General features: G+C 30.6%; 7 protein-coding genes and 1 non-coding gene across 10 annotated transcripts; 5 read left to right on the forward strand and 3 right to left on the reverse strand.

Moving 5' to 3' along the window:
- The first annotated feature begins 3,980 nt into the window (after window positions 1-3,980).
- LOC137814391 (uncharacterized) lies at window positions 3,981-10,113 on the forward strand. Of its 2 annotated transcripts, none has more exons than XM_068617098.1 (5): window positions 3,981-4,359; window positions 5,083-5,171; window positions 5,418-7,343; window positions 8,265-8,448; window positions 9,295-10,113. In XM_068617098.1, the coding sequence occupies exons 1-5, from the start codon at window positions 4,281-4,283 to the stop codon at window positions 9,915-9,917; spliced, it is 2,901 nt and encodes a 966-aa protein (XP_068473199.1). In that variant the 5' UTR covers window positions 3,981-4,280; the 3' UTR covers window positions 9,918-10,113. The 2 variants fall into 2 exon arrangements, with proteins under 2 accessions (XP_068473199.1, XP_068473200.1); XM_068617099.1 differs by having other exon boundaries at window positions 3,983-4,682.
- Window positions 10,114-11,288: 1,175 nt separating this feature from the next.
- Window positions 11,289-11,369, forward strand: LOC137816812 (small nucleolar RNA R16). The gene has a single exon (XR_011081896.1). It is a non-coding gene; the product is annotated as a small nucleolar RNA R16 (small nucleolar RNA).
- Window positions 11,370-14,877: 3,508 nt separating this feature from the next.
- LOC137814392 (protein SODIUM POTASSIUM ROOT DEFECTIVE 2-like) lies at window positions 14,878-16,966 on the reverse strand. Its single transcript, XM_068617101.1, has 3 exons — window positions 16,068-16,966; window positions 15,479-15,554; window positions 14,878-15,217 (listed from the first exon to the last, which is right to left on the reverse strand). Exons 1-3 carry the CDS (start codon window positions 16,674-16,676, stop codon window positions 15,042-15,044), a joined length of 861 nt encoding a protein of 286 aa, XP_068473202.1. The 5' UTR covers window positions 16,677-16,966; the 3' UTR covers window positions 14,878-15,041.
- A 3,902-nt stretch (window positions 16,967-20,868) lies between these two features.
- Window positions 20,869-21,246, reverse strand: LOC137816069 (uncharacterized). Its single transcript, XM_068619167.1, has one exon. It carries the CDS (start codon window positions 21,244-21,246, stop codon window positions 20,869-20,871), a length of 378 nt encoding a protein of 125 aa, XP_068475268.1.
- A 20,521-nt stretch (window positions 21,247-41,767) lies between these two features.
- LOC137814393 (exocyst complex component EXO70H1-like) lies at window positions 41,768-44,235 on the forward strand. The gene has a single exon (XM_068617102.1). It carries the CDS (start codon window positions 42,182-42,184, stop codon window positions 44,087-44,089), a length of 1,908 nt encoding a protein of 635 aa, XP_068473203.1. The 5' UTR covers window positions 41,768-42,181; the 3' UTR covers window positions 44,090-44,235.
- Window positions 44,236-50,983: 6,748 nt separating this feature from the next.
- On the forward strand, window positions 50,984-53,838 carry LOC137814394 (ankyrin repeat-containing protein ITN1-like). Its single transcript, XM_068617103.1, has 3 exons — window positions 50,984-51,695; window positions 52,146-52,555; window positions 52,712-53,838. Exons 1-3 carry the CDS (start codon window positions 51,203-51,205, stop codon window positions 53,534-53,536), a joined length of 1,728 nt encoding a protein of 575 aa, XP_068473204.1. The 5' UTR covers window positions 50,984-51,202; the 3' UTR covers window positions 53,537-53,838.
- Window positions 53,839-60,483: 6,645 nt separating this feature from the next.
- LOC137814395 (ankyrin repeat-containing protein At5g02620-like) lies at window positions 60,484-64,065 on the forward strand. Of its 2 annotated transcripts, none has more exons than XM_068617104.1 (4): window positions 60,484-60,847; window positions 61,079-61,596; window positions 62,002-62,411; window positions 63,017-64,065. In XM_068617104.1, exons 2-4 carry the CDS (start codon window positions 61,302-61,304, stop codon window positions 63,875-63,877), a joined length of 1,566 nt encoding a protein of 521 aa, XP_068473205.1. In that variant the 5' UTR covers window positions 60,484-60,847; window positions 61,079-61,301; the 3' UTR covers window positions 63,878-64,065. The 2 variants fall into 2 exon arrangements, with proteins under 2 accessions (XP_068473205.1, XP_068473206.1); XM_068617105.1 differs by having other exon boundaries at window positions 60,529-60,847; window positions 61,082-61,596.
- A 5,775-nt stretch (window positions 64,066-69,840) lies between these two features.
- On the reverse strand, window positions 69,841-71,179 carry LOC137814396 (probable membrane-associated kinase regulator 3). The gene has a single exon (XM_068617106.1). It carries the CDS (start codon window positions 71,080-71,082, stop codon window positions 69,997-69,999), a length of 1,086 nt encoding a protein of 361 aa, XP_068473207.1. The 5' UTR covers window positions 71,083-71,179; the 3' UTR covers window positions 69,841-69,996.
- Between the last annotated feature and the right edge of the window lie 910 nt (window positions 71,180-72,089).

A 72,089-nucleotide genomic window follows, 5' to 3' on the forward strand; every position in this document is an offset into this window, starting at 1 on the left:
AAAATCATGGAATGTTGAATTACCAGATGGACCATGTAGTGTGTTAAATGGTCATAATTTGATGTGTCAACCCCAAACTACTCTCATTTTTAAGTACACCGGGTCATACCCTTGAATTGAAACCTCACCACAACTTTGCTTTTTAAGACCAGTTGCTCATGTGAGTGGAAGTTGCAGCGGTCAAAGATAAATCTTTGCTATTATGATGAGTTTTTGGAACACCGTGAGTGAGAAGTGTGTGCATATGAAGTATTCTCATTCTTATGCGAGAGATTTTTCTCGGTCAAAAATAGAAGACGTTCAGAAAGATAAATGAAAGACAAAAATGATTTAAAACAAAATTCAAAACAAGTTTTAAAAGAAAAACATAGAGGCGCCGCACATTATCGCGCCTAAATTTTGGAACATCGGTTGCATTAAATAGAACATTTAAAAATTCACTGAGTATGGTATAATCTGATGGTCATGAGTTTGATGAACTGCAGTTCGACAATTGAATAATGAGCATTTTTTTGTTTCAGAGATGTTTTCATTTTTAATCGAAGTGCAGCTAGAAAGAGCAAAAACTACATGGGGTATTTTCTTTTCCTCAAGAAAAAATGAATAGAAAATTACTAGAGTGAAAAGCACAACGATGGTCAATTTACGAAAATAAAGGGGCATAATAAATAAAATGGGAGGGTAGAAATAGCAATTCTGTATATCTGAACAAATGTAATGTTCTGAAGGTTTAACCTTGACTTTTTCGTTCGGTTTGGCCCATGTTCTTTTTCTAGCACTCCATCAATTTCTTGGATCTAATTTTATTTTTCGGGAATAAGTTTTTATGAATGCATTTTTAACATTCTGGAATAAACAAATCTCCAATAAATAAAGGTACGGAGGCAGTTAAGCCCTGGTCGAGCTTTAGCTTAGGCCAACTTATGGTTCTGCGTTTCTAATTATTTCATTTGCAATTAATGATGTATATAATTTCTTCTGTAAAAGGTTTTATGCTATAATATTTGTGACATAAATCATGTTATTTTATTTATCTTGGATATAGTGTGCGTTTAGTTTCCGGTTTGGAGTCTTAGATTCAAATTTTAACATGTGAAAGTTTGTTATTTCAATGTAGATGTAAATCACATATCTACATGTTTGTTTTAACTGACATTAAATCGAGCTGTACATAAATTATGCAAAAGATAAATAGCGAGACAAATTATCGTGTCGTATTGTGTCTTGTGTCATAAGATGACCTAACGGATCAGGCCTGCGTTAGCAGATGCAAACTGCCAGGATTTTTGCAAACGGATTCCTGAATTTAAAATCTACACCGATAATTACACCATTTCAATTATTCTCTGGTGTGTTTGTTTCATTTTTTAAAATAAATTCTTTGAACAATTCCTTATTTGCAAAATTAAAATTCCTCCATTAGCTTGTCTTAAAAGTCCCAGCGGAGAGTATGTTTATTTCAGTTTTTTCTTGTTAACAAAAGAATCACTTTAATTTTTTTATTTTTTAGTATCTTAAACTATTTAACATACTTTGATAAAGGATTTAATGAAAAATCAACAAAACAAATTTTGTAGCGACTTGATACAAATATTTGGAAGAAGTCATGTCCCATAATGAAGTTTTTGAAGCATATATAATTCATGATGTTGTTATTATTTAATAAAGAAAAGGTAGGAAAAGCTATAGCTCCCTACGGACAGGCCTACACAAACGGACCTTTGGGTTCATTATTTAGGAAACTACTTCCACAGAATCAGATTTGCATACTGCCGAATTAAAGTGTAAAATTACAGTTGAAAGTTGAAATCAATTGTAATAATGTTATTCTTACAAATTACTGCTTTTGATACCATTGTTATTGTTTCGCAGAGCATTTTCTTGCATTGTAATAATTTTGAATTTGAAGCAGTTGAAGCTCCTACCTTTTGCAGAAGATTTATATGAACAGCTGGCAGTGCTGGGTAGACAATGGCAAAGTCAGTGAGAACAGACAAAAGTGATGGTCCTAAAGGATGATAAACAAAGAGATATAGCAGACAAAGTTATCCCTGCCAATACACTTCAAACCCAGCACATTTCCCACAGACCTAGAATATGGAATTGCGGCTTCATGCATACTTTCTACAAAAGTGAGCTTCACTGAATGGGGTTGAATCTTAATTCTTGTGCATCCCACAATTTTATATTTCAAAATTTGTTTTAGGCAGCAATATCATGTTTAATGGATAACTTTTTTCGCATTGATCTCCTACTTTCTAAAAATTACTTAAATAACCGATTATTTGTGATTTAAGTGTACATGGTAACATTCTAGGTGAATCCTATTATTGCTATTTTATCCATTTATTTCATAATATCATCTGTATGGAGCTGATTATTATATATCTATGATAGAAAAAATGTATGAAAAAAATAAATAGTTTAGTCGTAAATTTGTAATCTACATCCACGAGCAACTAATTAGGTTTTTAAATAAATATTGTAGAAGAGATAAAATAATTAAACTCACTCATTATTCATTAAAACATGATATTTACTCAGTTGAATTGGTCAACTTCACATTTATATGGTGTCTCTCCTGTAATTAACATAATGGAAGAGCTAAAATTCTTACAGTAAAAAAAGTTTCGCCCGTAAAGAAGACATCCTAGTTGAATAAGCTCTGGCCTAAGGTTTCTCATAAATGAAGTTTCTAATATTGATCATTCGGTGTCATGACTCATGGGCAAACGTCCAAGTTTAATTGCAGTACCTACCCATTTAGATCATATGTCGTCAAAACTTCCTTACCCAACAAATGTCATAATTGTTTGGTCCTACATAACTTTAATTAAGCAAGCTGCTTTAAGCTTTTATTTGCTTTAACTTTTCCTATTTTTCATCTCGTTAGACAAAAATTAATTGAAATTCCACATTTATCACGTTAGATTTTTTTTTTTGGATTTAGTTAGAGATACGTAAGACCGTGACGAGTTTAAAGCGCGGAAGTATTTTCCTTAAATAAGTTAAGCAAATTAAACCATTACCAACACTCGGGCATACACGAACAAAAATAGTTCTATATTTTCTACAAGACGTATCTTGGTAAATTCATATATGGAATAATGACTCGAAACAAAGAATAAAGAAAAGTTTTGGTTTACGAAGTAATGGGTTTGATTATAGAAGCTCCAGAATGATTGCGATGCCACACAACTTTAATCTCGATGTGCTGGGGACAAACAATCATCTTTTGTTATCGTGTCTTTTCCTTCGGATCCATTGGGACGACACTCAAAACATCAAATATGAATTTTCGAACCAACGTGGGGCTAATCTTAAATCGTTAAATTAAATTAAATTTTTATATTTAGATTAACATCGAAAAAATGTTTTACATTGTGAAAAATAGACCTAGCCCTTAAAAAGAAATGGTTTTATCGTTTCTGTTTGATTTGGATCAAACATGCTTAACGTAATGATGTGATCACAATATTTGACCGACACCCCAATCACTCTTAAAAAGCAAATTAAATGAAGAGAGAAAAAAAAAGCAAAAGAATAAAGGCATATAGAAGCATGCACTTGTTTGCCTTTTTGACTTGTCTGTGTACAATTCAAATATTCATGGATCATTCATTACCTCTATGCTCCCTATCTATCTGCTAGTAGTTTCTTTGTCCCTCCAACATTACACACACAAATAGACACCAATGTATACTATTAATGTCAAAAACACCAACGAGCCATAAATAATTGCACATAAACATTATGTATATACACACACAATTATGGCTTATTTTGACCGTCAATGACATTGTGGAGAGGCAATCTCCCTCATGAGTTGCCCTGTTATCAAGTAAAATGGCGTGTCCTAATAAATTTTACAATTATTATAGTTTGCTAGGAAAATTTCAGGTCAAACACTGAAGTCAGAGGCTTTAATGTCACACCGCTAAGTAACAAGATAAAAACTCATGGCTGCTACAATTTTTGAAGTACCTAAGCTTCACAAAGCGCAAACCCATGAGATTGTGGCACCAGAAATGTTTTTAAAATCCAAATACTCTTGCACTTGGAGACATGTATTTCTTAGTCAAATTGGTTCTCTCCATCATTAGAATGCATGTTTGCACATTTCTATAATGTCATAGGGTGAAAGTAATTGATTCAGTATAATGCATTATTGGGCAGTGTTAAATTGATCTAAAAGTTTACCAAGCGTAGAATCCACTGCCACATGTGAAAGCTTTGGGAACGTACGTGGTGCAACCAGGAGTGAGCACGTGTCGTGTAGCATGGAGGGAGCATCACACTCTTACTCTACTCGTAGTAGTTCCCCGCGCAGAGGGCGAGGCTTCCGGTGTCAGTGTATCGGTATTTTAATTGAAACTTCAAAAAATGAACACTATCCAATAGCATTCCCATCACACCTCTCTCTCTCTCTCTCTTCACGTTTTATCTCACACAGTTTCAGTTTTGGCTTATTAGCTAAAATCAATCACCTCGCACAATTCAAGATCTGTGCATCTTCAGATTTTTTTTCATCTTTTTCTTTTCCTTCTGTTTTTGGTGTCATGAGCATGGCATCCTAGGGTTTATCATCCTCTTTGAGCCTTCCCGATACTACTCTCATTTCGCGAACTATTTCTTCGTGATTCTTGAACCGATTTAGTGTTTTCAAATGCAGAGGTCTAAAGGTGGTGGATCAAGTCCCTCCTCAACTCTCTTGTTTTGATTTTTTGTATATGCGATTTTGAACTGCTTTCTACCTTTTGCTTAGTGCTGTAGGTGTAATAATGCTGTTATGTTTTCATCATGAATTTCTTGTGTTGTGGTGTCTTGTTATTTACGCTGCTTCGCCTTCCATCATTATTTCCAAAGCGTTTTCTGTCATTCTCTTTATCTCGTGCGTGATTGAGTGGGAAGCGTTTCTTCTCCTACTCTTTCAATTACTACTTTTACCATAGACCGTGACAAGTAGTGTGTGTATCCTTTTAGTATTTTTGAAGAATTTTAGTAGTCACTTCTTAATTAAACCCTCTGTCGTACGCGCTCTTGAATCTTCCATCCTGATTTTGTTGTTTAATTCGTTTTCAGGAAGCAGGCAGGTTCATAGACATAAAAAACTTCAGAGTTTTCCTTCTGATTCTGGTTCTTGCAGTGATGGTGTTGCAGATGAAGATTCAGTGAGTTTTTTTTTTTTTTTCTTTCAGCTTTCATCTCTAGGCGCTTGGTCACGATTTACTTCGCCGCATTTCAGAGTCAGGAACTATGTTTTCTTAATAGAACGTATTGTTCTTAATAGAACGTATTGTTATGTTCAAACTAACACATTGCATTACGTTCGGGTTATGTGTGGTTAGGGGGGTGTCTCCTAGTAAAGAAAAATTAGAGAAACTGACTATCGTGAGAAAATGCATTGATTTCTGCAGGGTTCATTTCAATTGGGCTGTGTGTCTTCAAAAAAACCGTTTGGGACTCCCATGAAGAAGTTATTAGCTGATGAACTGTCCCGAGAAACCGAACCCAAAAGAAGAGCTCCCGGTGTCATAGGCAGATTAATGGGTCTTGAAGGACTTCCAATGCAATTGCCTGCTAATAAGCATCACAAGCATGTGTCAGAAAATAACATGAAAAGGACAACACCGGCAGTGAAAACTAGAAGCACTGGTAAACTATACGGCGGTCGAACATCTAGAAGAAGTTCAAAGAATCAACAAGAGTTTAAGGATGTGTTTGAGGTCTCCGAGATCTCAAATATAGAGAGCTGTAGGTATTCATCCCAGGGGTCTGTAAAGTTGAAGATCACTGATGATGAAATGTCATTTGTTGAACAGAAATTCATGAATGCCAAACTCCGTGCAACTTGTCAGGATTTACAGTCTTCCCAGGATTCCCACGATACACTCGAGATTCTAGACTCTAACAATGATCTTTTGCAAAAATACTTTAAGCGGCCAGATTCTTTGTTTAAAAGGCATCTAGATGATCTGCAAGGTTCCGCTTCCGAATCACATTTTGGTCACAGCGAAGGTACCAAATCATCGGCTATGGAGAACTATGAACAAGGTGACTTAAGCAAGAAGCCGGATAGGGAGATGAAAAGGTTGAATTACAATAGATCTCATCAGAAGCATCATGGTGGTTATTCTTGTAATGTAGTCAGAAGACAGGATATTCATAGTTCGCCAAAATCATCAAAGCTTCAGTTTAAAGGGGGAAATGAGCCTGATGCAGTCCCAACAAGGATTGTTATCCTAAAACCTAATCTTGGAAAAGTGCAGAAAGCTACCAAAATTGGTTCACCACCTTGTTCTTCACATACTTTTCTGTTAGAGCGTGGAAAGTGTCCTGAATTTTCAGATAGGAGATTTAGGGACACTGAACTGAATCAAAGGAAAAATTTGCATGATAATGCCTGGCATTCAAGGCAAAATTCTTTGGAATCAAGAGAAATTGCAAAGGAAATCACAAGCCAAATGAAAAATAATTTGAATAACGACTCCATGTTATTATCATCTTCTAGATTTAGAGGAAATACTGGGGACAATAGCTCATGTAGTTTCTCTGGGAATGAATCTCTTGGGGAATCAGAGGTGACATCTGCAACTTTGGGAAGATCATTTTACATAAGTAATACTATCAGCCCATCATCCTGTTTTAGTGAATCATTTGTCAGTAAAGAGGCAAAGAAGAGATTATCAGAGAGGTGGAAAATGTCACTCAAGTCTCAGCAGGGCCATTCTGTATCCATGAGTGGCACCCTGGCTGAAATGCTTGCGATCCCTGACAAGGAAATGAAAACAGCTAATTTTGACAGCATCCCTAGTGGGAAAGGTTTACGTGATAAACTTTCTAGCAAAGGTAAACCTGCTGGGTGGGTTGAACCATTGGGTATTAGCAGTAGGGATGGATGGAAGGATGGATGTATTGGAAGTTTACCGAGGTCTAAGTCTCTTCCTGCTTCATCTACTACTTCCTTCGGAAGTCCTAGAACAATTTTGCGCCATGAAGCTCTTCACGATGACCGATTTATGATGCCAAAGGTAGCCTGTAAACGGGAAAGGAAGAAAGTGGTGAAATGTCTTGATCAGAGACAGTGTATGAATACTAGAAATCTAAAAAACAAGAATTCTCGGTGTTCTCATCCATCAAACCTAGAAGGTAATGAGTCATCCCCAGACTTGAATACAATTCAAAATAAAGTGAGGATTAATCTTGAAGAGGATTTGCCGAAGCAAGAAATGTTGGCCGCTGAATCATTAGCTGAGATCATCAGAGAAACTATTGCAGTTACTGAAGCTGTTGTAGACGTGGGAGATGAAAATGCAGTTGGTTCATCTGAATCTTATATTAAGGTGCTTCTTGATCCAAAGTTATTTTATTTTACTCATAGGTGACACTTGTGCAGCTGTTTAAGCTTTTAGCATTTTCATTGGTATTCTGATTATATGCTTATTGACATATATGAATGCCATATCATATTCATACTTATTTTACTGAACAGGTCAACTCACAGTAAATAGTAAAGCACTTATCTATCTCGTCTCAGTTGACATTCATAATGTATCACGTTAAATTAAGTAATCAATTAATTCACTTGTCACAGATTGTAAATAGAATCGTAGAAATCTTTTTGGATCCATTTGCTAGGTTGAGACTTGAGTCTTACGTTAGAAGTATGGCATAATGGTTCGGGGTTTATAAAGCCTTGGGCTCTCCAACTATAACAATTAGTGTTTGTAGTATGGTTCTGCTAAGGTTCTTATCAACTGAAAACCTCATGTTTTAATTGACTTGAAACTGGTCGAGCGTAGCTGAAAACAGGATGGAATCACATGAGATGTCTTTATAATTCGGTGGAAGTGAATAAAGGACAGCTTTGTGCCAGCTATTTTACATGAATGTATATGGTTTGGTTAATCCTTCTCTATGTGTATTTGTGGAAAATTCCTTTTGTATCTATTGTCTTAGTTCTTCCACCTGCCATATGGAATCATATTGATTTTCTGTAGATTTTCACTGTTCTTTATACACTTTTGGTGCTTAAATGAAATGCAGAGTTTTTTTAGAACAGCTAAATCCACTTAGAAACTATTTGTCTTTGCAAAATTGTTTAGATGCTGTAATAGTCTAGTGGGTAAACTTCTAAGACATATAGGCTTATGTGAGAGGGTGGTTCTTTTTGTCTCAGCAAGTCCAATTAATCAGGCCAGTAATTGTTAAACAAACTTTAAAAGTCTATTAAGTATGGTAATCTTACTTTACATGTATTTCAGGAGTTGTCAGTTGGTTCTTCCAGAAAAATTTCTGCCCCCTTGCAAACACCGGTATCTGGACTTGAATCTTCATGCTGTAAAGATACGGATCAACCCAGTCCAGTCTCAGTGCTAGAACCTTCTTTTACTGATGATCTGTCATCATGTTCCGATTGTTTTGAAAGTCTCAGTGTTGATATACAAGGTAACTCCCTTAGACATTTATTTGGATTATTATATATGTGCAATCTTTAGTTTCCTTATACCATCCTTTGTATAGTTCCTGATCTATTCCTTTTTACTCTCTTGATCCTAGTTGTCTGGTATTCCTTCACATTTTTCTATACTAATTACAGGAGTAGTTAGTATGATGGTTTTTTGTACATACACTTTATCAGTAATGTAATCAAGAAGAAAATAGGATTAGCTCTTGCTAACTGATAGAACCTTGAGAGATTGAACAATTAACTGAAGATATTTTTGGTGCTTCGGCTTTGTGATTTGCAATGCACTTGATCAATGAAGAAACTCGAGACCAAATGTAGTTTCATGCATATCTTAATTCCGTTCTAGTTTAAGTGAACTTAATATTTAGCATGGCTTGTTTTGTAAAATTAAATAAGATTTTGTGATTATATTTTTTTCCTTGTAATGGCATTAGTGTCCTTTAAATTTTTAATGAGTTTATCATATAATGAATTAAAATTGGAATTGATGGTTTACAAGTATTTTTTATGCATTCTGACTTGATAGCTGCTATAAATAATAGGTTTTGGGCGAGACTCTAATTTGACATCATAATTGCCTATTTCCTGTTTTACATGATGTGAATTAAAAAGTCATATAGGTAAGAAATGATAAATGATGAACATGAATGAATTTGTCCCGCATACTTGCATCCATTCTTGGTTTCAAGCTTTTGTCAATTACCTTCTTGAGCTTAACAGAAGAGATGATTAACGATTGATTGTCGTCCTCCTAAACATATTTGTATTTGAAGTTTTTACCTCTTTTCTGATTCCTTGGTTTCATGTGCGTTTCTTGTATTCAGGGCTTCGAATGCAACTTCAGTTACTGAAGCTAGAATCTGAAGAATTTGTGGAAGAATCCGTTCTAATTCAAAGTGATGAAGATGGTGGGGAAGCATATTCAGCAATTTCAGAAGACAATGAATTACTTAAGACTGGAGATAGCTGGGAGTCTTCCTACATGATTGATGTCTTGTCTGAATCTGGTATTGATAGAGCTGAACCTGATGCATTTTTGGAAGTTTGGCATTCTCCTGGATGCCCTGTTAGTCTTTCAGTGTTTGATGAGCTTGAAAAGAAGTACTCTGATTGGAATACTTGCCCAAGGTCAGAAAGGAGATTGCTTTTTGATCGTATAAATTGGGGAATTATCGAAATATACGAGCAATTCGTTAGAATACAATCATGGGTAATCCCTTCAAGATCCACAAATCTTCGTTCTAGTTCTAAATTGCTCAAAAATGGAGTCCGAGATTGTCTGTACAAGATGCTGTGGAGCCAGGGAAAAGTAAAGGATACTGCACTGGGGAAGGTGTTGGTTAGCGAATTACAGTGGTTGAACTTAATAGATGAAATTGCTGGAATAGGTAGCGAAGTTGAGAGCTTGCTACTTGATGATCTAGTGGCAGAGATAGCTGTTACATAGGCATTTTGCGCCTGAACATTTTTTGTTCTAGGATGTTTCGTAGTACATGAATCAAGTAGTAAAATGCAATTTCGTAAGATGAATAAAAGTATTAGACGGAAAATGAGCACGCAAATCATTCTGCAAAAAATGGAGGAAGCTTGTTATAGTGACTTCCAATGTTGCATTTAATAAAATGAAATATTGTCAACATTTAAACATTAGGGGTAAAGGTTTTCTGCCTCGACTATTGTCAATTGTAAATACTGGGTGACTCCATATTTCTTAGGGACATAAATTGGAGCGTATGCTTGAGTTGGTTTTACCTCTCTGAACACACCCATATACCAAATGAAAATGTTCAAATTAGACTGAGGGCAGGAATTTTGTTTTGTCTGTTCCCGGCAGCTCTGATGTGTTTATGTTACCAAGAGGAAGATTAAATTCAACGAGTCAAAAACAAAATTGGTACGTAATAAAAAGAAAAGGATTGATTCTCTTAAAAATAAACAAGGAACCGTCTCACGGTGTTCAGCTAGCTTATGTTGCTCGTCAACATTTCAACACAGTATTCATTCTCTTTTTCTTCGTGGCTTCTTATTTTAAGACTTGGAAAAAGCTAATTCGACATTGGATCTGTCTTATTATGGGTCTCTTATGCTATAGATCGACATAAATCTCATCACTGTATCTTCCTTGTACATATGTTTAACAAAATCTCTATCGTCTAGTTATTAATGAACAAATTAGTAGATTGAAAAATCGTAAAAGTGTTGTTTGGGCCAAAACTATAAGAAGGCAATTCGTTCTACCCAATGATTTTATATCTAAAAATTCAAAATTAAAAAATACATTTTGGAAATGAAAATCTGAAAAAGATTTTGGTATTTTGGAAATAAAATTCTGAAAAAAAAAAATTTCAAAACAAAATTCCATTCTAAAAAAACAATTTCAAAATAAAAATATATATTTCGAAAAATAAATTCCTAAAAATAAAATTCAGAAACATATTTTAAAACAGAATTATAGAAAACTATAAAAAAAATTAATTTCACCTGAATAATTAGGTTCGGGTCTAAATTTGTTGGGTACAAAAAGCAATCACCACATAAGAGCACTAGATTGGATCTGAGTAAGCCCATATTTGGTCACTATCATTTGGACTAAATGCAGTTAGACCTTCAGCCCATGTATGCTTCGGGACATTCTAGATGCAAAATTATTACTTTTCAGAGGTATAAATACAAAGCAATGCACTTTCTTCTTCGTCACACTGTCGATTAGGGCTTCTAGCTATCTATCATGATCGGCATGATCAACACCGTTTTAACTTTTCTTTTTCCCTTGTTTTTCTATCAGAAGCGTGTGTGTGTTGTCTGCGTACTTCTTTGTTTTGGCAAGTGATGAAAAAACTTATCCTACACACCGAAAATACTGTGTGGATTTCAACTCCGCTTATTATCTGATGCCTTTCATTCATAACATGTTTGATTTTTAGTGAGATTGGAGTATTTACTTTATTGCCGTAGCGATTGATTTGATTTGAGATTTCCTTGTGTTTTTATTTTGAGGTGTATGTATTCTGATATGATGAGTTGCTCATATACGTCTGCAAATACGAGATATTTCGATGAGTGTGTATGCTCTCTCTGATCAGAATGCACATCTCTACACACTATTTTCATTTCGCCCTAGTTTCTGTATTTTTCTTTATTCAACAGCTTCAGCAAGCTTTCATCTCTTTTACACCGATTTGGTTTGAGCTTACATATGTAGTTATATTGTTCCTTTCAACCTCTTCACATTAGTGTAGTGCCAATATACCACACACGGCTTCGCATAATAATTACTTTCTTTTCTTTTAGTAATCTGTTTTTCTGATTGGTTTTACATCTTAAATTTCTTTATTGGTTCCTATAAACCTACCCTGCTCTGTTTTGTCCTAGATTGTTTCAAAACTCGGAATGGCCTAACAAGCTCAGATAGACCTCTGCCTCCACATGTATCCAGCATTTGTATAAATTTAATTTGTAATTGTAGAAATATTTTTATTTATTAATCTATTATATCGTTATATGACCGTAGAACCTTTTTACAGTTATGAATCTCTTTAAATATATGTTTACTAAAATGTGTTTTTTTCAATGATGATGAAGAAGGGATGAAATATTCTAAATGAATCAAATATCTTCAGAGTCAATCTGGTACGTTGCTGAAGTGTCAAACAGGATGTCCTCATTTCTTCATTGAGATCAGACCCATGGAAGCTCGACCTAAATTCGGTGTTAAAACATTATAAATACGACTCTTGATTGTTTTGTAAAATTTCATATATTAGAAATAGAATTGATAGTTCCAGAATTCTCTCTTTAGTTGTAATCTTTGTGGAGGAAAGAGTACTTTAGTTTTGGTGATTTTTGTTCGTACATAGACTATCATATATGACTATTTTGGTATTGATTAGTTAGTTTGGTGTTACTTTTTATTTTGATATCGATGACTTAACATATTTTTTCATTACTCAAGAGAAAAAACTTAAAATTATATTAGTTTTTGTAGAAAATTATTTCGAAATCCTAATTTGATAGGAATGTATTTTAGTTTATATTAGTCTATGATATGATAAGTAAGTTTTCAATCAAACGCATTACTTGTACTATAAAATGTTGTGAGTTTGTTATGTGAAATGACTATTTAGACTAAATTCTGTACACAAAATTTAGCAGATGGACTTGCACAAGTAATTCCGTAAAAATTTGAAGTCTGGGGAGAAGTCATCATATTATACATTGAATTGTTTATTTTTTAAATTTTTGGTAAGAACTTTAGTTTGGTCAGAAGTCCATAAAAGTGTATGCTTGTTTTAAATCCAGTATTATGCCATCATTACTTTTAAAGTTGATATTTGACCAACTTTTAATCTTACAGTGTTTGGATCTTCATATGTTAGTATTCAATTCTTTTTATTTTTGTTTTTCATGAAAAGAATGAGAAAGGTGAGGGGACGCCCTTCCAATTTGTGAAGAAACAAGAAGGAATAATATTAATTATGTCATGACATGTAATCAAATTATGCAAATAATTGTGTTTGGTTAAGAGATGTCCATTTTGTTTGGAGCTTATTATGACCCATGATATTTGGTTATAATTATTGTCATGGTTAATTATGTTTTTTAACACTTAAAATAATTTGTTTGATTTATTATTTATTATAGAAATTATTTTTATTTAAAATAAAGTATTTTCCTAAATTCAATGTAAAAATATATTTTTTATTATCAGCTAAAATACAAATTGTGTTTTTCTTCAATAAGGAAACTACATTTTAATTTAAATGCTAAATAAATTTCTATTTCATCATAGAAAGTATTTTGTATAATTCAATGTTAAAATATGAAATTTTGATTATAAACTAATATCCGAATTATTTTTATTTACGAAAAAACAAACAACTTTTTTATATTTAATATTAGAGTATACTCTTATTTTTATTCTTTATCATAACATTGGTTCTAAAAAAATAATTCTGATTTTTTTTCTTTAATTACAAATTTTAAACACAAATATACAAAATAAAATATATAAACATTTATTTATAAAAATTCATCTTTATTTTATTCAAATCTTTCACACATATGTATTTCAATAAATGAATTAATTATAGAATTAAATAATAAATAAATAAATTATACAATTAATTTTTTATATTCCAATTAAATTAATTCTACTATAAAATTTTCACTCAAATGTATTTACTTTGTAATAAAATCTACTCACTTTCTTTACATATAATCTAACTTTTAACTCTCCTCCTTTTTCTTTTTTTTCCTTTCCACTCTCACACTCCTACAAAACCAAAGTGTTATTATGACAATCAAACGGAGCTAAAGATAACAAATAGATATTTCACTATTAATGGATTATTTTTCCTTCTAGCAACATTGTTTATTATCTTGATTAAAGTTCACCTTACATTTTTAATACTATTATTTTAATTATTTTTCACGTCACTTAATTACAAATTTATTTTTTATTATATATTTTTTTAGAACTGTCACGAGATTGTATTAGTCAAAATATATTTTTCTTCTTGGTTTTGGTTGCTTTTTTTTTTTTCTCTTGATTTGGAAATTTATGCTCCGCTCCATCTATTTAAATGGGCTTCCAAGTGGCTGAAAGAAGGGAGATTATAAAGCACATGTATATAGAAGATGCACCCCAGGAACAAATATCAATTACTATGCTAAAATTATACTGAAAATAAAGATAAGCATTTGTATTTTTTTATTGATGATAATTAACAAGGAGGAAAAAATCTATATAACTTAAATATGTCAATAATTGTCCATGTGAACTTTATGAATTTAATATAAAAATAAATATGAATAACATTCTATATTCGTTTTATAAAATATTAAACCACTTCTTTCAGCTTCTCAAGATCTATATAAAATTTCAGAATTTTGTAGATGGTTTTAGGATATTTTTAGTTTTTATTTAAGTTTTTTTATCTGACACCTACAGTATCCTTATTAAATTAGTGACATTTCTATTATCAAGTCTTCTTTCTTTCTCTCTCTCACAAAACAGCTATTATTCCTATCATCACATTCGTTTATGAAAAAGACAAGATTCTTGATAACCTGCGCATAACCCCTATTATATATTGAAAAAAAGATATAGAAATCATTTGATTGCTTTATGGATGCTGAAGATTTCCCAAACACATTCTTTCAGATTGCAGGTAAAATTTCAAATACGCCAACAAAAGAAAAGAGAAAATATATTTGCACAAATAGCACTAATAGTGGCATAATCATGTGAAGGGGAATTAATGGCACAACAAAGTTTTGTGACCCTAACTAAATACTGTTCTTGTTTATAATTTTTATTTTGACTTTTTTCAGTTGGTTTATATAAATACCAGGTCTTGTGTGGGCTTGCATATAATAAATTTTTTCAAGAGAAATTAGACCAATCCTTGTACAAAAATAAGGTTCCTTAATAAACTCTAATATCTCTTCAAAGCCAAAGTTACAGTACCTTCTAACGTTGTATTTACACTGATTAAATTACTACCCAGATTCACCAGTTCGAACCTTAAAATTGTAAATGAAAAAAAAAGCACAATAATACTAATATGAGTTAGATAAAATTTGTTTTGTTTGTTTCTGCATAACCGGATCCAATTACTGAAGGAGGTTCTGGCCAAAATTGTGCAGTCTTCACCTTTGATATGCTTGCCAATACGCTCAAAGGAGTCACATCACCAACCACTGTAACCTTCTTTGCCGCAAAGTCTATGTTGAAGGATGTAACTCCTAACAATATAGGAAAAATAAAATGAAATGAGTCCATAAAAATGTCTTCTCAGTTCAAGAACTAAAATTAATCAGAACTTTAATGAATTTATGGTAATTGTTTTCATCTGAAGTTTGTCAAATATCTGTGAAAGAGGAAAGATGGCCCCTTATTTGCGAACTTAAGCAGTGAGATGTGTAATTTCATCTTAATAATTGCATGTGATCTCGTGTTAAATTTATGGTTCGAAAGAGAAGATTTTACGAGAGTGATTTTCATACCTCGCATTCTGGAGAGATGTTTCCTCACCTTCCCTTCACAACCTTTGCAGTGCAGAGAAACCCTCAAAACTACAACCTGCAAGAAAAATCATTCAAAATCACACCCCATTTGAGTACATAGTGTGCAAAGATTACAAAAGTTGTGCCTTGTTTCATCGTCAATGCTCCATTTCGGTTCCGTGTATGTGCTAGTGTTACTTGATCCTTCCACAAACACATGCTAGTCAAACTCCCACCACAAATGAAAAAGATTTCTTATATACATCTGCTATATATGGTCTATTCGAAGTTGTTGAGAGTCCTTGACACATAATTCAGAAAACAAAATTCCTAGATAAGTGGTGTAGGGTCATGTATGTATGTATGTATGTATAAGAACAAGAGTCACTCACAAGGAGAAAAATAAAATAAAACTAACTTTTAAGTGTAGATTGTGCTATTCTTCAACTGTTAATTGAAGTTTAATTCTCAGGATCAGTAATTCAACTGTTAATTGAAACGTCTATGCAGATGAAACTTCAACTGAGATGGAAAAGCGGTTCAAACAACAGTTAAGGAGTTGTATATAAGTTTTGTGAAAAAATTGAACCTGGTCTGAGGAAGCCGATTTTGGAAGAGAGGAGCTAGAAGAGGGTTTAGATGAATGGGTGGTTTGATCATGATGAAGGACATGACCTTTCTCCTTATCAACGTTAGTTGGAGCCAAAACAGGATCATAAACTGATGATCCACCATCGAAGGAAGGCGTTTCACCGAGCAAATATCTTGAAGAACCAGGAGGAGTGATTAAATCAGTAGGTGGCCTAGCCCAACTCCTCCTCAGAATACTATCAATTGGTTTTGAAGAGTAATTGTTAGTGATGTGTTCAGTCAACTTTCCCGCGCTACTTTTCTTCTTTTGATCAAGACCCTTTGTTGCATTTTTCTTTTTCTGGCCACTTGGCTTGGAAGTGGAGTTTTTCTTAGCCTTCGGGAGATCATGCAAAGGTTTGGGGTCATTGTGAAGCTTAGGAGAAGAACTAGGGACAATGAAGTCTCTGGAGGGTGTTCTTCTTGGATCTGTGATGATGGGGTTGTGGCGGTCAATGGCTCTGCCACCAAATTGAGCTGTGTTGGAAATGGAGGAAGAGGGTTGATCCATGCTAAGACATATGGCTGTTGAGGCCTGTGATGCACAGAAGATGTCTATGCCTTTCATATCTCGATGATGAAGGGTAAGAGGTTCTGGTTTAGAGAACGAATCTGCAGTGTAACAAAGGAAGAAGCAGAGAAGGAAAGTTGGTACTACTCACTGCTTTTAAGCTTCAATTGGGAGTGAGTGAGGTGTGGTAAGTTGAGATATAGAGAAAAGAGAAAAGATGGAAAATTCAAAATTGAATTAGTTTCTTGTTTAATATGTGGAAACAACAAGAGTAAATAACATTTGTAACAGTATACCGTCTAAGCCAAATTACCTGGGACCTAACCCCTAAATAACATTGATAAAACAAGATCAGTGTATGAAGGGTTATGGACATAAATACATAAACGTCAATGGTTTCAGGATGGTGATAGCAATGTGCACGTGTGATGGGATCCACGACAGCAACAATAAACTTACATGATCATACAAGTTAAAATTGGTTATAAACCAAAACAAATGATACTGATGTGAATTCCCTTGTTTTTTTAATCTTAGAGCTTCTCAGGTTGAACTTGTTTTTGTGATAACACATTTTAATGTAGCTTTATATATAGAGATAATGTTTTGTGTATCCTTAATAAGTATGTTCAAAACTCAATTAAACAAACGAGGAGTAAAATTTGAGGCCTGTTATAAATTTAGCCTCATCTAAAGATTCTAAATGTCATTTATGATAATTCTCAAACTGTTAATTATCTCATCTACATATTTTTTATAATCCAGAAATAAGTCGTGCAAATTCTTCAAAGCATTCCACAATATTATCTTAACACTGGAACAGATATTAGAAAAAATGATCAATACAAAGGTGCAGAGCGGAAATCATCAAATTTGTGGAAAGGCAGAGAAAAAGAGAGTGATGTTTATGACATGCAACCAACATTTCTGTTGCTTTAAAGAATGAAAATGACACAAAATAAGTACACTGAAATTGCCTTAACTCTGTTTGTTTCACTATGTAGAGAAAAAAAACACTTATCACACTCTCTGGAAAACACCTCAGATGAACCTATTCTTTTTACCTGTAATTAACACGAAGTCAGGGTCACAGTAGTATCTAAGGGCAATAAATATGTCAAATTGTTGCCTAATATTCTGATAATAACTGTAAACAGTAGTTCCATTGTGTAGCTTTGGATTCCATTTTCCCCTGTTTTTGTAACACTGTCATCTTGTCCTATCTTATATATATAAGAGTTTAACTTACAAAAATTACATAATCAATTAATCAGAAATCATTATTGAAATAATTTTAAAAACAGTTATGATTCTTTATCAGTACATATGGTATTTACTCAATTTATATATTCCAGGACATAGTACTTTTTGTATCTTTTTGCACGGGTGTCTAAATGTTTGTGATTATCATTGCCCCCATAATAATACTATATGATAATTATTTCTTAAAAGTAATGATTTTGTGAGGAGTGCAACATATGCATACATGGAGGTGCAGACATGTTTTGGAATGACGTGAAGTTGCAGCGACATGAATTTCCATTTTATGTGGTAGCTTGAATTGATTGGATAAAAAAATTGGAGGCACAAACAACTAAAGCACAGTGAATTTGGGTAATTCTCTGTTGCCCTGTTGGCTTGTTGGCCATGGTCTACACTATTTACCAACCAACATGCACTTCACAGAAACACTTTATAGAACATTGAAAACTTAGTCAGAGGAAACAGCACAACCATTAAGTACATGCTGCAGTTTCATGTGCTAAGTTCATTCAGGTGACAATTTGCGTTTTATAAAGAAATAATGCCATCAATGAAACACAAAACACACCAAATTAAACAATTTAAGTGTTGATGATTGCTGATGTTAGTAAGCAATAAGAAAACTGGGAAAGCATCAAATTTGCATGAACATTTGATGCTGGGTCACAAACTGTGCAACTTGAACACAATACAAAGAGGAAAATCAAAACACAACACACTAAAAGATTCTAATGGAACAAATTCTGCCAGTTAGTAAACCATTTCGAATTTTGCTTTCTGGTGGATTGATGAGACGCAAAGTCACTTTTTTTTTCTCTTTTATCAACTAAAAAAAATGAATGAAATTCCCTTCACATATTCATGGAATCAGATGCTTCTGTGGCTTTCTTCCTCCTCTTTTCCTCCTTACTTTATTATCTTCTTCCCCCGTTTTTGAAAATAGCCAATGTTCTACACCCACCATTCAAAATTCTCTCTTTCTTTTTCCCCTTTATTCTGTTTTCTCATCGATTCCAATCCAGAAAGGTTTTAGAGATAGACCAGAACTTTTGTTCTGTGTCACAAGAGATACACCAATATGTGGGAGGTGGAGGCAAAACTGTTGTACTATAAAAACACAAATTAAACCTCACACGGATAAATAATCAAAACAATAGATTAAAGGAATCTAAAAAAATTCTATGTGATTTTTAGTTTTAAATTTTGTTTATTTTAAAATTAAATTTCTTCTTACATTGTATTATTTCATAACACTAAAAAATTCAACGTTACTTTCTTTAAGAAATAGTTTGAAAATATATGTGAGAAAAAATAGTGTAATAACGTAAACTATTCAAAATATAAAATACAAGCTAAGTTTTAATCCGCGATGGTAATTTTGTAGTGCTTGATTTTTGTCTTCTTTTGATATCTGTATTGTATTACAATAAAGCACAAATTATTATGTATTTATATTTTTCATTTAGATATCTTAACGAAGACTTTTTTATTTACATTTATAACAACTTTATTATCTTTATTCTAAAAATGAAAGCAAACATTGGAAAATATTCACCCAATTATACATCTTACGAATATTCATACAACGGTTTCCAAAATTAAATACATAAATACATTTATTTTAAAAGATGAAATTTAAAATTTTCACCACCTAAATACATAAATACATTTATTATTATTTATGTATAATTATTATATAGTCAACCATGGAAGAAGAAAGTTGATTAAAAAATGTATATAATAAAATCAGTATATGAGGTGGAGTATAAGAGAAGCAGAAAAAGAAATGCGTCATTTGCAGGAGGTCAAACCTAAATGTCTAAAAAAATATACCCTAAATGTCTTAAAAAAAATCACCCTCATAAATAAATAAATCTTTTAATAATTAAATATCTATTCCCGTATTTAAAAACAAAATAAACGGGACATATGTACACATCATAATAACATTTTAATATAGTACTTTTTTTTCATTTTTATGTATTTTATTTCTATTTAATTATCATATTTTCAATTTTAAAATAACAAAAATTATATTTTATAATCAGCACATTAATTTTATTTATTTTTAATTAATTAGCACTTATACATTTATTTTAAAGTAGAAATAAAAAAAAATAGTATACTTTTTTTAAATATTAAATTTACATTATAACAATACTATTATATACATTTAATATAGCAGTATTAATTATAGCAGTCTATTATAAAAGTAAAATTGGTTTTTAATCACGTTATTATAACAATTATATTACTATTTCAGCAATATAAGTCACTCATATGTTTTTTTACATTTAGTATATTAATATTCAATGCTTAAAATATTTCTATACATTATTGCCTAATAAACAATAAAACATTCATGAAATTATAAAACATTCTGTTAGGCCTTAAATGGCAATTCTAATAAAAAACAGTTTGTGCAGTCTCAAACCTACAACTTAAATAGTATTCGAAATTATGGAACATATACATGTTGTTATTTTTTAATATAAATTGAAGCTCACATTTTGTAAAAAATTTCAGTGTAAATAACATATTTTGTCTTGTTTGTAACATTCTCATCTTCATCAAGAATAAGAATTCTCAATCCTTTTTTTTTCTAATTCTAGAAATACTACATACAAATGTTCATGTGTGAAAACTGGACGTGGAAGATATGAACCAACTTTGGTCAATGATTGACCTTGGCTTTTATTGATTGTCATTGCAAAATATAAAACTACTAGAAATTGTCTTCTCTAAAATTTGAATGACATACTTGCATCTGAAGGGATTAAATTCATTCTTGAAATGAAGATTTTATCACCAATATTTGTTCCTGTTAGAAATGTTGCACAAATTACATTTTTCTTCAAATCAACAACTTGCAACCTTGTTCCATTACAAAGACCATTGGCTTGATCAATATTTCTCAAAAGCATAATAGGCACGCCAATTTTAAAATGAAGGCGATGATTTGGTATCCCTGAACATTTTATCTCATTTAAGAACTCAGACATGAACCATTCACCTTCAATTTCCTGATCTTCAAGGCCAAGCTAAGATAAGTTATTTCTTTACCACTTAACAGAGATAAAATAAAATCATTCACTTGCTCTATTGATTCAGTTGTCGGACAAAGTATTGCTACATCCTCAAAGTACCTAGGACTCATCATGTCAGTCAACAAATTAGGATAAACAAAATTAACCAATGACAACAAAGGTTCAGTGGGCTCAATCAATAGATCATGTGGGGTTTCCACTACACACTCACCATTTTCATTCAAACCAATTTGGCCATCTCCAATTTTGAGGATCCAAACAGAAAATTCTTTGATATTGTCTACACTTTCATTAGATTTTGCATTAATTAATCTCATGTTACGAGAAAATGTTAAGACTCGACAACTGAGCCTCAAATGAGAAGAGATGATTGTTGACCTCACAACATCATATCTTGATCATTTTTTTACAAATGATAACATTTGTTTAAAATCACCTCCCAAAACCACAACCTTCCCACCAAACGGTTTTTTACTATTTCCTTCATTTACCGTTCTCATAACATCTCTCAAAGTTCTGTGAAAGGCTTCAAAACACATTCAATTCATCATCGGTGTTTCATCCAAAATAATTAATTTTGTTTCAATTAAAAGTCTAGTCCGATGACTTCCTTGAGGTATATTGCAATGATTCTTCATTTATTAGAATAGGAATGCAGAATCTAGAATGTGTTGTCTTTGTAGGAACTAATTGAAGGAAATAAGAGAAGACAAAAGAATGTGTTGATTCTTCATTTATTCACTCAATCATATATATAATAATTACAATTACTATAAGCTATAAACCAGGAATACTAACAGGCCAGTAAATTGACCATTAATCCAATATAACCAACATCTTCCCTTAATTCTGATTTGGAACAACCTTCCCTATTTGAGTAATGATATTCTCAATCGCCATCAATTCTTCATTCATAGCTTTTTGCCATTTGGGGTGTTGAATGGCATCGGCAAATCTCAAAGGTTCTGATTCTGCAAGAAAAGCAAATTGAACCAAATCTCCATTGTCATCAACTTCATCATCAATATTTATTTCGCAATCTTGAAGATGTACAGGTTGTCATTGTTGCCTTCTTGGTCGATCCATCATAGTTGCAATTGGAGTTGCAACTTCAGGTTGAATTACAACTTCAGGTTGAATTACAGGTGCTTCAAGAGTGACTCTATCTTCCACATCATCATTCAAAACGTAAATATATCGTTTTTTCGAATCCATTTCAGTTGTTGCATTCCATTGCCATACCTCATCTTCGGCAAATGTAACATCACGACTAACAATCACCTTCTTTGTCATTGGATTGTACACCCATGCTTATATCCAATGAAAATGGTCTTCACTGTCTTATCATTCAACTTTGATCTTGTTGCATTGGGAACATGTGTTGGGTTTAATAGTGTCAAAGTTCAAGAGGGGGGGTGAATTGATCTTTTAAATGTTTCTCGCAGAATCAATATTTATCACAGTGTACAAAAAATAAATCGATTTATTTGAAATTGAACAGATTTATTTTGGCACTATTTGTGTTTGAAAAACGTTTATACAGTCAAGTTAATCACAAGATTATGCAGATTGATTTTCCAGATACACACACTGATATAATGAAGAAAAACAGTGAATCACAAAACAGCAAGCTTCAATTTTAAGCAAGTGATTAAGGTTCAATTGATAGCTTGGCAATTACTTGAGTAACCTATCACAATCAATCTGTTTCAGTGGCTTTTTAACAAGTTATTTATGTTCTTAAAATGAAACAGTTTTTCAGAAATTAAGAACAGTATGTCACAAGCCCATAAAGAACAGATTTATTATTGATTGAACAGATTTATTTCTTGACAGTTTAACAGTTATGCAGAAATTTAAGTGCAGAGATTAAGGGAGAATGAACACAAGGCAATTATACTGGTCACTCAACTAAGCTACATCCAGTCTTCACCTAAACCAAGGTGAAATTCACTAAATCACAATTCAAACAAACACAAATCCCACTGTTCTTGAACCCTACAAGAACTTAGGTACACTTGCTGAAAAACCCTATTTCAGCACACACACTCTTCAAGAAACCCTATCAAGAAGAGTGTAAAACCAAACTTTTACAAGAAAAGAAATGTGAAACGACTACACCTGATTGAGGATGCAGAAATTTGCCTTAAACCAGTAGAACAGATTGCTAGAACATTAGCAACACCTCTCACCAAGCTTTTGGAACCAAACAAGAACAAGCACTTTGTGATTTTCGAAATCTTTTAAGAACAGATGCTAATTCTTTGTAAACTCTCAATTCTCTGATGCAAAACTTGTTTTCTCAATTGTATGATCGATGTTTAAACTCAGAAACAAGTTTTCATTTTATAGAAAACCAACTTATAACAGATTTTTGAAAAACAGTTAAAGCTGTTATAAAATGAACATATTGAAAATAAAATGAACAGATTTATTTTCAAAAAGCAGTTAGAGAATTTGTTATGTGAGCAGACTTAGTCAGCCATTCTGGTGCAGGAACAAAACTGAAAACCGTTTAAGCTAGACATGGCACCAGAAACAAAAAGAATCTATTCATTTACAGATGAACAAATTTATTTTTCAAAACGAAAATAGAAAAAGCTTAACTATTTAAAACACAGTCGTTTTGAAAGGTAGACGACTTAGTCAAAATGCTTGATGCACAAAATATAATTTTCAAAAGACTTAGCCAAGGCATCAGTTTAAAAATGAATCTGTTTATTTAGAAAAGAACAGATTTATTTTTATGCAGTAAACGTGTTTTTTGTAAAACATGTGAAAAACAGTTTAAGAAATTTTGTGCTTGCTCTTATCACATGGTCAGTGGTTAAGAGGTGAGTTACCCAGCAAAAAGCCTACTCTTAAACAACCTCTAAACTCTACCTAAGACTTTCTTAAAGCAAAACGAAATATACAAGAACTGTACATAAAAGTCATCATCAAACACATGTCTTGAAGGGGAAGCAACCATCTTCAACAACATGAGCATAAGTAATTGACCCAAATACCTTCAAGTGTTGCACATTGGGTTTGAATCCACTCCATGCCTCAATCGGAGTTGTGTTAGGAACACTCCGAGTGGGTGATCTGTTTATCAAATATATCGCACATGTTACGGCCTCAGCCCAAAAATAATTTGGCATACCTTTCGCTTTAAGCATGCTCCTCGCCATGTCCATGATTGTTCTATTCTTTCTCTCAGCAACTCCGTTGTGTTGAGGTGTGTAGGGGCAAGTTATGTTATGTTCCAACCCAAGTTCTTCACCGTGCCTCTTGAATTCATTAGACTTGTACTCACCTCCTCCATCACTACGCATCATCTTAATTTGTCTGTCACTCTCTCTTTCAACAAATGCTTTAAATATTTTAAAGCAGTGAAATACATCATCCTTGCTTTTCAATACATAAATCCAGGTTTTCCTTGAAAAATCATCAATAAAGGTTAACAAATACTTATTACCTCCAACTGATGATATGTTCATCGGGCCACAAACATCTGTATGAACAAGCTCCAAAGGAAATTTTGCACACCAAGGCTCCTTAACAAATGGTGTCCTGTTATTCTTTCCAAAAATGCAAGCCTCACACAATTGATTAGGGTGATGAATATGGGGTAAACCATTCACTAAATTTCTTTTGGAAAGATTTTCCAAACTCTGAAAATTTAAGTGCCCAAAGCGTAAATGTCATAACCACGATTCATTATTCACTATTGCATTCAAGCACTCGAAATCACCCCATTTGAATATCTACTGGAAACATGCGGTTTTTTGATAAAAAGGTTTTAAGAATCAAATTACCTTTTTTTTTATCAAAAATTGATAATTTATTTTCAACTATGTGTATCTCATAACCCTTCTCAGCCAGTTGTCTCATACTCAACAAATTACTTTTCATATCAGGTACATAGAAAACATCATAGATGTACCTGTGATCACCATTCTTCAATGTGATAAGAATTCGCCCTTTTCCAGTCACCAGAACGAACCTGCCATCACCGAATTTCACTTTTGTGCGAAATGAGTCATCCACTCTGTAAACAACTCCTTCTGACCACACATATGATTTGTGCAACCTGTATCCAAATACCAAGTCTGATTGTTTGGGGTTTCATTTGATGTGGCTGTCATTTGTACTGTATGATCCTCTTCATCTTTTACATGATTACTGTCTTCTTGAGCACAATTGGCAGCATGATTATCACCTTTTGATCTGCACTCATTTGCATAATGGCCACGTTTATGACAATTATAACACTCAACATTTGATTTATTATAAATGCCTCCTCGTCCTCTGCGACCACGTTCCCCGTGCCAAGCGCCTCCATTATTCTGGCCACCACGACCTTTGCTGAAATAGCTACCATGTTTATGATAGGAGCTACCAATTGAGGCTTGTGCTTGTAAAGCCTGTTCAATTGGTTTTTCAATCTTATTGTCATTCATCCGCTGCTCATGCGCTCGTAGAGAACCAAACAATAACCTTACTGTCATTTTTGAAATGTCATTGGCCTCTTCAATTGCGGCAACAACATGTTCAAATCTGGGAGTTAAAGACCTCAAAATCTTTTACACCTTTGCCTGCTCCGAATGTGTTCCACCATTGGTCTTCATCTGATTTGTCAAGGCAATAACTTTATTTATATAGACATCAATAGTCTTTGTGGTTTCCATCTACAGCAGTTCATATTGGCATCTTAGGGTTTGAAGACGCACCCTCTTAATCTTATCATCACCTTTATAACTGGTTGACAAAATTGTCCAAGTCTCACTGGCAGTTGTTGCTCCTTCTATATGCTCAAACGTCTCGTCATTCATCCCTTGATGAATGAGATACAAAGCCTTATTGTCCTTCTTCTTCTGGTCACGATGCGCTACTCGTTGCGCCTCAGTTGCATTAGTAGCTAATGCAGACACTCCACTTTCAACGAAATCTCATAACTCATGATAATCAAACAAAACTCTCATTTGCACACACCACCGATTGTAATTTTTTCCATCAAGGATAGAGACTGATAATTGGGTAGAGTTCATGATTAGAGACTAGCTCTTGATACCAGTTGTAGAAACTAATTGAAGGAAATAAGAGAAGACAAAAGATTGTAGCAACTGATTGAACGTAATTGCACAAAATTGCAAAACTCATCTTATTCATTTTTATTCACTCAATCATATATATAATAATTACAATTACTGGAAGCTATAAACTAGGAATACTAACAGGCCTGTAAATTGACCATTAATCCAATATAACGGTAAAATAGTTTAAGGGTAATAAAATCTGAATTAATAATAATAAAATCTGAATTAATAACCAACAGTCTTCCCTCTAGGCAGTAGTAAAGAAACAATTTCGCTTCTTTCCTGCATAAGAATCTGACTACAGCAAAAAATGTTCTTCACATGAAAGTTTTGTCCGTTCCTCCATAACCATATAGAAAGAAGAAACCACCATTTTCAGAGACAACTGATGAAATGATGTCTTCGTTAACATTTAATTGCTTAGCAGTGAGACATTTCATCTTTGTTGTAGTTAAGTTCATCTATAATAAAGCTATTTTGAAACAAAGATGAATGAGAAGGATCTAGTTGTGGCAAACAAACAAACTCTTGTAATGACCACCCATTTGCCATTAATAACTCTTGTATTTTTAATAGGCAAAGATCATGTAGTTGTTTCTCCTCAAGTTGAAGACCTAACATTATTTCAAAAATATGCATCTAGTTCATACTAGTGAAAATATGTAATTAATTATAGCATTTTAAAAAATCAATACCTGACAATCACAACTCCTTTCTTTTTGTGGTATAAAATTTTGCCTGACATTAATTTCCAAGAAGCATTCCAAACCACATCCAGTTTAACATTGTGTTCATGAACAATAACGAAACAAACAGACGCATGAGTTCATGGCTAGAAGCTAATTCACTTGCTTCTGTAATTGCATCAATGAATTCTTTGTCATCTTTCAATAGTCCTAGTGCATAGCAAGCTTCTTCATATGTATTGAATGTTCGCTCGTTTAATGTCCTTATGCTAGGATAGTCAACACAATCTTTTTTAATAGTCAACAATATCCTCATGTAATAAAGTTCTCCACATCCAGGTGCTACATAGGCTAGTCTACCAATGTTGTAACCTTGCTTCCTTGGTTTCCATTGGCTCTGTTGAGCAATCCATACAAACTTGCTTGGAAATTCAGCATACGTCAAATTCCTTCCATCAACATATTTTTTGTTGGCCTCAAACCAATCTAGAAATATTGTTTTCATAGATTCATTATTTTGAAACAATTGATCAAGATTATCATCATCTTTAAACAAAATTGATTGTTACTTCGGCAAATGAAATGACAACCTTTGTACAGCTGGTCATCTATGATGTATGTCAAAGTCAAAAGTTCACCAAACAATTTCACACAGAGATAAGTATCAACAATCATAATAAAATTTCGTCAAAATTCGTTTTCTCTGCATCTTTTGTAGTACCATTGTTAATTTTCTATGCATTCGTTTACATTTCATACTAGTATATCTATCTGACTGATGTATTTTATATCAATTTGTAACAGAATTAAAATTAACCCACAATTCGCTTTCACCATTTAATATAATTTATATAACATAGAGACAAACAAATCAAGATTACAACCATCGATATTTAAGCATAGACAAAAAATCTCGAGTTTATTTTATTAGTTGAATAATTTGATTACTGTAGTAATCACATTATACTAAATCAACAATTCATTCGTCGAAATGATAATTTTTACATGTTTTTTAAATTACATTGTACAGAAGAAAAAACAGAGAACATGTTTCAATGTGCACATAATAAATAACTAAAGTGACAATAAAAATTGATTTTATCAATATACATTTGTCTTTTTAATATATGTTCGTGGTGTAATATACAACTTTATGCAAAGAAGAGACACGGCACATAATACAAATTGTTTTGTATAAGTTGATGATGTCCTTCTCATTGGTTATAAATATTGTTGAATATCAATGTCTAGGTAAATCTTGTTTGGCTTCAATCAGGAACGAAAAGTACCTATAAAATGTTTTCTTTTATATTTAAGTTAGTATTTAATATTTGATGATTAAAAAATAATAAATAATATTAAATGTATATTTTTATTTTATCTTAAAATATATATTTATACATCAACATAAATGCTATTATTAAATCTGGTTTAACACGAATTATCAAGCACAAATAAAAGATACCTTTATTTTAACTAAATATAATAAAGAGAACTCATTTCATCTATAAAGTGTCCAAATTATATGAATAACATATTGAACACTTTATATAGAAAAACTTAAATTTCCCTTTGTGCACATCATTTTCTCCTGCGTGTACCACTCATAATCTTATCAAAACGAGTATCTATTATTTTTATTCATATAATGATATCAAATAATAAATCTTAAATTCTAACAATCAGCAGCATTAATACTTACTTTAAAAACAAACATTTCAACACTGGACAACCATCGGTACTAATAATGACTTTAAAAATAAAAATTTAAAATATATAATACAAACTCTCTTATGCATAAAAAAATATATTATTTAAAAACTACAAAAAAAATTTTATTGAAAAAAAAGTAAAAAGAAAATACAAAAGTTCATTGAAATATTGCCCCCACAATGGTCCAAAACGACGTGAGAATTGCCTCCATAATGGATCATGGCCCATTGGCCCCTTAATCCTTGCACAATAAATTACCAATATATGTGAGAATCGTGCTGTGGGGATCACGAAATAAATCTCCTCTTAAATACTCTATCAATTCTTCTTTTAAATGCTAAATATTGAAATTTTATTTATTTATTATTTTCAAATTTTAAAATTGTACCGATAGGGTCCACACGATTGAGACCATGTCTCGATTCCGGTCATCACGTTGATTGACATCACAAATTCAATTAAGCTTAAGCAGAATTAGTGAGACTAATCAACAATCAATAACTAGGTAATACACTTCTAAACATGACTCAGTTCTCTAATCTAGCTCAATAAGAACTTTCTAATCTAACCCAATAAGAAAGACTCACCAAAATAATTTAAATAACACAGATTTCAAGAATCAGGTATGTCATTATACAATAACTTAGAATACTGAATGTCGAATATTAAATCTGACTTAAGCGTCGGAATGCCTTCTACAAATACTAATTAGAGTCTAGACTGCATGAAGACCGAGGAGTGGAGGAGGGGGAGGAACTTGTTTAGAGAGGAACAAAAGTGCAAACTGATCAACCGACCAAGGAAAGCAAAGGAGCTCTAGACCCAACCCCGTTTGAGAACAAAAATAATTTTTTTTTCAATTAAATCCTTACTTTCATCCAGTTTTAATTAATTTATACTTATATATTTAATATATTGAAGAAAGAAAAAAATAAGATAAAATATTTCATAATCATCTTATCTAAAATATCATTAGTCTTTGGAGTTGAAAATTCCATTACAGTTTTAATTTTAAAAAACATCATAATTAATTAAGAGAAGAAGGTGTATATAAGATATATGTGCATGCATAATACCGTATTTGTCACATGAAATCATCTTTGACGAAAATATTAATTTGCTATTTATATTTTTCAACTTTTACTTACCACACCTTTCTTTTTCATTTCCCTTTTTCATGTTTTGTCCCCTCCATCAGTTTATTTTCCAGCTTGCATTTTTCTCATCCATTATTTTTTTTAACAAGTGATTACGTATTGCAAAAGATTAAGACAAATGACAATGACATCAACGAATTCTTATAAAACAACGTTGTTATTCTTTCGTTTCATTCTTTGGATTTTTTTTCCTTAACATGTTCTCAGTAAGTTATAAATTACACGGATTAATAAAATATACAATAAAAAAATAATGAAAATAAAATAAATGATATAATTCAAAACAATATTACTTATTAATTGATGAAATGTGTATATAAATCTAGTCATAACCACGTGGGAAACGAGAAAAATCTAACAATTATCGAAGAAACATAGTATTAATTATAATTTATCACGGTTTAAAAAAATGTATCTTTTTAGCAAATTAAGTCTAATTAACTTTGATTCCTTCATAATTATTGGATTTTAAAATATTCTGATTTCTATTTATTTTCAATTTTATAATTTAAGATAACTTTAATAACTCTTTTATTAATTACCTAATATTTTCTTAATAATTTATAAATATCTCATTGAGTCGAAAGTTCATTGAAGGAAATAAATAGAAAAAAGAGTTTAAGAGGAAAATGTGAATGGCTAAAATATTCTGTACATGGTGTGGATATATAAAGATGTCTACATCACGTAGGTTGCTTATTTTCAAAGGAATGGACAATTGATATGATGTGATTGGGTTGGTCGGTCATCTCCAGAAAATGGGAGGACCTTTCATTTGCATTTGATTGACTGCAAAATATTTCCAAATATGTTATTGAGGTTACGGCTTATGGCATGCATGAATAATACTTCTAAATTTTAGAGACTCTGGTCTAATTGGTCACTTTGCAACACAATAATCAAACCAAATGAGGGAGTTATGTATATGTGAAGCATATATAGGTTGCGTAAAACTCATTCAGGTTGAGGGGTGTAGGATTTATCTAAGCAAGTTTTCAGTTATGTTTTTTAAGTCAATGTTTCTTTACTAATTAATCAATAAAAAATACTCATTATTATTTCATTTTCTCGCTTAATTTTACAAATTTTTACATAAAATGTTAAATCTTTAATATTTGGGTTAAATATGTTTTTCCTATCAAGAAACTAGTTTTCATCCCTGGTTTAAAGTGTAGATCATTCAGGTATCTATGGTATGAAAATGTAATTGGAATGGATCCTTCTGGATGAAAAATAATTGTTAATTTTTTTCAAAATTCGTTGTTGTTTTAATTGAAGACTAATGTGTATTATAAGTACTTCCAATGAGTTGAAGAATTGAAACCTCAAAATGAATCATTGAATCAATCTCATATACAAAAGGATTTATTCCAAATATTTCCATACTACAAGCATATAGATGGTGTAAAGTTTGGATCACGGACAAAAATCAATTTCGTATTATAGTATAGGGACGAAAAACATATTTAACCCATAATATTTTATTATCTTTTTTTCTTTGTTAATAAAGCATGAGAAAACATGGTGTGTTGATATGATGATAATTTTGATAATATTTACATTTCTACAACCCATTAAATTAGTATGGTCAAGATGTAAAACATAAATAAATCTCTATGATAATTTTAAGCAAAAATATATTTAAATCTATTTTTATCTTTCTGAACATAATAATCAATTGAGTTAAGTTTATAAATTGATTATCTCAAATTAGACCAAACACTTGGATTTCACTTAGTTTCACAAATTATGAAGAGTGAATAATCGATTATTTTAGCTAAATCTAAAATGTTTCACATATAATCAATTATTAACATTAAATAATCAATTATGTCAATTTAGTCTACCATGTTTATTCTCATAAATAATCAATTATAAATTGTGTTCTATATACAGATGGCCTTAGAAGACACAATGTAATATCTATACAAACAACGGTTTCTATATATAGAACATGATTTAAAGTCAATCATCACAAATTATGAATATTCAATTATACTAATTCAATATGTTTTTTAGGTTACATGAAGAAAATAATAATTAATTTTGTTTAATCATAATAGATTATGTCTACCAATAACTATCAAACTCTTTTAAAAATGACATTATCTCTCATTCATTGATATCATTTCATACTTTTCGAAAAAGAGAGTTTTGTTATTGTTTGAGAAGATATTACGAGAGTACTACCAATTACATCTTGTTTGAAAATAAGTGTTCAATATTCATCAAAAAAAAGTAATTATGCTAAAGATTTTTCATTATAAATATGTTACATTTTGAGTGGTATTTTTCCTTTTACACTAAAAATAATTATTAAATAACAACTAATTTAGAAACAAAAAATAATTAGTTATTATATTGACTAAGTTATATATTATTTTATAAACTAAAAAATTATTGATATCTAAATTAATTTTTATTATTAATAAAAATTTACAAAGTAATTTCTAAATTGATATCTAGCATTATCTATCAAAATTTTAACTATTGACTATTTTAGATTATAAATTAATCATCAATTTAATTAAAAAAAAATAAAAGAAAAGAGTTTGTTTCATGTTGGAGATTTACAGTGAGATATAATATCAACTACTACTATTTTTTATGCAATCTTTTTTGTTATCTAGTTTACTTTATAGAATTAAGTTAGATTTAAAGTCAATTTTTTAAATAATGTCAAAATATATTAATATCTATAATAACAAAAATATTTGGATTTATCGTCTCATCCACAGATTTTTAATTAACTGTGCGTTTATGTCCTCGACTTAAATAAGTATATTGGACATCTCATATAGTTTAAAAATAAAATAAAATAAAAATATATAAATTACTAAAAACTTTATTTTGTTTAACTAATTTTATAAAATTGAGTTACTTGTTTTTTAAAAAATTATAACAAAAATTGTAATATTAAATTTCAGATATTTAAAAAAGGAAACTAAAAGAAAGATATTTGAAAATTTGTTTACTGTATTTTGAGGCTATTAGGAGAGTTTAGCATTTGTTTTAGATATTTGAAGCAACTTTTTATCAAAGTGTTGAAATAAATTAGACAAAATTTCGATTGTTTCTCAAAACAATTCTAAACTATTCAACTTTAAAAAGAACGTATTATTTTGCTCATTCGAATAAGAAATTTTATTATTATATATAATCATCAAATGTAAATTAAAAATTTTAAATTATAAATTGTTTTAAAAAAAATATAATTTTTTTAATTGAAGTAAAATTGAATACAAATTACATTACAATGATAGAATACACTAGAAATTACAAATTACATTATATCCCATGGGTTAGTTATTCAATTTTAACTAGTTTTACACTTCTCATTTATTTTTCCTATTGTGTGACAATTTAAAAATAAGGCTGAGACTTTGTTTTTTCGCGTCTCATTAATAATGTGTTTACTTTGTTATAAAAAAAAAATAAGGTCAAGTCAATTATAATTGCTTCAAATATTACATTGACCTACCAAATCTCCCTTTGTGGGGCCTGTAAAAACAAATTAAGATTAGAAAACTATAACACGCGTGTTTCAAACTTAATGACAGTAAATTTGGGCAAAGAAAATTCTCCAAATGTTTTTGTATACAAGTCTTCATAGCCCCATACAAATTTCTTTCTAGTGTGTAATCCTTAAAATAATATATATTTCATTTATAAACGGGTAAATAATCATTTAAATTATGGAAAACTTAGAATCATTCATTATTATAAATTTGAAATTCATTGTCAAAATAGTATATATAATTTTAAATTATTCTCATCTTATTAAGCCACGTGTCTTCATATTTGAACATTTAAATTTATTTATAATTTATAACTTTTATTCCTTATAATTTTCATGATTTAGAAACATTTTATTGGCGTTCGAGAGATAGTCATAATGTAAATCATAAAAACAAGTGATGCTAAATTAAATGTTAAAATGGCATGATTATAAAATTTTAATTTATAACGGTGAAAAATTTACGTCAGAAAAATATGAATATGAATGTGAATGTTATTGTAATTGTTGTTTAATATTTTATATTAATTAAAGATTAAAATATTTATAATATATAAATGGATACAAAATTTATTTAATAAATAAGTTTAATAATATTAAATTAATCATTATTTTTTAATATAATATTAAAATTTTATAATAATCAAAATTTATTAATTTATTGAGTTACTACACATAACAGTAACACTCTCAACGTATATATACTTACACCTAACAAGTAATAGACATAAAATGATATATTGGAGTCATTTTTGAAAACACATCCCACTCAATCTTAAATTCTTGGTTCGTTACCGCTTGAAAGTAACCACCACCATAACATTTCCCTCTAACTTTTGTGAAGACCGAAGACTAATCTCTTTTATAATTGTAACATTTCAATTATTATTTTACATTCATTAAACTATCATCATCAACATATTTATTTCCATATACAAGGCTGCTCAAGGGTAAAATGTCAACCAAATCACATGTTAATAATAATTTTTAATGAATAATTTTTTTAGCTCATAAGTAAAGTAATACTATTCTATCGTAAATAGTACTTATTCTAGAAAACAATATTTCATTATTTGCTCTTCACATAGGGAAGCCCACATTCCATTTTATCATATATTTATTTTTATTCATTTATATAATGCAAATACTTAATACACTTTTACATGCAAATACTTTATTCATTTATTTTCAATGTATTAGTTTATTTAGTATTAAAATGTCAAAAAATATGTGAAACTTAATGACACAATTAGCATTAAATATTATAATATTATTATAGAATTTATTAAATAATTTATATAATAATATAGAATTAAATTTGTTTTATTTAATGTAAAATTAATCAATTTTGAATTTGGTTCTTATAAAAAATATTATTATTCATCCTTGTAAAAATTGAAATAGTCATCTTTGTTCTTATAATATTAATATTATCTTCATTTCTCTTTTTCTAAGCCTACAAACTATATATGATATATCATAAAGAAAAATTAAATAAAAAAGTTGATCTCATTGAGTTTTACATATGGTGAATTTTTATATATATAATCCAATAATAACTTCATGGAATTGATATGTAAATAGTGACCGTCAAATACCATATATCTGAAGCAGACAAAAATAGAACTGCAAAAGTTTACAAAGAATAAGACATTTATGGACGTTGAGTCCCTTTCATTTCATCTTTGTTAAAACCATCATAGAATAATTCTTCCTCAATTCACATAATTTATGGTAATATCAAATTCAACTTTTCATCTCCCAAAATTAGTTTCTAATGTAAATATTGTCTTAATTATATATTTATTTTAACATTTTTCTATAAGACTTCAGACTTTGACATTTTAGTAGATTTGAGTCTAGAGTTTTTTAATAGTTTTTAATTATTTTTTATTCTTATTGTAATTTGATTATGTTATATATACTTTAAAACAATGAGTTAATTTAAAATGACATAAATCACAGAAAATGTCCTTAAAAATAAATGAGATTCACAGTTTTTTTTATATATTCAATAAATTTTAACATAAAAACTGTTAAAAATATGTGTTCCTTATTAGTTCTGTATGAATTCGACCTTGGTAAATTTCTTATTTAACACCATTTATATTTTTATTTCTCCATCTAATATTCTTTTGTTTTTATTTTCCTATCTAACACCCTTTTGTTTTTATTTTCCTATTTAATACCCTTTTGTTTTTATTTTTCTATCTAACACTCTTTTATTTTTTAATTTCCCTATCTAACACCATTTCAAAAATAAATAAAGAAATAATAAATTATTATTATTTTTGATAATTTAATTTTGAATGCATTAAAAAATAAATATTTGTAATGTTTAAAATATTTAGAAATATAATTCATGAATAAAGAAATGAGATTTTACAAAATAAAAATAATAAATTAAAAATGTTTAGTTTAAAGATTATTTTTTTAAGAATGAAGAAAATAAAAAATTAAACTCTACAACAACATAAAAGTTAAATTTATAAACATAAATTAGTATTTATTTTTATTATTATTGATGATGTAATCATGTTAATTTCAAGTAAAAAATACATGACATAATTATAAAAAAACTAAGTTGAATAAGGACTGATATGAACATAAGAGAACAACATGAACGAACAAAACAAATGTTCATATTTTCAAACATTAGGATACACATAAAGAACATGTCCCAACATTACTGAATTGTGCACTTCTCATTATTAATTATGTTTCATTTCGCACAAACTATTTAATGTACCATTGAATAAAATATTAAATAAATGGTCATCTTTCATTTATTTTCCTTTTATGATCAACATATAATTATTTAGTATTGTCTTATATCTCTTATATTTATCTTATTTGGATTTTTTTTATATATTTTATCTTTATCGTATTTTGTTTTGCCTTTATTTTATATCTTTTATGTTTTTAGTTATTATTATTTTTTCTACCATTCTTTATTTATTTCTGTTTTTTATTTTTATTTTATTGTTGCTGTTTTTATTTTCTAGACTCTTTTTTTTTGCATTTTTTTCTTCTCATTTTTAAGCATTAAGTGTAACATTTGCATTAGTTTTTTTTTAGGATTTTGCATTTAAGGTAGACACTTCAATATTATTTGTGTGTCTTAATTAATACTAATTGTCTTTGGTTTTTTATAATTATGTCCTATAATTTTTACTTGAAATTAACATGATTACATCATCAATAATAATAAAAATAAATACTAATTTATGTTTATAGATTCAATTTTTATGTTGTTGTAGGGTTTAATTATTTATTTTCTTCATTCTTAAAAAATAATTTTAAACTAAACATTTTAAATTTATTATATTTTTTATTTTGTAAAAACTCATTTCTTTATTCATTAATTATATTTCTAACCATTTTAAACATTAAAAATATTTATTTTTTAATGCATTCAAAATTAAAATTATAAAAAAAAATATTATTTATTTTTGAAATGGTGCTAGATAGGGAAATAAAAAATAAAAGGGTGCTAGATGGGGAAATAAAAACAAAAGGGTGCTAGATAGGGAAATAAAAACAAAAGAGTGCTAGATAAGGAAATAAAAGTATAAATGATGCTAGATAGGAAATTTACCCACCTTCCGTGCATGGTAAGAAAAAATATTATTTATAAGAGTTGTAAAAAATAAGTCTAAATCATGACTCAATCCGCTTATACTAGTCAATGAAAAATAATAAAAAAAATTACCTAATTAGAAGATAATATTAAAATATATTTTTTTTAATTTATTATTTATTATATGAAAACTTAACGTTAATGTAAAAAATAATATTAAAATTTGAAAAACTTATAATTAATAAAGACCGAAGGATGAAACAATATGATTTCTTTTAAGAAAAAACATTTGTCATGTATTACATAAAATATTTAATTTTTAATTATCGACTCTTAAATTTCATATACTAATTTTATTGAATATAAAATAATATTTTAAAAATAATTATTTTAATTTTGAACAGCTCCGAAATTTAATTAGTCATAACAAACTCATATTTTTTTCTTATTAAACATCATATAAGTCATATTAACATATTCGTATTAATGTGATCCATTTTTCAAGTGATGAAAACATACGTCACACATTTAGGATTAAGATATTTTTTAAATACTCTATTTTAATTTAATTTATTATTTATTAATAGAAAAACAAGGTCACACATTTGTTTGACTTCCATCTATACATATATCACACCTTATGCTTTTTTCTTTTTAAGGAAATAAGAGAGATGGAGAAGCTGAATAGATTTTTTTTCTTTTTTCTTTAAAAAAAGAAAATGTATAAAAGAAAAGAATGATAGAAGACAAAACATGATATATTATTTACATTATTACGCTATAATTATTATTTTTATTTAGTTGGAACGTAAAACACATTTCTCCTTTTACTTTTTCCAAGTCTGGAAGAATTTATTAGGATATGTTTTTTACTTTAATAAATTCATTATTTATGACATGTATCATATCTAAATAGCTGATGTAACTTATCTATGATATTGATGATGATTTTGAAATTTTGTTTTACCTTACATTCCTAACAAAATATTAATATTTATAATAAAAAAATTAAGAATTTCTTTTTTAATGAAAATATAAGTAAAATATAAAATATTAAAATTAAGACATTATACCTGACAAAGTGTGCCGGAAAGTGTGCAGACGATAAAAAGAGACAAGTCTGGTATTACATATATTCATTAAGTACAAATAATTTTAAATTTTTAACATATTATATACATTATGTACTTTTAAAAATTAAATATACTTAATTTTTTATTTAATTCATTCGTTGTAAAATAATAGGATACTCTTTATAAGAAAATATGTAATTATTAATCTCTTATAAAAAGTATAAATAAATGCTTAGTTTTTTTTTCTTTGCAATGTAGAAAATAACAAACAATGAGAACTATGAAAAATAGGGAACATGTTGGTCCTAAGACTTCCAAAGTATCATGTGAATGAGACAGTGTAATTTGAGAGAACAAATGAACAAGTTTTTGTTTTGTAGTTACAGTCTAAACTCATTCTGATTTCATAGGAAATTCCTATATTGATTATCTATAAGTTTGGTATGCATCATCTCTTCGTCCTAATGTATTTGTTTTAGTTCTAGCTTATTAAAATATTTTTAATTTATTAAACTTTTTATCAGCCTTTAATTTATTAGTAATTTAAAAAATTATAATAACTTTTAATTAAAAAGTATTAATATCTAAATTAGTTTTATTATTAATAAATAATTTTTAAATTGATATCTAATTAACTATTATAAGTTTTTTAATCATAAATTTGTTTACATAAGTTTTCTTAGATCACAATCCGCTTAAAGAAATTAAACTCCACATTTTAGATAAGTTTGGCCAATAAACATAAATTTTCTTGGACCCCAAGTCTAATTATTGAAATTTCAATCCGTTGAAAAAAAAGTGTATTAATAGAAGAAGAAAAAACTACAAGGTGGGTTACAGGAAGATATGCATTTATGCAAAATCCAAACTCAACAAAGACTTCAAATTTGGCATACGAAGCTATTTCAAAGAGTTATAAAACACTTGTGCATCCAATTCCACTGTCAAATATCATGAAAAACATATACATATAACTACATTTCACTCTCTCAAAACCCATTAATAATACTTTTTCACATCATTTTCACTTTTGACTTAAATTTATTTAAAATCTCATCACATTATAAAACAATTTTCTCATCCAACATTCTCTCATTTAAACAGTTAATCTTGCTCTAAAAGTTTAACAAAGTTAGAGAAATCTTACCTTGTTCCTAGAAAAGTTGATTATGAAACAAACAAATCATTAAAGACCTGGATTAGCATAAATAAATCTATTCAACTCAGATCTCTCATGTAAATAAAAAATTCTATAAATGCATATAGCTATAATAAAAAAAATTGAGATACGAGAGAAAACTAAACTTAATCAAAACAATAATATAATCTAATTATATTGTCTTAAATTTTGCTGTGCCTTCTGATCGGAGAAAAGATAATTGGAGATTTAATAATCTTAAAAAAAAAATGAGAAAATATGAAAGAGAAAAGTTTTAGAGATAAAATAAAATTTGAAATATAAATTACTAAATAGTTAAAATTCTAATTTATGTATTAAACATAACTTAAAAGTTTATTTTTTTAAATCATTCTTACTAAACATAAAACTCGATCTTACAAGTGTGAGAATAAAAAAAAAATACAATTTCTTTTTTCCACTTTTAATAAATGTATAATATTATTTTTAAAAACTCTACAATTTTTTTATGCTAACCTAACTAAAAATATATTGATATCGAACAAGCATACATATTACTTTTATATTTATTTGTATATTAATTTATGTCTCCTAACCTTTACATTTCAATACTAAATTCTTAAGAAATATACTAATTGTTGTTATTATTACAAATTGATGTATATTTACATTATTATACTAAATATTATATTAAACTTTATAGAAAATGTATATCAAATATTAAATACTTGTTGGTTTTTAGATTATTAATTTTTTGTACATTTTATAAAATATGAAAGTTTTTAATATTTTAAAATATGCATAGAATATATATATATATATATATATATATATTATTTTAAATTTATAGTCAAAATTTTTAAAAAAATACTAAATTTAGAACTGACGTCAAATCATTTATACACATTCAAACTCTTTTTAAAATAAAATAAAATATAAATTTAAAACTAATCCAATTTATGAGTATGAAACTACAAAATCAAAACTATTATATATATATATTTAGATTTAATTTCAATCGAAATATTTAAATTTAGATTAAATTTTTACAACAAACAATTTATAATTGCGATGTTATAATATTTGTAATCCTTAGTAATTATTAAAAAAAACTATTGAACTTCAGTTTATAATTAAAATAAGGGTTAAATATATATATATATATATATATATATATATATATATATAATTATTTTTTATTATTAATTCAAATTTTAAACCTGGATATTTGTAATAAGAAAATTATTAAAATAAATTTTATTAATTTTTACATGATAAATCTTATTAATTTTTTATATGATAAATTTATTTCCAGTGTAAATTAAAATATTAAAATACTTAACGTTGACTTAATAATAATATTAAGTAAAAACCTGATAAGGACATATTCTAATTATTTTTTTATTATAAATATTTATAAAGTTTGAAGTTTATACTAAAAAATATATTTAAGGCTTAAAAGAATAAGAAGAAGTAAACGAAGTGAAGAGACAGTTGTGATATCTATTTATCTATTTATAAAAGTGATTGTGAAATATACTTTTAGGAAATAGGAAAATATAGTTAGATGAATATTTAATTAAAAGAGTGCCTCAAACGCAGTCCCTATCTTCTGATATGATTTCTATATATTCATAATATAAGAGTTAAGTTTAATAATTTAGAAGTGCATATAAAAAACATAGATTTAAAAATAAAATAAAAATGTTCTAATCTCTATATATATTTAAATTACGTTGTCTTTTTTAGTGACCATGAAAATCAGGGGTCAGTGTGCTATAGATATTTATAATGACGCATGCCTTTGGAGGTGAGACTGCGGCTACAGACTAATTTGTACATTATCATATATCATTTCATTTATTTAATAATAAAGTGAAGTATCAATTTTTTAAGGTGTGAACAGAACTACATCTACATGTAATAAATGTGATCAGCAGTTTGATAGTAAAACTAAAGAGAAAACGAAAAATTGATCAAGTATAATTATTAAAAAATAATAATGAGAAGAAAAAACAATTTCTGCTGTGAAGAATAATAATAGTATAATAATAAACAGGAAGAGATAAATAATATAATAACTATGTAGCATAGAAAATAGAAAACATGGATACGATAATTTATATATTATATAATTATAAATTATATAAATTAATAATAAAAATTTATGTAAAAAAAATATGTTTCAATTTTTTTTATCAAAAAATGTTTTTTTATGACATGTTAAAAAATTTTATTCTTTATTTTATAATTATAATAAATTTAAATTTTTAGAAAATTAATATATTTCTATTTTTTTAAATTGTATTATAATTGTGTTATAATTATCATAAATCTAATAAATATTTTTTGAATTAAACATTAAACCATATATGTCTTAAATAATATATATGTCTTAAATAATAGTGTTTGTATGTCAGTATAATAGTGAACTCTCAAACTTACATATATCGATAATTATCTTTTAGAAAAGCAATAACATACTTTATTAATATAAGACAAATAGATATAAACAAACATAAAATTTTTAAAAATTTATTATTATTATAAAAGTTATTAGGAGATAGTTTCCTAAAAGAGATGTAAAATTATATTTTTCTCCAAAATCAATGAAAAACACAATGTTTTATTTTGATGACATGTATTATGGCAAAAGTTACTTGTAGTTGGCTAAAGTCACTAAAAACTAATTAATAAATTTGAATTAAATAATGCTAATTTAATGATTCTTTAAAACACTCCTAATTATATTAATTAAATTTAATTCTTATAAATTTCGCTTCATATTTTAACTTTAATTTAATTGTGCCAAATTCCCATTAATTGATCATAATTTATCTGTGGTTAATTTGAGTTTTGTTAAGTGGCAGGGTTCTGTGGATGGTGGTGTGTGTCAGTTCTCTTTCGTTGAAAGAGCCACCAAAATCAACATCAATGTAACATCTCAATCTTGGAAGGAGTGAGATGAAAGCAGAGGGTCACGCGTAGCTTTAACTGAGTCCATAACCAAAGTTGGAGAAGATGGAAGAGATCAGTTCCTGTTTCATTTGGTGACCTAATCAACGGAAGCATTTAAAACCCAACGTATTTGGGCTCGTGAAAGGTCAATACAGGTTAAAAGTTTAAAACCAGTGTCCCTCCCTGCTCCCCCCCTTCTCTCTATATATACTCCCCTTTCACTTCCAATTATCTATTCTTCCCTCTTATGCTCCAACACAACGAGTTTTCAGATACCACTGCCTTTGCATTTCTGTGTAAACATCCAAAATTCACTTCTAACTTCGATTACTCCTTTTGATTTCCAAACATGAGAAAGTTGTGTTTTAACCCCAAGACGCCGTCGTTTGCCTTGGCCCGCAATTCTCCTTCTTCGCCACAATCTTTAGTCTCATGCCCAACACCGCCCAGGCTCAGCTTTTCTGAACCTACCAGCTTCGACGAAGATAGCTTCATGGAGGAAGCAGAGGCACTCATACTGAAATGGAACCCTGACTCCTCAGCCTACGCCAAAGTCACTTCCCTATTTTACCAAGACAAAACCGAAGCCAAACACTACATTAACTGCGTTAACCAGCTTCATCAAACCATGCATTCCTTGCTCTCTCACAGCCCTTCCTCCCATAAACTTATCCTCGCTCACAACCTAATGCAGATCGCCATGAAGAGACTCAGGAAGGAGTTCTACCAGATCTTATCCATGAACCGCGCTCACCTTGACCCCGAATCAGTCTCCGCCAGATCCTCTCGCACCTCCGCCAATTCCAGCTCATCCGATTACGACGACGACTTCGCGGCGGAAGACGACGATATCCGCGCTGCTGGCGACTCTATCTCCGAAGTTGAGCAGGTTTCCTCAGGCGCCATGGCGGATCTGAAACTAATCGCCGACTGCATGGTCTCTTCCGGCTACGCGAAAGAGTGCGTCAGCGTTTACATCATTATCCGAAAATCCATAATCGATGAAGGAATCTATCGCCTCGGCGTTGAGAAAATGACCTCCTCGCGCGCTAACAAGATGGATTGGGAAGTGCTTGATTTGAAAATCAAGAATTGGTTAGAGGCAGTAAGGATTTCCGTTAGAACGCTCTTTAACGGAGAGAGAATCCTCTGCGACCATGTCTTCAGTTACTCAGATTCCGTAAGAGAATCCTGCTTCGCCGAGATTTCCAGAGACGGCGCCTCTCTCCTTTTCGGATTCCCCGAACTCGTCGCCAAAACAAAGAAATCGTCGCCAGAGAAGCTGTTCCGCGTGCTCGACATGCACGCTGTGGCTTCAGAACTGTGGCCGGAGATCGAGTCCATCTTCTCCTCCGATTACAACTCCGCCGCGCGTACTCAGTTCCTCACTTCACTTCAACGACTCACCGAGTCTGCGCAATTCTCGCTCGCAGAGTTCGAGTCCACGATCCAAAAAGATTACTCCAAGTCTGCGGTTAACAGAGGTGGCGTCCACTCGCTCACGATCCAGACGATGAATTATCTGACACTCCTCGCAGATTACGTCAACGTACTCTCTGACATATTCCCGCGCGACTGGCTTCCGCTACCGAAGTCTTCATCGCTGCCGGAGTCTTATTTATACAGTCCGGAGTCTGATTACTCTGCGTCGACGCCGGCGCTGACGGTCCGCTTTGCGTGGCTGATTCTTGTACTCCTTTGCAAGCTCGACGGCAAAGCGCAGCATTGCAAGGACGTTTCACTATCTTACTTGTTTCTGGCGAACAATCTCTGGTACGTGGTGGCCAGAGTCCGAAGCTCGAGCCTGCAGTACGTGCTTGGCGACGATTGGATTACGAAGCACGAAGCTAAAGCGAAGAGGTTCGTCGCGAACTACGAGAAGGTGGCTTGGGGAGAAGTGGTTTCATCGCTGCCGGTAAATCCGGCCGTAGCGGAGGCGAGGACGGTGTTTGAGAACTTCAACCTCAAATTTGAGGAAGCATATCGGAAGCAGAACTCGTTTGTGGTAGCTGATAGAGAACTGCGAGATGAAATAAAAGGTTCGATCGCGAGAAGTGTTGTGCCGAAATATCGCGAGTGGTATAATGCGCTGCTTGCTACGGTGGGATCAGTGAGGGACTTGATGGTAAGGGAGTATGTCACGTTTACCCCTGAAGACATTGAAAATTACCTCGCTAACCTCTTCTTTTTTGGAACGTCATCCAGTTCTGTATCGTCCTCGTCGGTAACTTCCTCCCCTCTCCGGAGTTGGAGTTAAGTCACACTTTCGCCGTTATTTTTCTTGATTCTAGTAATGATTATAGAGTTTTTTTTTTACATGACCAAACATAACGACTTTTTCAGTTTTCTGAGTATAGCAAATGTAACCATGACTTCATCAATCAGGTTTCTTCTACTTTTTTACCTTCCGTTTCTGGATTTCATCTGCTACATAAACCAATCGATAAATTCGTTTCTTGCATCAGTAACCCAGAGTTCCTTACCAACCTGTTTGCTTCTGGTGAACAGAAGAAGGAATGGGAAGCACGAAAATTAAGATAAAAGAAAAATACCTAATTAACAATTTGGGTAATGATACTTTGATATTTTTTCTTGTATTATTATTATTTTATTATAACATTTATTTATATTTAATATTATTATCCTAATATAATATTGTATCATTAAAAATAATTATCAAATCATCACGAGTCAAATGAAAAATATAATTAAAGTATTAATATAATTAGTTAAATTATTAATGTCATAATTATTTAGAAAATATTTTTAACACGTGAAAACTCTTTTTAAGTGAACTCTTTAATAACAAATATCACTCTATATATCTCAAATGTTATCTTTGTATTTTTTAGTTTTAAAAACTAAAAATATCTCAAACTCAATTAAACATCATAAAATTTATTTTATTTTGTTAAAATTAAATATGAAAGTTTTGAGATATTAAAAAAGTGATCATTTTATAAGTTGAGTTTTTTTTTTGTTTATATTGGCTAAAGACAAGAAAGAGAAGAGATTCGTTTGCAAAAATTCTATTACGTTAAATTGCAAAATATTTATTACGTTAAATATCAAATATCAGTTAGAGCATTAAGATACTTGAGTATATAAGTGATTATAGAAGGTTGAATGTATACTTTAAGACTATTATCACACATATTTCTAGGTCTTTTTGAATTTAGACTATTATGAAGATATTAAATAAATATTTCCAAGACATTATGAATGGATATCATGATATATATTACTAACTAATTACAATATTAGGATCCGATTTATTTAACTTAATTATCATATTTAATGAACGGTTATCCACTTAAATGAATTTTACTTTAAACAAGGGTGGTATATAAGCTTGGTTTAGACTCGACTCTTCTAAAATATTATATGTTTTGCACAACTTTGGATAATATCAATTGCAATCTAAGTGATGTGATTTAAAATGCACTTTTTTTTGGACATTTTCAATTTTTTATTAATGAGGGGTTGTTAATAACAATGATAAGTTTAACTTATTTGGATATTTTAATGGGTCACATCTTTTCGAGTTCTTCTTAGTAGTTACGTACTTTCGTGGAAGTTGTTCTAAATATCCGCGTTTGAAGTAAAATTGTTTTTTTGTGCTCAACTCACCCTTCATCTAAGTTTTCTTATCTTGTGTTTTCCTTTTCTCTTCATTCTTCATTCTTCGCATTCTAAAGCTTTTATAAGTTCTCCAATATTTCTCGTTGCCATTTTCAGTCATCTTTGTCAAGGTTCATTCCCAAAGCTATCTTTTATTGATTTCCTAATTCTTCTGTTGTAAATAGCCTCTTAGTGAGTACGAATATTGTTGGTATTGTAAATTTTCTTTTAGTTTTAAATACTCATTCGCGTTAGCTATGAATTTTCTATCATTACACAATTCAACAAGATATGATGTCATAAAGTTTGTCTTATTTTTCATTAAATTATAAATTCAATTTCTTAAAATTCATGGTTTATGAAAAACTGTTTCAAATCATTTTTAACTCAAATGTTAAAATTTGATACATATAAATGCATCACATAATTTATTGTTTCTAGTATTTCTTTTTATTGTTGTCTCATTACCTTAACAATGAACATGATGATCAATCAATAGTCTCAATAGGTTGTCCAACATTTATTCATGAACAACTTCTTCATTATCATCTTCGCTAACTCATGAAACTCGATCTTGAATTAGAAGGGTATGGATACTAATAATATGTCATATAAGTACTACTAATGTCACATGAATACTAATAATATCACATATTTGACTGAGATGGTTGAACTTCACAATGATTTTTTTTTTTTCAAAAGCAATATCTTAAATTAAATCACTCAAAATAATAAAATTATTTTCAACAAACTTTATATTTATTGGTTACATAATATCTTGAGATGGACAATAAAATCTATATACTCTGAAAGAATAATCAAAGAAATACTCACTAATAGTTTCAAGATCTAGTTTCATCTCTTGAAGGTTATAAATTCTTATTCCATCTAAAGTGAGTTTTCAACTTTGAATAACTCAAAATGTATTTAAAATAACTTTGGTTGGAATTCAGACTTCTTATAGACACAACCATATAAAGTACTTCAATTTACAAGAAAGTACTTCAATTTACAAGAATTGAGAAAAAAATTGCATTTCTTCACATGCTTTTTCTATTACATCAATTAAAATTTGTTGTCTTCTTTTTATCACGTCATTCATAACTATTATATCAAAAGTTGACGGGAGTCAGACGTCCGATCTTTAAACAACATTATTTAGCAAAATGAATATACCCAAGACAATCTTCTAAAACAAGCAAAAGACAATCTTGTATATACACCAATGGCCATAAATGTGCATACCTCTGACATGGCGATGAAGCCTTGCTGGAATTCTTCTAAGTATTCCTCAGCAATAGCTTCTACTCAGTAAAAACTGGGAAGCCGAATGACCGGTCAGTCAGACGCCCTAGCGGTCTCTCGGTGAAAAAGAAATATTCACGTCACATAACAGGTTAAGAGTGTTAACCTTGCTTAGAGGTCATAAAGCGTGATTAAACGTTCATTGGACATGTCTTAATCATTATGACAGAATAAAGTCCACTAGAACAATATAAATAAGAGGAGACCCTAATGGTAAAATGTAATGTATATTTTGAGTTCTGAATTAAACCACTTAAATTAACCTAATCTGACTTGGACGTCAGAGAATATATTTGTGGGTACTCTACCCTCTCAAACATCTCAAAAAAGCAATTGGAGATGAAAAGAAAACAAGAGCTATTTGATAGGAGACATTAGTCTCATAAAAGTTGTAAGAACAATAACTTATTGAAGAAACTTTGCAAATTGAAGTAAAATAAGATTGATAAATGACTTCTCTTTTGTCCTTTAATTATAGTTTAAGAGATAATCTTCTCTAAAAACCCCCACAATAAAGGCTTTGCCTATCGTCTCAGTCAGGGAACTTTGACTTTGTTTTATTTTATTTTTCTCATTTTTATTTTTTTCACCCCATTTCTAATGAAACCCAGTAAGAGTAACGTTTTTTATCTCTATGTTTTTTCATCCCTTGTAGTGTGCAGTGGTGATATTTATGTTTATTTTTGCCAGCCCTTTCAGGTATTCGCATTTGACATTTGATTTGAGATATTTATTTTTATCTATTTTTTGATAATTTTATTTATTTATTTTTCTATATGCATTTATAATTCTAATGTCTTTATCATTTTCCGTTCATTTCATTCAAGCGTTAGGTGAGAGGAAAATTCGTTGATAGGAACTAGCGGTCCACTTTTTCTACCCTATACACCATTTTATATCATTTTTAAAAATACTAATTGAAATTTTACCATTTTATTTTTTATTACTTACCATTTAAATAATTTATTTATAAAATTTATAAGCCTTGATTTTTATTTTTTTCTCTGTAAATTTTTTAATAACATTTGACAGACAAATATAAGGCTTAATTTAAAATAAAAAGAAGTCATAACATTTTGTATATTTATAATTTTTGTTATTTTTTTTTATGTGATTCAACTCTTTCTTACGTGACTCAGCTTCTTCTGTTTCTATGGATGGGAAAATGAGAATGTGTATAAAGCGCCGTAAACAAAAGAAGAAAAAACAAAAGTTTAATGTCCAACAACCACAACTTTTTTCAATGGAAACCAAATTTTAGTCATTGGATTGAGAAAAACAGTGATTAATCATTATTATGAAAACGATTGGCATTTAAAGAGGATAAAATAAATAATAAGAAAGAAACACGTACTAATTTGAAGTAACAGACGAACAGATCGCACATGGCGTGAAATGGACTCATTGATTGTTAAATACCAACAGTATGGAAGAAAGGAATTGAATGAAAGAGAAAACAATAAGAAGAAATTAGTAAAAAATATAAATGATTTGATTGAAAAGAAGTAATTAAAGAATAAAAAATAAATAAAATATTTTTTTAATAATAATTTAAAGGAATCACATGTTAATTAAGATACACATTTTTTTTTATAAAATTTTTGTGTTTGGTATCACTATGCAACTTGACATCTCAGCTAAGCTGACACCTCAAGTAACAACAATCATCTGCCATCACATGAAAAAAAAATATTTATAGTATTCGTGTTTAGAAGAAATACTCAATTACAATATTACAAATATCTAAAATTTAGATTAAATTTTATTTTGTTTGTTTTTAGGATTTTTTTTTTAATTTTCTTTAATGAATTTATTCCCTTGTTTTAATTTTTAAAATATGCGTAATTATTAGTTCTTTATTATGATAACAAAATGAATTAGTAACGTTATGATATGATATTTGTACGAGTGGCATGCCTGATTTATACTTTTTTTTCTTCTATTATTATAATTTTTAAAGCTGTCCTCCTTATTTTTTAACTATGTAAATATCGATTAGTGAAAAAAAGAGAGTAAGAAATGACACTAGCCAAAAATAGTGTAACATATGTTAATCATTCAATAAAAATATCGTTTTTGTTACACGTGCTTTTGGAAACAAATTTTGATAAGGTATGAATCTATTGCAGCTTTTGAATTTTAAAGATAGATATTTAAATTAGTGTAACATCCAAATATTTAAATTAGATATTTATGACACCCACCAATGCGTATAGCATAGATTAAAGAATATGATATAGTTGTCTTAATCAATATTTACTAAAATAATTATATAAAATGCATGTTGTATTGACATGAATTTGAAGATGAAAGAGTATATAAATTATTATTATTTTTAAATGTTGTATGATTATATTGATAATACCATAATAGATTTACATAATTATTTTATTTCTCAATTTCAACGGTTTCAAAATGATTCTGTTTTGTTGTTTATTTAACGACAATTAAATATTTTTACATCAATTTTGTCAAGAAATACCATACCAATAATAGTAAACAAATTACAGTCCTAAAGAGAAAAAATAGAACAGAAAAATAGATTTTTTAAACTAATAATAAGGAAATTATACAAATTATACACCAATAATTTTCTTGTTTTTGTACGATATCGAATGTGAAATGGCATTATTCCTTTACACCAAACCCAAGCACAAGATTATCGTTCACATGAATTATTTGAAAAACGTGGGAGGTATAAAACATTCCCAAAACAAAAGTCATTTTATGTGTTTTGTTCCTGTTTTCCAGTGACAACAAGTTCTTTAGTTTCCTCAAAAAAACAAGTTATTCAGAACCGGATTCCCACTAAAACTGTATTGGTTGGTGGAACTATGAAATAAAATACTATTTTAAATAACATAACTTTTATACGTGTAAAATTATAGGAGTGGATATAACTTGTTGAACACATACTTGTTTAAGATATTTTCTTATGATTAATAAATGCATACTATCCACACAAAGGAGAAGAGTATCTCTCTTCAAATTAATGACTTCAATAATTTCAAAAACTAGTTATATTTTAATTTTATACAACACCGGGTCGTTTCCAATCATATTTTCAGCCATTGAAGATGCAATTTTTTCAACCATCACGTTCATATCTTTGTTTTTAGCCTCATATTTACATTCAATCGCCAACCATGGAAATCGTAAGAATTTTTTGTTATTTGAATGTGGTCCTACTAAAATATGCTCACGATTGATGTTTATTCTATGATAAAGAAATGCTTATGGAATTTTCAGTTTCCTTAATATATCATGCATGGAGAAAGTTTTGTTGTCTTCCTTGATTTGAAGGAAGTATTTAACGTACTTGCATAATAAAAAGATAATTAAAAAATTGAGAGGCATAGAAGACGAATAATAATATAAAAACTAATAAAAGATTAAAAATATATACGAAGTATTCATTAATATTTTTTTAATAAATGTTTTATTAATTCAATTTTAAGGATTTTTTTTAGTTATATTTTTTTCATCTCTAAATTTTAGTAAGAAACGTTACTTCAGACCTTCCTAGACTGACATGAAAATTAACCGGAGATGTAAGCAACTTGAGAAAAGATTGGGCCTTGTATGGACTGTTTTTGGGCCACTGGATTAAACATTTTTGGCAATTACTTCATCCACCCGACGAAATTTGAACCTGCACCCAATTTTTATTTTATGTGATATATACATATGCGTTAGTGAAGAGTAAGTAATATATTTCCGAATATTGATAAATCAGGTAGTAAATTTGGAGTATATGATTAGAATTTATTTATTGTAAGAATTATAATGATCTTATCCAAATCTAATCATTGAAATATAAACTTTTAAAATTTTCAACGTCTCACCTTACTCAAGTTGTATTTTTTTAATTATATTTTTTTAAAGAATCACAGTTTGTAATTGCAACGTTTTGAAATGAACTATAAAAAGTTAGTTCGTAAGTTATTTAAAAAACGACAACAAAACCGAATGGAACCATCAGTTTGTAATAGTTCAATTTAAAAAACCATAAAGCTGAACAAGTTAATTATATTTTTAGTTCTCAAAATTATAACTGAATCTAATTTTAATATTCTAGTTTCTAAATTTTTTTTGAATTCTTAAAATTAAAAATACAACTTTTTAAAGTTTAGTTTAGATTAAAAGATTAAAAGCATAATTAATTAAAAGAGAATAATAATAAAGTAAGATTTAAAATAAGAAGAGAGGTTTGAAGAAAAAAAGAGTGGTTATTGTGAATTGAGAAAAATAAAATGTTAATTAGCGTGTGGAAAAAGAAGGAAGAAAGTAACGAATAGCCAACGATAATAGGGAAGGGGGTTAGCGTTTCTGGTGCAACTCAAACGAAGACGATGGAAGCGGTGTTGTGGTGTTGAGAGCATTGTAGAATGGGGTAGCCACACCCGCACCTCTTCCGCCACCTTGGTCATTGGTGAGGACGATCATGGATCATCATCTTCGTCGTCGCCAATACCACCATCCTCAACCCCCTCTCTCCGAACCCACCACTCCCACCACCCCGAGCTCCACCTTCTTCCTCTCCACCTCCAGCAAGGCCCTCCTTCTCTCCAAATTCGCCACGCGCCTCGACACCCCCCACAAGAAGTATGTCAAGCAGGTCACCGGCCGCCACAAAGACACCCAGCTCCACCTCGCCGCTCAGCGCGGGGATCTCGCCGCCGTCCGCCAATTCCTCGCCGAGATTAACTCCGTCATGATGGGGACCTTCGAGTTCGACGCCGAGGTTGACCACATCAAGTCCGCCATCTTCAACGAGGTCAACGACCTCGGCGAAACCGCTCTCTTCACCGCCGCGGAAAAGGGACACCTCGACGTCGTTCGCGAGCTCCTCCCTCTCTCCACCGCCGAAGCCCTTTCCTCCAAAAACCGCTCCGGCTTTGACACCTTGCACATTGCCGCTAGCAAAGGTCATCTTGGTGCGTATACCACAAACTTTATATAATATTAACACCGCGCATTCATGCATATGCATGCTCTCATTGTTCATGCAACCTTGCTTTTTAACCAATGAGGGTATGAAAGGCACGTGTCTTCGCTATTCAAATATGTTAAATGAGTTTCAATACTCCAAGAGAATTGCTGCATTATTACCTAGAGAAATATTCTGAAGGTTTGGTACAATAATTTTTCTAGGGCAATAGTTATAATTAGTTTGAAGACACCAAACTTTCAATATCAGTACTAAAACTCTTAAATTTTCGACCATGATATATGATTAACATTCTTTAATTGATTAAGCCTAAAAGAGCACCAAAATTCTGTGGAGAAATGACGTTTATTTGATTTTGGATTGAAGTTTATTAAGAGAGACGAAATGAATTATTGAGAGGAACGGAACATTACAACTGTGCATTTTATTGTGGCAGCCATTGTGCAGGTGCTACTAGAGCATGACGCAGGGTTGATTAAGACGTTTGCGCAGTCAAATGCAACCCCTCTAATCTCTGCAGCTACACGAGGACACGAGGATGTGGTTCAAGAGTTGTTGTCTCGGGATCCTAATCAGTTGGAGATGACTAGGTCCAATGGAAAGAATGCTCTTCATTTAGCCGCACGGCAGGGGCATGTGGGTGTTGTGAAGATACTGCTGAAGAAGGATCCACAACTTGCTCGAAGGACTGATAAGAAAGGACAAACTGCACTACACATGGCTGTCAAAGGGATTAGTTGTGATGTGGTAAAGCTCATTTTGGCTGCGGATGCAGCCATTGTCATGCTCCCTGACAGGTTCGGCAAAACTGCATTGCATGTAGCCACCAGAAAGAAGAGGGCAGAGGTATCATGAGAATGCAAGCAACACTTTTTTTACTCCACACGCACCACTTCAAGTTTTTCATATAGAACAAGAAATATATTATAATTTCTCAAGCAATTGATTATGATTTTGTTTCTGATATAAAAAGTGTGTTTGAACTACTGACTCATCATGCAGATAGTGAATGAGCTGTTACTTCTTCCTGACACCAATGTAAATACCTTGACAAGAGACCACAAGACAGCTCTAGACCTTGCGGAGGGGCTTCCAATATCTCAAGAAATTCTGGAGATCAAAGAGTGTCTGATTAGTTATGGCGCAGTTAAAGCCAATGATCTCCACCAACCAAGGGATGAGCTAAGGAAAACCATGACACAAATTAAGAAAGATGTCTATTATCAGCTGGAACAAACTCGAAAAACAAACAGGAATGTGAGTGGGATTGAAAATGAGCTGCGCAAGTTGCACAGGGATGGAGTCAACAATGCTGCAAACTCAGTAACGGTGGTTGCTGTGCTATTTGCAGCAGGTGCATTTGCAGCACTTTTCACAGTTCCTGGTGGGGATTATAAGAATGGGATGGCAGTGATGGTACATAGTGCAGCATTCAAGGCCTTCTTCATATCTAATGCCTTGGCACTATTTTCATCATTAGCAGTGGTGTTGGTTCAAATAACCCTTGTTAGAGGGGAGGTAAAGACAGAGAGAAAGGTTGTGGAGGTAATCAACAAGATGATGTGGTTAGCCTCTGTATGCACTTCTGTTTCATACATTGCAGCATCTTATATAGTAGTTGGTCGGCGCAGCCTATGGGCTGCAATACTTGTTACAGTTATAGGGGGGATCATAATGTGTGGTGTTCTGGGCACCATGACATACTATGTGGTGAAATCCAAACGCGCCCGAAGAGAGAGGAAGAAAGAGAAGAACTCCAAGAAAGGACAAACGTGGCGTCTTTCAAATTCTGATGATTCAGAAATAAATCCAATCTTTGCCATTTGATTATACATTGGACTTCAATGTTAGTTTGATGCTTCTGTTCAATGGTTTTGGAAATGACAAGCATGGAAAAGGACTCTTGGCTTAATTTGGAAGTTTCATTTGTTTATAGAAAACTAGAACGATCACTTGTATCATATGTAAATGGCTCCTTCTTAGTGAGTGTTTCAAAGTAGTCATGTATATAGTATTTGAGAACAATGATATTTTTTGTAGTTTGTGTTAAAGTGTTGCAAGGAAGGAATTAGCTCAATAAACTCACTCCAAAAAAAAAAACAAAATTCAATAACTGTAAATGATGTGATTAGATTGAAGGGTTAACAAATTTAATCCTTGTCCATCAGTTCACATATTACAACTTTATAGTTTCTCTCACTCATTCAAGTACAACTAAAAATATTAGCTTATGATGACACAAAGATCATATTTATATTGTAATATCGTTATAACTTATTCACACGTGCTTAGACTAATAACGATGAAATGTAAACCATAATTTTCATTATTAAACTAGGCAATTACTTACACTTAAGTTTTAGTAAACACTAAAAGGTTAGACGGTCTACATAGATAATTTATCAAATATGATTGAAACTGCATATAAAACTTTGGATAGTTTAACATGAACAAGGGATCTAAGAACCTGTAAAGAAGATTTTATTGAGTTAAACTTTACAAATCTCTACCTTGTTCAACATAAATCCTTTGAGTGAAAGTTATTATCTGCCATTAAACCCATTATAGGCTTAATAACTAATCACTTAGATAAAATCCAAGCAATGAAATAACTTACTACTTAACAGAACCTTTGTAATCATATCAAAGTGATTATGATTTGTTGAGACCTTCATCACCTTCATAAATCCTACAAAATGTAGCTTAAAATAAATGTGCTTAGTTCTTTCATGGTAGACTTGATTCTTGGACAATTGTATCGCTCTGCTACTATGATAGTATATTATGACAACCATCAGCTCCTTGGCTAGGCATTTCAACCATAAGACTTCTTCAAAGCTTTTATCACGACAATGTACTCTATTTTAGTGGTTGACAAAGGAACTATCTTTTCTACATTGATCTTCCAACTGATAGCAGTATCATAAGCATTAAATACATAGTCCATGATATATTTTATTTTTTCCAAACGCCCAACAAAATATGGAAGCATCTCTGATAGACTGGCTGGTTTCACCATAACCTATAACTCTTCTAGGGATCCCTTAAAGTAACAAAGAATCCACTAAAGAGTTTCTCAATGAGTTTGTCCAAGATTTGATATGAAATTTCCAACAATGCTCACAACATAGACTATATCATGGTGTGTTCAGACCATCCTGTACACTAAAGACTATCCATATAAAATTATTCCTCCACCGTCTTAGGAAACTGTTCATCACTCAACTTATAGTGGAAGAAAAAAGTGTGGATAAAGGTTTTAAATTTGTCATCCCAAATTTTTCAATGATTTTTTGAAATAAGCCTCCTAAGACAAATACAAATGCTTCAAATCATGTTGTCAAATAATTAAGGAAATTCATATTTTTCCCGATCAAATCACACAGGCGAGTATATTTCTAAGTCATGCATGTAAAACCAAAGACATTAATGAAATATTGGAAAAAAAAAGAAAAACTTATGTTAGATAAAATATTTGATCACATAGTCTTAACTTAAACGTGGGGAGTCTTGAATCATATTTAGAAGCTTTTGTCCGAGTAAGTTTTATAACTGCAACATTTTAAATTTTATTTGCTTTGTTACATTAAGTTGCTTAAATAACTTTTTAAAATGTTTATTGGTACCTAATATGTATTTATATCCTTGACTATTAAAAGTGATTATTATTAACACTCTAATTAATCTCCAAATGGAAACATATAAGGATGTCAAGGGAACTGAACAATATTAAATATTTCGATAAATCCAAAGAAACCTTGAAATTGGCTGAGAATTACAAATTTTTGGACCATTCAATGGTCTATCAAGACAACTATTAAAATGATTTTTATGGATTTGTTTTTATTTGTTTGTCCTTTAAATTTAATATGAGAATCTATTATATTAATTTATTTCTGGATATTTTAGGGTGATAAAATAATGGCTTGTGTCAAGAATATATAGGGACTGAAAAATGTAAGGTTACTTGAAAGAGGGTTACACTTAAATTTTGGAAAATGTCCAATACTTATATTATTCTAAAAGATATTATCAACAATTAATATAAAATATTATTACATAATATAAATTTAATTAATAAAATTTATATATTGCGGATATTTCGATGGAAGATTCAAGGTAAAAATTACATAATAATGAGACTTGAATTAAATCTATATAAAAAATATAAACTCACTTGAATTTTTGATACTATAGATACTCCATATATATATAAATGAGTAATATATAACATTTATTCTTTTGCAAATTTTGAAATTAATTGTTGCTAATTTTGAGATTAAGTTGTTTGATTATCATACATATAATAATAATCTGTTACCATAATAATTATAATTATGCTAATGTACTTCCACAACGTACTAATTTACTTCCTTATCATCACAAACCTGTTACGTGACCCCAATTCTATTTTTTCGTCTATTTTTAAAATTTTGAATTAGCAAATAAACATCCATCGTAATATGAAAATTTACGAAACCAAATCCCATTCAATTCTAACATTTATATTTTTCTAATCTAATTTGTAACATGTTCCCAACAAACCATGTTTTCCAACTTTTTTTGTGATGAAAAATTAGTATGTCATTTCTTTGGATGGAAATAGTTCTTTAGATTTTGTATATTTGCATCATCATATTTTAGAAACAATAGGTATATATATATATATATATATATATATATATATATATATATATATATAAAAGACTTTTCACACATACTTATTTACTTGTAAAATAAACATTTCATAGTATGACATATTTATAGTTAAGATATAGGTTTCTTACAACTCCTTTCTTAGTTTAGTAACTATATTTCTTTCGATTTATATTGACAACTACATCTCTTTTAAAGTATATTCAAATTGCATTTCTGATACTTTTATAAACATGAAGTTTTATTTAGAATTCATCGAACCAGATTTAATAAATATATATAACATTATTTTATTGGACATAGTTAAACATTAAAATCGAAGTTGCCTAACTCTTTTTTTATTTATTTAGAGTAGAACAATCCATAAAAAGAAGAAGATTTTTATGATTTTTTCTCTTTTTTTTATTACTTAATCATTCATCTAAAAATGCTGATATTGGTGGGGCCTTATCTTTTGTCCCACGAAGTAAGGATCTTTTTGTAACGTGCGTATTAAGTAACTGTCTTGTTAACGTGTAATTTTTTTAATTATTCTTAAGATTGTAATTATAGGATTATATATATTTAAAATGACACAATTTTTAAAATCAAAGGATTAAAGTAACGAAATTAAATATTCAAAGAAAAAAAGCACGTACTAAGAATTGTAAGATGTCCTGATTCTATGATTTTTCTGCTGTTACTATAAGAAAATGATAAAAAATAGTAGGAAGAAGAGATGTTTTTTATTCTTTTATGTGTATATTATATCACTTCATGTATAAAAAATATATAGAAAGTTTCTTTTCCCAAATTACAATATAATTAGATAGAATACTAATAATGAAATTTTATAATTATTAAATTAATTATATATAATTAGATACAATATCGTTAAATATTGCATACAATAATTATATATAATTTAATAATTATTATTTTCTTAATAGTTATACTTTCTCTTTAACCTTTCTAGAACCGATTTATTTCATCCATTTAAAATGAAACATAATATACCTGTGAAACGACGATCATAAGTCAATGTGTAAGCTGTCAAAAGAAAAATAATGTTTATAAAAAGTAATAAATTTATCACTGGTAACCATTCATGCAGTTGTACAATTAGTCCATAGAGTTTTTACTGAAAATGTAATGTTGACTGGTTCCAAGTTGGTGTGTAAGAAGCAGTGAAAAAGAGGAAGAAGTGAGTGTGAAAAGGAGCAGAATGACAAATATAGAAGCAGGAAGTTTGAGTGCCGTGTTGGTCTCAAACACTCTTCCAATGCCTGTCTCTGTCTCATACACATATGGTCAAACTTAAATATTATGGTTTCATATGAAAGACATTTCTTTAATGTCTTTTTATAACCTTTTTCTGTAACTATTTTAATTTATTTTATTAATGTCTTCATCAACTTTTAACGTTTATTTTATGACCCACGAGAGTTTGTTAATCAAATACCTAATAAGCGTATGCTGAAATAAGTTCCATTCAGTGAAGAATGACTTCACTTTTAATCCATGAATTCTAATTCAGGGTCACTATTATATACTGAAATTTTTAATCAGCGAAATTATATATATTGTAATTTATAAAAACTGTTTCGTTAAAAGCATGTAGACTCGTTTATGAGTATCCAAACAAATAAAACTCATTATACATTAGCTCGTTAATTATAAAAATCGACATCTAATTCTATTTTTGAGCTAATTTGGTATGTTTTTTTCTCATAAAAATATATTATGCCAATTTTTAGAAACCAAGAATTAAAATGGTGTTATCTTTTGTTAGGAGACCAATTGATATTAATATAAATATTCACAAAAGAAGAAGGTATATATCTAATGGTTTTTCAAAAATTAAAAATAACTACTGTATTCTAACTATTCAAAAATTAGTTATGAAATTTAGATAAATTGATTGACCAAATGTATGAGTTGTTATAAATATGTTTTTTTACTAAGACAGACAATTAAACATTAACTCTGATACCAATAACATATTTACTTAACCTGAAACTCCATACATAACTATTGTGTATAAGTAATCATCGAGTGTTTATAGTTCTAAGAATATTTAATATATATATATATAATTAATATACATCTTTAATTAATCCAAAAATAATATGAAATAAAATAAAATAGTAATCATACTCGCTTCTGAATCTATAAACATAAACATAAATATGTGTTCATGTAGCAAAATTATAATAAATCTTCATATAAATAACAAATAAAAGGATAAACTATAGAAAGTACAGATAATAATATATACACACAAATTTCATCATATATAAATCATCATTAAATTTACTACTATAAGTAATTAAGTCATTTCAAACATAAATCAACATGATTCTATGAAAAATTACTTAACAAGAAATATACGATATATTTAAAAAAAATATATAAATATATATATATATATAAAATATGTTTATCATAAAAAAAACAAATAACCTATTTTAAGGATTTCGTGTTTCATAAATTAGAGTAAGTTTAAGACATTTAATATTCAAACTCTGCAAATCTCATATACGTAAATAAATTTTTCTTCAATTTCTTATCACTTGAGATCTTAATCTACATAATTTTAATACTCAACGAATTTAGAATATCTTTATAGATAAATTCATACACTTAATACATACATTCAAATAATGGTTCACATACTATCCCAATTTTGTGACCTTAACTAAATCCATTTTATATATTCATCATTCCTCATCTAATATATATATATATATATATATATATATATATAAAAGTGAATAAATCATAATATTTCATTCTCACATTAAACAATTTAATCAAACTGAGGAAAGATGATTTTTTTGTCTTGTTTTTGCTCGAGCAAAAAACTTTCGTTTGAGTGAAAATAACATTGAGACAAAGACCAAGACTTCAAACTCAATTTTTTTGAGCTAAAGTGACTCACTTAATCAAAAAAATTATAGAATTGAGACTCATTCTCATTTATGCTTGATTTAGAAAATTCTCGCTTAAACAAAAATGTTAGAAAAATAAAGTTATGTAAAGACATTTCAGAGATCTAATATTTACAGCATAAATGTGATCTGGGGTTTGTTTCAGCTCATTAAAGAATCTTCTTTAAGTTATAAACCGTACTTTCATGTTCAACCTTAATATGTCTAGGATGGTGATCAATAAATACTTCTTATTCTAAATATTCATGCATGATGATTTTTCGTCTAATTGAAAGATTGACAAGAAATTTTGTGCTGCTAATACAACCATTATACAAGTTGAGTCATGTCATACAACGGAAAAACATATTTTAGTATAATTAACCTCATATCGGAGTGTAGCTTTATGCTACCGAACATGATTTATATCCACACCACAATCTTTGTTTTGAAAACTCATTTTACATAAAATGGTTTTTTAACCTTTAGATAAATCACATAGCTCCCAAATGTTTTCAATGAAATTTTCATCATCATTTGCTTTTCACCATTTTTCTTCTTTGACCACAGTCTCAACATTGTAGGATTACAATACGAAAAAAGAGAGTAAAATGAGTAATTTCCTCTTCATTAATTTCCTCTACAACAAAATTCTCCATCCATTCAAACTTCTGACACTCATTTGATGGTTCAATTGTTTGCTACTCACTTGCACGGTTAGTTGTTTTCTCCCTTTATCAAAATCACTATCTCGATCAAAATTAGCTTGTAGTTCTTGTTCAACTTATAATAATAATTTTCTCAGTGATAAGATTATCCAGTTTATGTGCTTTTTGGTGATAAAACAATAAATTTATTTAAGACAGTTTTAAATTTTAATATATTTTTTAGAACCCTGCTTAAATAATTAAAAAAATATCCTACAAATTACAATATAACATATTAAAAATCACAAAAAAAGCTCGTGTATTTTATTAAAAATGTTTCACTTCTAATTTTTTATTTGCCCTACTTTACATATATGTATATATAGTTACGTAATATCTCTCGTACAATTGAATGAATAAATTAAATAGTATTAGATTGTTTTTAAACACGAGAAGGAAAAAAAAATGGAAACGTCAGATGTTCCTATTGAGTGGAAGATCGCAGTCAACTATCGAACATCATCTTGCCCGTTATGTCGTGCCATCGTGTCGTGGGACCATTGCATTCTATCGTATTCTATAGTATGAAAACTTGAAACTGCCAACCGGACCTAACTCCTGCATTCGTTTTCCGCGTTTTCCGCACTCCTCCTCCATTCACTCTTCTTCTTCTTCTTCTTCTTTTCTTCAGTTCTTCACCTCATGATTGCTTTTTTTTATCACTTTTTGAAGCATACTTGAACTGCTCCCTCGAAAGTGTTACCTTTTTCCTCCGTTTAACACGCGGGAGAAGGTTTTTCTGTTGCTTCTCTGCATTTTCCCACCTCCACTTCATTCAACTTCCCTTTTGAAGTTTTCTTATTAATACTATTTTCCTATTCACTTTCGCCGTGCCTTAGGAAGAGGAGCATATAAACCAGCTATCTGTAAGCGACCATGACTTATTCATGAACTATTGGTTAATTGTTGTTTTCTTTTCACTTCAATTAAATATTAATTGTTGCTTGCTTGCTTACCCATTTTTTGAGTTCATATAGATTTGTTGAATCAATATTGCCTTCCACCCCTCCTGAAAAAGATTATGCTTTCGATCAATTTTGGGTTCCTACTATTGCTTACCCTTTTAATTTTATTTTTGTGGCCTCTCTATGTACCAGAAGCTAGAAGCAAGAAGAAGAGAAGTCTGAACTGTGAACTCTGTAGAGGTCAGGATGAGTTTTGGAGTCAAGTGGACCTTGAGTGCTTACCCTGTCCTATACAGTTTTGAATTGCCGTCACAATTTTGCTTGGTGAATTGATAATCAATAGTTGTAAGGTGGCAGGAAATGTAAACTTGATAAGTTGGAGCTCCATTGAAGTGGTGAAGATACTTTGAAAAAGATGATGGAGAAACAATTGACAGGTATACGGGGTGATTCTCCCCTACAATCTGCAATTCGAGCTGGAAATTTAGAATTGGTTCGGGAAATCACCTCTCAGAGTCCAGAGGGAGAATTAAAGGAGCTTCTTTCAAAGAGAAACAACTCGTGTGAAACTGCCTTGTACGTTGCGGCTGAAAATGATCATCTTGATATAGTGAAGGAATTGATTGGATACTATGATATTGGGTTGGCCGGCTTCAAAGCTCGAAATGGATTCGATGCATTCCACATCGCTGCTAAGAATGGACACTTGGGTAAGTCTCTTAATGATCTCAAATGGGTAGGTGTAGAATCCTTATTATTAGTAACTACATACTGTATGTTGGTCCACTTGACATTGTTATACCAGATTGGGGTGTTTGCTAAACCCATTTGAGCATACACGCACTGTTGCAGTAATTTAACTTCATTTTTTAGGAATGTTATGATACATATTTTAACAATTATTGCTTAATTTGTCAAGAAGCTTGGTTATGTTGATTTGCTACCCAATATGTACTATTTATCTAAGGTTTAAATAATTTTTCTTTTTCAAGTTTGCCACAATCTGTGCATGCTAGCTTTTTAGGTTTAATAGACTCTTATTTCTAAATTATATCATTATTATCAATTTAAACTTTGGATTTGTCTGAATGATTTTCACTTTTACTTGATTGCAGAGATATTGAAGGTCCTCATGGAGTTTATTCCTGAAAGTTCAATGACTGTTGATCTGTCAAACACTACTGCTTTGCATACTGCTGCAGCACAAGGACATCTTGAGGTAGTCAATTTTCTCTTGGAAAATGGTAGCAGCTTGATAACTATTGCGAAAAGCAATGGGAAAACTGTGTTGCATTCTGCTGCAAGAAATGGTCATGTAGAGATAGTCAAGGCCCTTCTGAACAAAGAACCTGAAATTGCAGTGAGAATGGATAAGAAGGGGCAGACAGCACTCCATATGGCAGTTAAAGGACAGAATCTTGAGTTGGTGGATGATCTTGTGAAACTGAATTCATCTTTGGCTAATATGGTGGACGCCAAGGGAAACACTGCATTGCATATAGCAACCCGGAAGGGTCGTTTACTGGTAAAAAAACGCTCTCCTTTTTATGTTATATTTCTTAAGATGTATCGTTCTGCGTCAACAGAACTTGTGCTTTCACTTCTTGCCATCAGATTCTAGAGTTCATCATCATCAAAGATAGTGAACAAACTAAATTTTCTTTATTAGCTCAAGAATGCTTTCTTTCTTTGATACTTCAGAAAGGGTCTGTTTTTTATAACATTGTTTAACAGATGGCTTATTTCTATCAGCCCTTTATAGTAATTAAAATTTAAAACGGAGATTTTTTCAAAAGTAGATGTTTGTTTGTGTCCTGGTTAAAATAAGAGAAACTAACTTCAAAGTTTAAACTTGCTTATTCAGTGTCCGCGGTGGCTGGCATGTCACTAGTGTTATAAATGCAAGCATAATGTTGTGATATAATAAATGAGTGGGTGAAAATATAACAACTTGTTTAAACTGTTTTTTTTTGGGTGGTTTGTTATGTAAGTCTTACATTGTAAATTTTAATATCCTCAAAAAATTGCATCAGTCCTAGCTTAACTTGTCTAAATTGATTAACTTATACAGTTTGATTAGGTTCTGCAACCATAGTAAGTAAACTTAATCTATAGGTACTAATCTTGCAGGTTGTTCAGAAGCTACTAGATTGCAGAGAAATAGACAAAGATGTTATTAACAAATCTGGAGAAACTGCCTTAGATACTGCAGAAAGAAATGGTCGGTTGGAAATCTCCAACTTTCTGCAACACCGGGGAGCTCAAAGTGCCAAGTCCATCAAGTCACCTAATACAAACACAGCCCTTGAGCCCAAAAGAACATTGAATGACATAAAAAGCGGGGTTCATAACCAGCTGCAACACACTTTTAAAACACACAGACGCATGCAAGGTATAGCGAAGCGAATTAACAAAATGCACACTGAGGGGCTTAACAATGCAATCAACTCCAACACTGTGGTTGCTGTCCTAATTGCAACAGTTGCTTTTGCTGCCATATTTAATGTCCCGGGCCAGTATCCTGAGCAACAAGATAAACTCTCTCCTGTAATGTCTCCTGGGGAAGCATATATTGCTCCCGATATTGGATTCAAGATATTCATAATCTTTGATTCTACTGCCCTCTTCATATCATTGGCTGTTGTGATTGTCCAAACATCAGTGGTTGTTATTGAGAGGAAAGCAAAGAGACAAATGATGGCAGTAATAAATAAGTTGATGTGGGTATCTTGTGTGCTAATTTCGGTGGCGTTTATTGCAATGTCATTCATAATTGTTGGAGATCATAAAGAGTTGGCTATAGCAGCCACAGCTATAGGGACAGTGATTATGGCAGCAACTTTAGGAACACTATGTTATTGGGTGATTGTTCACCGCCTTGAGGCCTCAAGATTGCGAAGTCTTAGGACAACAATGAGCAGTAGGCAGTCAATGTCTATGTCAATGATGTCAGGATCGGAGAATGAATACAAGACAGTGTACGCCGTATAACTTTGATTTCTACCATTTCAGAGTTTTTCTCCTTTTTTGTCAAATTACACTAACATTGATGTAGGTGTTTGTTTCTTAGCAAAACAAACATTAACTAATGCTACAAAAGCATTCATGCCTTTGCAGAACACAGACAAAAAGTGTAATCATTGTCCACTTTATATGTGATTGATCATTCTAAATTGATAGTCTTTGGATGATGTTTATTTTCTACTTAGCTTCATCTTAAAATAAATATTATACAAACTTATTGTTTCTCTATAGAATTGTATTTATAGATGAATTATTATGGCTTGCAAGAAGATTGCAGTTAATGAGTTACTAGTAATTCTTACCTTGCCTGATTTTATGAATTTCTGTTTTAGAAAAGAGTATCTTTTGTTTCCCTTAATTAGCATCAAATAAGAGATCATGGCCACCACCAAAAAAGAAAAAGGAAGAGTGAAGTAGTATCACTTCTGCATCTTGATCCTATCAAGTGATATTTTATTATTATTATGAATAAGACTACTTACTTTGACCACCTGATTTGTGTATATATAATAACACAGAATGAAAAGGAAAAGGCAAACAGAAAGATTTGCTTTAGGGATTACTGGCAAGTGCCAAAGACTGCCAAGTGTACCACTTTACTCCGTTAAATGAGTGTCCACTTTGTATGATTTGGGAAATAAAATAATACTGTGGCAAGACTTGTAATTGTCTGAATATATTAGGTTAAGTTTTCTTTTGTTCACCTATAGAATCGGCAGAGTCAGAAATCAGTGTAATTTCTTGTCGCAATCTATGATCTTGTTGAGTCTTATTTATATATTTAATTTTGTTGGTGTTGAATATAACAAGATATTTTCATTATCTTGACTAACAAAACATTTATAATATTTTTAGTAACCGCCTCTTAAATGCTTATGACGAGTTACTTAAAAATATTTATTTTAACAATTAAAAAAAATAAAAAATAAAGAATCAGATGTAGTTAAGTGCATTTGTGTGCAGTTCTAAAATTAAAATATTTAACAAATTTATTTATGTTTATTAGTTAGAATGTAATACTTGTTCGTTGTAAGCAAAGAAATAATGAGGGGAGGTAGAAATAAATAATGATCTGAAATTCTAACATCATTGGAATGTAAGACAGTAGGTAATGCCAAATTATAATATTGTTCAATTTAACGTCTTCGTCAAAGTAAAATCCATGAGAATGGTGTTGTGAGAAGAAAAAAAAAAAAAAAAAGACGGCATTCATAATTGAATTGTGTGGCCTAAAAACCTAAATGGATAGAAGCTGATGTGAGGTGTGTTAGCATCACCTTGATATATATGCTGTGTAACTAACAGGTGGTAGAAAGTTACGAGGGAAAAACAAATGCCGCGCTGTCTTTTGCTAATTTTTCAGCAGTAAACATTGAAAAAAATAATATACGACAATAAAGTAGCAGAAGATTTGAGTCCAAACTCCACATGAAAATAATGATTTTGAGGCCTTGAATACCCCCTGACATTACTGACGTGTTCCACTTGGTCACTGACCCAACAATGCCACCTTCGTATTTATTTTTTTCTGGAAAGGGTCAAAAGATATGATCATTGATAAGTATTTACTTATACGTGTGTTTATTGTAATGGTCATTTTATTGTCGTCTTATGTTATGCATACATATTTTGACTTTTCTATCAATAGTGTCCTGTTCAAACAAACCATAGTAACGTTGCTATTTGCTAGTTGGATGTGTCAGGATCGATAAATGCAAAGGAAGTGCTAATAATGCATTGGTATTGTCGTGTACGAGGATCATAACCACTCCGTTTATCTGTTTGTTGAAATTCTCTTGAGTTGGGATTTGTTCAGGGGAATTGAAGCAGCATTATGTTTCGTAGGAGGAACACCAATCAAAACTAGAAAATGGCTTCACAATTTGATGTGACTAATACAACTTGCAACTCTTTGATTATATCAATGAAACTCACGAGATCTGTTCGGTTGGTGCTTTCTTCTGCCAGGACCCTTTGGAAATGTGTAAGATGAAAAGAAAACAACAAATCATCTCCTGGAATATGTAAATATGTCTCTACCTTTAGTCACACATATCTTTCCATGTTTCTTTGTATCATTATTGTTTTTAAGTACACTTTGAAAAGTCCCTAAAAGAGTGACGCAAAAAGATATATTCTACATGGGAGTCAAAATGACTCTAATACCATATTAAGAAGTGAACTTTAAGTCTAACTCAACCTTATAAAACCAGCTTATAAGGCAAGGTTTACACCCACTTATATATTATGAAATGTCTTTATATCTAGTTGATGTGGGATCTTCAACAATAATTAAACTTAGCGTTGCCATTGGGGACACTACTTGAGAAAGCAAATGTGAGTAAATTGTCGCCATTGGAGACACTATTTGGAAAACAAATATTAGTGTCGCCTAAACCTACGCTAAATTTAATAAAATATTAATTTGTATCCACTTTGTGTCCCCATTCTCGATGCAGTATTGTGTTCATATTCTAGACGTTAACTTATTATTATTTTAATAATTTTTAACTTGCATTCACTTTGTGTCCACATTTTAGACTTAATATTATTTTGTCACTTAATTTTTTTCATTACATCTACTTTGTGTCTCCATTCTAGACGCTAACTTATTATTATTATTTTAATAATTTTTAGTGTAAGTTAAAGGTCTTCATTGTGGACACAATATTTTTGTGTCCAACCTAAGAAGACTTCACCTTTACTAGTGACTTCTTTTTTATAGCTCTCACTTTTTGTTGGTAGATAAAATTGATTTTTCTTGTAGTGAATGGTTTCAAATCATTTAGGAATTTAGATCAATGACAATTTATATATTTTTTTCTCCTTTAATTTTTTGAGATATTTTTTAAAGATAAAATCATGAGTGACCGAATTTCAAAATAAACAATACTTCAGTTGGGCTAATTGACCGTGATTCACTCTAGCTATATTATTTCAAGAAACTTGATATCGAAACAATTATCTTGGTTATTGTTTTAGAAAAAAAAATATTAAGAAATCGAAAACTTAAACTTTTATTATTGGGTTCAGTATATAAATTGTTTGGGAAAAAAATTCAAATACTATTAACATCCTCACTTTAAAAGCAAAGTAGTAGGATCTCTATGTTTTAGATGATAAGAACATGACCATTATCCATTTTCAAGTTAGAACAAATATCTAGGTTTGTTAATAACATTATCTTAATACATGTTGGTATCAATTAATGTTATGTTCCAAATTTAACATTTTTTTTGTTATGCTTAAAATTATTATCATTATTTTTCTTAGGTAGGATCACCTTTATAGCGTATACACATCAAAACTGATGTCTAGATCTAATTCTTCTCCCAATCATTCTTTCTTCTTTGCATTTATTTATTTTATTAAAAAACTTCCCCAATATCCTATAGGCTCCACGATATAATACCACAGAACCTTTTATGGGTGTCAGAAGGTAGTCAAATTTCATGTATCTTAATTGACTACGTTGCAGTATTGCACGGCATCCATTAGCATCTTTTTATGGATGATTATAGTTTTTCTTTTTGGATATAAAGATACGGTGGAAAAGCTTCTCTGTACTACTTAAATCTGAACATGTACAATGGTGAGATACTTGTAAGAGACTTAATGCTGAAGTTAATCAAATTTTATATAAGGATTGTGTACAGTACATATGTGTTGGACTTGAAGAGTGATTCAAGTATTAAATGAAGATGTTTTAATTGTGCTTAAAGATGAAGATGCTAAAGATGTTGAAAAGTGAAACAAAAATGTTTTTAAAAGATTTTGAGTTTGTAATTGTTGATTTGTACAAACTTTTAATGGAATATCAAACAAAATTTTACTTCCAGGGAATCATCCTAGTATAATGTCCTAATAATGATTTTGTGGTCAAATTATGCAGGTTTTACATTGGTATTTGGTAGCTAATAATAATGCATTGATATTGTCGTGTAGGAGGAACATAATAACCAGCAGAGCAAGGAAAGGTTTATTCCTATATTGAAAATTCTGGAGCTGAGATGTGTTTTTGGGATGCAATATTTTCAAAGGAGGGACACCAATCAACACTAGCCAATGGCTTCACAATTTGACGTGACTGTTGCAAGTTGCAACTCTTGGATGCTATCGATGACACCCACGAAGATCTGTTCGGTTGGTGCTTTCTTCTTCTTCCTCTTCTTAAACTACCGGGACCCTTGGAATACAACTGTACAAGATGTAAAGAAACCAACAAATCACTTCTCAGAATATGTAAATGTCTCAAACAACTTGCAAAACATGTCAATGCAAACCTCTATCAACATCCATCACCAATAATATTCTTATCTAAAGTAAGCATATGATATTAATTAGACATTAAGCATGATACAAATTTGAAAGGTTTTGCATTTTCCCTTTGGAACAGATTCTAAGTTAGGACTTCATCTTGTACTAGAATAGTGTTATAGTGAGTGGCTTCATGTTGGAGAGCTTAACTGCTTTAGCTTTTCTCGAAGATTCTTCAAATATCTATAATGACAGAGGGAGCGGGAGAGAGATACGTATAACGTAACTTTATCCATTGACCATTAGGAGTACGAATAAGCAAGGCATTGGGGGGGGGGGGGGGGGGGGGGGGAAATAATTGCTTGTTCTTTGTGTTTTGTTTCATGTGTTTGTCTAAGTAGAGTGCGTTACAACATTCACGTATTGGTGTAACTTGGAATTCCCCGCATGTGATTCAGTTTCATGTTGGTGTGTGGTTTAATGCCTAGTCAAAACCAAAAGAAACGAAGAACGGAAGAAGTGCACGCTTAAAGGTTTAATTGTCTGCAGAATAATTGTACAGTAGATTATTTCTTTAATGTGACATCTGCAGAGTACATGCCCCGCAATGGGAAGTTGTTGTGGCTTTATTTGGCCTTTACAGAATGAAAATGGGAATTCTTTTGTTTACTTTTGTTCTAAAATTGAATTAAAGGAAGATACATATTGTATTGTGTGATCACAATTTGTGAGTTACTTACTATTATTACTTTGGGTAATTAGATCAAAGATAAACAGTTGCACCAATTTAGCTGTACACTGCAGTCAACTATGCATGTCTGTGCTGCTTGGCTGGGGATTCGTTGTTAGTAATGATGATTGTTTTTAAAAAGGGATAAGTCGGCGAGGAAAAGGTTTGAGGCACCAAATGTACCATGATTTTCACATCTCACACATATGAGACTACTCTTTGCTACTTTTTAGGCTTTTTCTTCCTCCAAAAAGGTAAATGGCTGTTAGTAACCTTTTTTGGGTCACTGTTAGCTTATTCTAAATGACTTTCAACTTTTCCCTCCCTTCTTTTCACATAAAAGCTTAAAACGATTAAACAAATCTGAGAAAAGGGAAAGGATATAAACATCGCATTCATCATTTATATACACTACCACATCATCCTATCTGTTATCTCTGTCAACCTCTGAAGGAATAATTGCTGGGAAAGCCTGAAGCAGTCATTGAGAATCTAGTTCTGGGGAAAAGAGTCAGATTCAGAACATTAGACTTGGCAGTTGCCAAAAAATTCACCCTTTACAGTGGAACCAATCTAAGAAAAACAGTCAAAAAAATTGTGAGGAATTAGCATCATTTGATAGGTGACAGCCTTGTTATCTTAAAGGAGCTATGTGACAGCTTAGGATATCTGAGACAAAATAACTACAATTAAGAGAGATTTGTAAGTGGGGGCTGCGTTTTGGTGTAAATTGTTGAACAATCAAATCCACAAATCTCGTGAAGTGGCAATGGAGGGTTGATTGAGGAGTGTGGACCAATTTCAAATTTATAAAGACAAGAACACGGTATCCTATCATGGCGCTTTGTCATAGAGAAATCTCATCACGACTTATCTTAAGTATGCATTATTTTAAAGAACGAAAGTCACTTTCGCTTTTGCATTCCCCTGGATTAATTATAACAACTGCTACAGCTAAAAGATTCAATTTCACTCAGTATGCAACATGTACAAGAATTGACAGAAAGAGAGAGACGCAAGAGTACCGATTTTAACTAATTAATGCTGCAAACCAAGCTATTTACTCAAGCATCAAACTCCCTTAACATACAATTGCATTTCAAATGAGAAACTTGTTCTTTCTAACAGTCAAACTTTCCCTTTGGTTGTTCATCCATGTGCTCCTCATTATTTCCTTATTTCCACAAACTGCAGATTTTGAACAAACATTGGTGGAACCACCCTTTTCCAGGGAGTTTTTACAATGAGCGATGGCACTCTCGATTGAATTGTCCAGCTCCGCACTTATACTCTTGTTGAACAACTGCAACTCATAAGACCCAGCTGAACTGAGTGAAAAAGACGAAGACGAAGAGGATGACCCAGAAGAAGAGGAGGACAAAGATGAAGCTTTGGAAGCATAATGCCGTTGAATCACCCCAGAGAAAGACCTTCTGCTGCTGCTAATGAACCCATCTTCAAGCACGTCACTGTTCTTGACCACACAGGATCTCTGCCTACGGTGCTTGTAGTCACAAAAAAGCTCAAATGGTTTTTTGTTTCTGTTTCTGTTTTTCCTAGCATCATCCCTCATGTTCTGGCATTCTTTGCATTTGGGTTTCTTCACTGCCCCCACTTTGCTTGTTGCATCACTGGCACAGCTCTTATCTGAGCAGACAGATTTGCTGAACAAAGATTTCAGGTAAGTTTTTGAAGCCTTGAGACTTTGAGCCAGCCAGAACTGCCTGGTTTGTTTCTTTGGAAGATGGTGATGGTCACTGACCAACCCTTCTATCTCAGAGGACCAATCAAATTGATACTCAGAAGAGAGCGTTTCACAGGAACTAACCCTGCGTGACTCTGAGGGAGAGATGTTGCAGGATTCAAGAGGGGTGATGGCATTTGTTGAAAGAAATCTACTTTCTTCCAATGATGACTGTGATCTTGTGAAGCCAAAGGAGGCATCAGCGTTCTGGAGGAGCTTTTGCACCATTTGTAGGCGAGGAGGGAGGTGAAGAGGAAGGAGTTTTCCTTTGTAGAAGAGTTCATCAGCAGGGGAAGTTGTGGACTCTTCCTTGTTTTGGAACTCAAATTCTCTGTTCTGTGGTGTGGCTTCAATGGAGTAAGAGAAGTTGGGGGAAGATCTTAGTTCAATGTGAATGTAGTCTTCGTCTACATGAACCGAGGATGCTCTTTTTGTGGCCATTTCATGTGACTCTCTCTGCTCTGCTTTGGTGCTTTCTCTATTTGTGTGTCGCACAATGAGATGCCTTTCGGAAATTGAGCTTTCCAAAGGTCTTCTTTCAAGTGAAGAGGGTAGATGCTACCAAAGCTTCTTATATATAACACATATTTTCTAATTTTTTTATTTATAAAATAAAATCTAAATTTTTAAGGACACGTAAGCATTAAACTTTACGAAATCAAGTTTCAATTAATTTTATTTTCCACACTCACTTGCTACAATCACTTCACTTCTTCTGTTTTAATTTCTTACTGAGTTTCAAGGATTAACCAAAATTGAGCAAAATTTAGTTTAAAACCCAATTTAACCCATTTATTTATTTTGATTAAAAAAAATAACGTATCTACTTTTTATATATACAATTATTCCTATTATGTCCTTCATTTATAAAATAAGAACATTTTTTTTTCTGATCCGAATCATTCATTTCAACTTTGTTTCATCAAGTTTATACATAGTAATAAATGAGTGTGGCATATGAAAAAGATTTCTTGAAAATAAATTATTATAAGAAAACATTCATCATATACTTGTGAGAATATATGATTGGAATACCTTCTTCAGCCAAACAATCACTTCTAAGTGATCAGAGATGTATTATAACTAGTTTTATTTTAATTGTTCATTCATATTACATCATTAAAAAAATGTAGTGTAATATTTATTTAATTATTAAAATTAATATAGATGATGTAAAATTTTCTATCGGTACTATAATTTCAATTTATATATATATATATATTACTATTTAATAGTTTGAAATTAATTATATTGAAAGCTTCTGTATTTGTGAGTGTATAGTTGTATTTTGTATGGGATGACCGATCGATCACGTTGATCCGGTCAACCCAAACGACCAGACCCCACCCTAAACTATGAGGTCGACCACGTGGCATGTGTGGCCGACCGACATAAGAAGCTCAAGTCAAAGGTTGACCCGATTAGCAAAGGTTATAGGGAATGACCTA

This window comes from Phaseolus vulgaris, chromosome 1 (genome assembly GCF_000499845.2).
Source record: "Phaseolus vulgaris cultivar G19833 chromosome 1, P. vulgaris v2.0, whole genome shotgun sequence".
Lineage (NCBI taxonomy): Eukaryota > Viridiplantae > Streptophyta > Magnoliopsida > Fabales > Fabaceae > Phaseolus > Phaseolus vulgaris.

What these genes read in the sequence shown, in the direction of transcription:
- LOC137814395 (XM_068617104.1), top strand. Translation starts at nt 61,302, where the DNA reads ATGATGGAGAAACAATTGACAGGTATACGGGGTGATTCTCCCCTACAA. An exon ending in TGCTAAGAATGGACACTTGG is followed by an intron (nt 61,597 to 62,001) that starts GTAAGTCTCTTA and finishes ACTTGATTGCAG; the next exon opens with AGATATTGAAGGTCCTCATG. An exon ending in CCCGGAAGGGTCGTTTACTG is followed by an intron (nt 62,412 to 63,016) that starts GTAAAAAAACGC and finishes CTAATCTTGCAG; the next exon opens with GTTGTTCAGAAGCTACTAGA.
- LOC137814393 (XM_068617102.1), top strand. Translation starts at nt 42,182, where the DNA reads ATGAGAAAGTTGTGTTTTAACCCCAAGACGCCGTCGTTTGCCTTGGCC.
- LOC137814391 (XM_068617098.1), top strand. Translation starts at nt 4,281, where the DNA reads ATGGAGGGAGCATCACACTCTTACTCTACTCGTAGTAGTTCCCCGCGC. An exon ending in GTGTTGCAGATGAAGATTCA is followed by an intron (nt 5,172 to 5,417) that starts GTGAGTTTTTTT and finishes TGATTTCTGCAG; the next exon opens with GGTTCATTTCAATTGGGCTG. An exon ending in CATCTGAATCTTATATTAAG is followed by an intron (nt 7,344 to 8,264) that starts GTGCTTCTTGAT and finishes CATGTATTTCAG; the next exon opens with GAGTTGTCAGTTGGTTCTTC.
- LOC137816069 (XM_068619167.1), bottom strand. Translation starts at nt 21,246, where the DNA reads ATGAGATTAATTAATGCAAAATCTAATGAAAGTGTAGACAATATCAAA.
- LOC137814396 (XM_068617106.1), bottom strand. Translation starts at nt 71,082, where the DNA reads ATGGCCACAAAAAGAGCATCCTCGGTTCATGTAGACGAAGACTACATT.
- LOC137814392 (XM_068617101.1), bottom strand. Translation starts at nt 16,676, where the DNA reads ATGAAAGGCATAGACATCTTCTGTGCATCACAGGCCTCAACAGCCATA. An exon ending in AATCGGCTTCCTCAGACCAG is followed by an intron (nt 15,555 to 16,067) that starts GTTCAATTTTTT and finishes TTTTTCTTGCAG; the next exon opens with GTTGTAGTTTTGAGGGTTTC. An exon ending in ACATCTCTCCAGAATGCGAG is followed by an intron (nt 15,218 to 15,478) that starts GTATGAAAATCA and finishes CTATATTGTTAG; the next exon opens with GAGTTACATCCTTCAACATA.
- LOC137814394 (XM_068617103.1), top strand. Translation starts at nt 51,203, where the DNA reads ATGGATCATCATCTTCGTCGTCGCCAATACCACCATCCTCAACCCCCT. An exon ending in CGCTAGCAAAGGTCATCTTG is followed by an intron (nt 51,696 to 52,145) that starts GTGCGTATACCA and finishes TTATTGTGGCAG; the next exon opens with CCATTGTGCAGGTGCTACTA. An exon ending in CCAGAAAGAAGAGGGCAGAG is followed by an intron (nt 52,556 to 52,711) that starts GTATCATGAGAA and finishes CTCATCATGCAG; the next exon opens with ATAGTGAATGAGCTGTTACT.